At 47.6% G+C, this 71602-nt stretch overlaps 3 protein-coding genes across 6 annotated transcripts in view; all 3 read right to left on the reverse strand.

The window, feature by feature from the left end:
- LOC135909393 (uncharacterized) overlaps positions 1 to 796 on the reverse strand; it is a 4710-nt gene extending 3914 nt beyond the window's left edge. The window contains exons 1-2 of the mRNA XM_070538460.1: positions 732 to 796; positions 505 to 644 (exon numbers count right to left, since the gene is read on the reverse strand). Coding sequence (XP_070394561.1) covers positions 505 to 636 — 132 coding nt within the window. The 5' untranslated portion in view covers positions 637 to 644; positions 732 to 796. The remainder of the gene's footprint in view (positions 1 to 504; positions 645 to 731) is intronic.
- Positions 797 to 29692: 28896 nt separating this feature from the next.
- LOC135909333 (protein MIS12 homolog) lies at positions 29693 to 52119 on the reverse strand. 4 transcript variants are annotated; one of them, XM_065441268.2, is made up of 6 exons: positions 51825 to 52119; positions 44002 to 44069; positions 41075 to 41173; positions 36716 to 36958; positions 36588 to 36640; positions 29693 to 29902 (listed from the first exon to the last, which is right to left on the reverse strand). In XM_065441268.2, the coding sequence occupies exons 1-5, from the start codon at positions 51886 to 51888 to the stop codon at positions 36626 to 36628; spliced, it is 489 nt and encodes a 162-aa protein (XP_065297340.1). In that variant the 5' UTR covers positions 51889 to 52119; the 3' UTR covers positions 29693 to 29902; positions 36588 to 36625. The 4 variants fall into 4 exon arrangements, with proteins under 4 accessions (XP_065297340.1, XP_065297338.1, XP_065297339.1 ...); XM_065441266.1 differs by lacking the exon at positions 36588 to 36640 and having other exon boundaries at positions 51825 to 52075; XM_065441267.2 differs by lacking the exon at positions 36588 to 36640 and having other exon boundaries at positions 36716 to 36859; positions 51825 to 52057.
- Positions 52120 to 58106: 5987 nt separating this feature from the next.
- LOC135909332 (uncharacterized) lies at positions 58107 to 62893 on the reverse strand. The gene is made up of 2 exons (XM_070532581.1): positions 62805 to 62893; positions 58107 to 62723 (listed from the first exon to the last, which is right to left on the reverse strand). Exons 1-2 carry the CDS (start codon positions 62872 to 62874, stop codon positions 61663 to 61665), a joined length of 1131 nt encoding a protein of 376 aa, XP_070388682.1. The 5' UTR covers positions 62875 to 62893; the 3' UTR covers positions 58107 to 61662.
- Positions 62894 to 71602: the final 8709 nt, after the last annotated feature.

The following is a 71602-nucleotide window of genomic DNA, read 5'->3' on the forward strand; positions in this document are numbered from 1 at the left end:
ACTACTAATTTTTTCCGCCACACAACTCAGGAACTCATTAACTTGTTGTATTAAGATACAATGTCATTTATACACATTTAAATCGACCCTCCGTGAATTTTTTCACTTATTATGTTCATTTCATCCCCATTTTATTATCAATTATTTTGTGTTATTAAAATACCTTACAGTGTTAGCTATAGTATTTCATTTTGAACAGTGCCTTATGTGGCATATTGGTGCCTTGGATTTAATTATTCTACTCATCTCTAGCGGAAGGTTCCTTGTGAAGTCTGTTGACTATGGAACCTCCCTCTGTACGCATTTATTATTTCCCATTTAAAGCCTAGAGAAAATTATAACATTTCACTGCAGCAGTGATGCGGACGGCATATATGCCATCGTGAAAGCGCATAAGCAGAATTTCGTGCGACGTACCGATGCTTGCACGCTTCAGTGCGTAAGATAAATGAGCGCGTTATACACACATCGGCTCTGCGTGGTATCCGTGCAATTGCCACATACCTGTCGAGCACTTCTTGAATCTTGCACCTTGTGAAGGTCTCGCCCAAAGAGGCAGCCTCTGTCCACGGCTTGGACAACCTTAAAAGGCATGTCTTCATTCACGACCACATGTCCGCGCTGAGTGCTGAACATCAGCCTGCCTGATATAAAATAAATATTTATATCATCGTACCGTCGATCCTGACGCGGTACGTACTATACTTACTACACGCTTGCGATGGACATACCTTTTGGCTTCACGGAGTGCTCAGTTTGGAAGCACACATTGACAGCGGCTAGGTCCCTCAGAAGCTCTTCGTATAGGCAGGTTGCGAACGTAGTACCCGCGCCTACTAGGGCGCCCCTCGCGGCGGCGAGCGCGGAACCGGCAGGATACGACCGGCCCGCTTGCGTTCGGAAAGCCTGTATGTAGACTGTTTCGCGCGGAGCTGTTGCCTTTTCTGAGCAATGCCGATGTGCAACCCGAGCTGTTGAGTAGTGGGCTGCAACAGCACGTACACCAACTCACGAGGAACAAAGTTTTACAGGTTTCCAAGCCGACCGTATGAAGCAGAACGGCGTCAACACTGGATAGCGCTCGTCAGACGGCATAAGCTGTTTTATGTTCCGGCGTTATGTCAAGTGCGTTATAACACTGAATCCTTTGCTTTTACAGCAATGATGGCAGCAACGGGACACCTGCAGTCAGTGGCGTAGCTAGGTCGTCTGGCACCCGGGGCCCATAGGTCTTCTGTCCCCTCCCCCCCTCCCCCGGGTTTATTCGAGGAAGGTGAGGTTATCAACAATTTCCGTGTGTCTCCAGACGTATATGACACCCCCACACAGGCCCCTTGGACCCCCCCCCCCCCCCCCGTTGCTACGCCACTGCCTGCAGTGCGTACCAGGATATGCAGCAAACTAAATAGTTTGTTCCCACACTGTACTGCAGTAAAGCTGTGGAACTCTTTCCCAATCTTCTCCCATTCAAACAGCGCTAGGGCTTGCTGAGAGATTTGAGGAGGGGTTGCAGCCGGCTGAGCTGGCATACGCCCTTCGGCGCCCAGCATATTATCAACGAAGGGGCAGTTGAGATAACCAAAATTTTTGACAACGTGGTTTATTGGAACCTCCTTTGCACGCACTGAAAAAATCGCACTTCCAGTAACTTGGGCGAAAATATTTTCCCAGCGTAGTCTAACACAACTGGTAAGTTCATCCCCTTTTTTGTGTGTTTCGGGAGAGCAACGTTAGAATACCTCTGGTAGGTCTTACGAGTCGCTCGTACGCTCCACGTTCCTGGATGAGATGTTTTGGATTCGTATTTGCCGTCCTGCATGTACAGGGAAACTACCGCGGCGTCCTTGCACTTCGCTGCGATGCCAGCACGGCAATCGCAGCTCCCCGCTAGGATTTGTCTGCTGTCGCCAATCTTCAAGAATTAATGTCGCCTATAATTTCATGCGTCCACACCGTAGATAACGAAGTAACTTACGCTGAGCTTCACGCATCTCGCTGGTGCATTATTTTTCGTTTGCGGAATAAACGTAGCAGTCACTTCCGATTAGTGCGAGTTCAACACTTCCCTCACGTCGTAGACGTGCCCCACTTCAAATAGACGACTTCCTTTCTCTAAATTCTTTTCACGAAAAAAGCTATGAAGGTCTTGTAATTCCCGAAACCCGGTTAAAATTAATATCGGCACGCTGTTTAGCGCCATCGCTACCGTTTGGCAGGACGCCAAACACGTAGCGCGGGCTGCTGACGCCGTGAGTTATCCTACCACATTCGCGCAACTATTCGTCAGATGGCGCTAGGGGTCGGAAAGCCAGGGCGCCGCCTATGCACTTGCAACCTGCCCATAGGCAGGTTGCGAACGTAGTTCCCGCGCCTACTAGGGCGCCCCTCGCGGCGGTGAGCGCGGAACTGGCAGGATACGACCGGCCCGCTTGCGTTCGGAAAGCCTGTATTTCGCGCGTAGCTGTTGCCTTTTCTGAGCAATGCCGAAGTGCAAACCGAGCTGTAGAGTAGTGGGCTGCAACAACCCGTACACCAACGCACGAGGAACAAAGTTTTACAGGTTTCCAAGCCGACCGTATGAAGCAGAACGGCGTCAACACTGGATAGCGCTCGTCCGACGGCATAAGCTGTTTTATGTTCCGGCGTTATGCCAAGTGCGTTATAACGCTGAATTGTTTGCTTTTACAGCAATGATGGCAGCAACGGGACACCTGCAGTCATTGGCGTAGCTAGGTGGTCTGGCACCTGGGGCCCATGGCACCTAGGCTTCTGTCCCCCCCCTCCCCCGGGTTTATTCGAGGAAGGCGAGGATATCAACAATTTCCGTGTGTCTCCAGACGTATATGTCAGCCCCCCCCCCCCCAGTGGCCCCTTGCATCCGGGGCCCACGCCCCCCCTCCCCCCCACCCCATTGCTAGGCCACTGCCTGCAGTGCGTACCAGGATATAAAGCAAACAAAGTAGTTTGTTCCCACACTGTACCGCAGTAAAGCTGTGGAACTGTTTCCGAATTCTCTCCTTTCAAACAGCGCTAGGGCTTGCTGAGAGCTATGAGGAGGGGTTGCAGCTGGCATATACCCTTCTGCGCCCAGCATATGGTCTAAGGGGTAGTTGAGATCAGCAAAATATTTGACGATGTTGTTTATTGGAACCTCCTTTGCACGCACTAAAAAATCGCAACATAAAGGTATCGAACTTCCAGTAACTTGGGCGAAAATATTTTCCCAGCGTAGTCTAACACAACTGGTAAGACCCGCTGTGGTTGCTCAGTGGCTATGGTGTTAGGCTGCTGAGCACGAGGTCGCGGGATCGAATCCCGGCCACGGCGGCCGCATTTCGATGGGGGCGAAATGCGAAAACACCCGTGTACTTAGATTTAGGTGCACGTTAAAGAACCCCAGGTGGTCAAAATTTCCGGAGTCCTCCACTACGGCGTGCCTCATAATCAGAAAGTGGTTTTGGCACGTAAAACCCCATATAATATTATTACAACTGGTAAGTTCATCCCCTCTTTTTGTGTTGGGGGAGAGCAACGTTAGAAGACCTCTGGTAGGTCTTACGAGTCGTTCGTACGCCCCACGTTCTTGGATGAGATGTTTTGGATTCGTATATGCCGTTCTGTATGTACAGGGAAACTACCGCGGCGTCCTCGCCCTTCCCCGCGATGCCAGCACGGCAATCGCAGCTCTTCGCTAGGATTTGTCTGCTGCCGCCGATCTTCAAGAATCAATGTCACCTTTAATTTCACGCGTCCACACCGAAGATATCGAAGTAACGTACGCTGAGCTTCACGCATCTAGCTGGTGCATTATTTTTCGTTTGCGGAATAAACCTAGCAGTCACTTCAGATCAGCGCGAGTTCAACACTTCCCTCACGTCGTAGACGTGCCCCACTTCCAATAGAGGACTTCCTTTCTCTAAATTTTTTTCCCGAAAATAGCTATGAAGATATTGTAATTCCCGAAACCCGGTTAAAATTAATATGGGCACGCTGTTTCGCGCCATCGCTACCGTTTGACAGGGCGCCAAACACGCAGCGCGAGCTGCTGACGCCGTGAGCAATCCTACCACATTCGCGCAACTATTCGTCAGATGGCGCTAGGGGTCGGAAAGACAGGGCGCCGCCTAGCACTTGCAACGTGCCCATGTCCCCGTCTTTTTTGCGGTCAATATGATTTGCAGTAAATACCAACTAGGCCAAACTGAAGTTCTTCTGTTGACACGGCTGCTCCACACATCAAACCACAAATCCACGAGATGAAAGACGAGGTTTTCGAACAGATCACACGAGGAAGCGGTACGAATAGGGCGGTCGAACAAAGAAAGCGCGTTGCTGCAAACGTCAACTCGCCCCTTCGCGCGCTCAGTGTGGACGACCGCTCGCCAGCGTTGCCATATTGGAAAGTCTGCACGACACCAGATACTCGCTAAAATTTCCCCAGATTTCACCAGAAAATAAAATTGCCTTAAAATGCAGAAAAATGACCAAGAATTAACATTCGTCAAGCACTCATCTTATTATTTATATAAAATCACGATGAGAAGCCTTTAATCATCCCTTGGTGCATCGCAGATGCCTGAACGAAACCTGCGTAGCATATCGTCTGTGATAGTGAACTTCACGCAACACCCCTCTCTGGAGGTCAACGTTGTGCGAATAAAGTTTTCAGCGACATTTTGTTCCTGTACTTCGTCTTAACATGCGTGACCTGACTGAAGACACGCTCCACCACTGCATTCGACACTAGGCAAGAAAGACATGCCAGTGCATACAATGCAAGTTCCTGGTAGGGCTTTTCCCCCATGGCATTTTTAAACTTGAAAATTCTAGCCCAGAATGTTGCAGAATTCGCAACAGGTTTTTGTGACAGCGAAACGAGCGGAGCGTCAGCACGTGTGTTGGCTGGCCACTTGACGCATTGCCGGTGGCCCGGCGTTGCTCTTCCCATGCTTCCCACGGTAAATTCATTCCTCCACTAGAACAGCCGGTGCCGTCTATTGAAACGACTTTAACTATACGAGCGTTGAAACCTAGTGCTAGCATCACACGCTAGCACAAACCTTAGCTACAGTAAACTTTTTATACTTCACTGTACCCTAGCATTAGCACAGCAACACAGGGATTTCATGAGGAATAAACAAACACAAATATAGGCCTTAGAATCGTGGCGGCCGCAGGCGCTACCTAGTGTTAAATGTTTGGATGAGCAGCGCGGGTAGACGGTAATTTCGGTAGAGTGGTTTTTCCCAGATATCCCCAGATTTTGTCTGGTGTAGTAGTTTGTTGGCCTGGCCATCAGGACCTCTAAATTTTCACCAGATTTCCGAAATCTGGTGGCCAATTTCACCAGATCATAGAGTTACTATACTGACTCTAGAGGACAAGCTACCCATAGGGCCTGGGGGACTTTAATAGGGCCCATCACGGAGGAAGGAGAGGCCCTACCCCTCTGCGCGCTAGTATAGTGTGGCGGAAATGACGTATAGGTTCTCATTTTTTTCGCTGCTCTTTTATTTTTATTTTTTTTGCTGCATGGTATGGCGGCGTTGTTCTGATTTTTTGAGCGCTCACACGTGTTGCTCTGGTAGGTTTCGTGCCGTGGCAAAGGCGCTGTGCGGGCGGGTTTGCGTTAGTCACCGTGTCTTGTTGCGCTGTGTTACCTGCACCGTGCTCTGCCGGATGTTGCGCGAGCGCGCGCGCTTCTCGCGCGCGAAACCACGCGCCACGCGGCGTGGTTTCGCGAAAGATGTAAACAAGAGAGGAGGGTGACACAAAAGGCGGAGCATCACCATGAGCAACGCCAACTTCCGGCTTCACTTTTGTTTCACAAAGAGTGACGCCAGGGCCTCTCCTTAGTTTCCTTCCTCCGTGGGCCCATGGGCGCTATTCTGGACATTCCGCCATTTTCTTCGATGCGTGACGTAGGCGCGACGCAAACAAAATGGCGTTGGTGTCCCGGTTTTGCTTACGTAACGTGACGCCAACTTGACGTTTCGCCTAAGAAACTGAAATGAAAGCACTGAATGTAGCGTTATCGGTAAAACAAAACAGTTTTCCTCCGCAGTAAAAATAAAGCAGCTATCTCAAAGCGTAAGATTATTCAGTCGAAAACGCTTCTCGCTTCCGTCGTCTGCTGCGTACAAGCCGTCGTCTGCTTCAATAGCTAGGATGCGTGTCCCTGGAAAATGGAATGAGTCATCGCATGTTGGCGCCAACGCGCTTGTTTTCTTTCTTGAGACAACATACGCGACCTACCAGTGGTGATGCGCGCACGTTCTAGGCCACGTTATCGCTATTTCGTGAAACGCAAGTGACTCAGCCCGACTCAGCTGGCTGAGAAACGGCCGGATATCACCGATAGCGTTGCGCGCGCCAAAGATATCCACTAGAGCGACGCAAGCGCCGGCGCTGCCATCTCTTGTTCATTTCGCTGGTTTCTCGCACCGCGGGAGGAAACTTCAAGGCGCCGCCTTGCGTACATTTCTTTTTATAAATTAGAAAGAGGCCGTTGTCATAACGTCTGATTGTGCGAAAAGGCATTAATCTCGATTACAATACAGATGCACCAGTGAAAAGTGGACAACATTGCTGAAAGTTTGCTATATTCAACCAATATTATTTCGTATAAACGCGTTCTTTTGAAAAACGATGGCCCTAAACACAAATTCCAACACCACCCGAGAGCGATGCAAATACTATGAGCACGCGTTATGAACAAAAGATTTTCGTGGCGCCAAACGACGGGGAAAATGTGGCGATACGCATTCCTCTCGGCTGCCATTGCATATGGCTGCCAATTAGCATAATTCGCGCGGCTCGTCGCAGTAAAAATTATGGCGGAGAATCTCAGCAATGGCGGCCCAGCGCAACGTCACGCATCGTCAAAATGACGATTACGAAACAGCCCTTCCTGTGACGCTCCTCATGAGATATTCCTTCAGCCAATCAGCAAGCTGGCATGGCGCATATCTTGGATCGCCACCACATATTCGCACAATTGCAGATGCATTGCACTGGCTTCTGCACGCTACCGCTCACATTCTTTTTGAAGCGCTAACATCACACTATATCTGCCAAGGACCTCAAAAATGTATTAGTCCATAAAATTTGCAGCTCCACGTCACGTTTCGTCATCTTGATGAAAACGCAAAATTGCATTTTGCAATACTTCCGCTTCCCGGCACAAATTTCAAAACACGTGACCTTTCGACAGCCAATCAGAGAGTAAATATGGCGGATAATGGCGGCCGTGCAGCCGCCATGCGTGCCCAGAATTAGAGTGTACTAGATTCGGAGAGTGGGTCCAACGAGGGCTCCGCGCTGAGGCATTTTTTATTGAAAATCCAGAGGGCGCCACCATCGCCTTCTTCTGGAGGCCACGCCCCCGCGCGCGGCGGAGGCCGCGGCGACGCCGACCGGAGAGCGTGCCCAACAAAAAAAAAAAAGCATGGCCGCGGTCGAGCGCCGCGTTGCAGTTGCGTTCGAGGATGACCGTGCCTGGATTAGCCGGAGCCACGAAGTCAGATGGACCGCGTTTGCAGTCTGCTTTCCTCTTTAAACCTTATGTGCGTGTTTCACTGTCAAGAGATAACGAAATGCAGAGCTCATATTCCGATGAAATGGGGATCATGTGCGGTGGATGAGGTACAGGAATTAAAATGAACTGTGTGGCATAATAAGGGGTCAAATAAGAATTGGTAAACCTTTGTTTTCTTCCTTCGTAAGGCCGATATATTGAATGCTAACAATTTCCCCAATGCCCTAATAACGGCACCAATTTGACATTTAGGGAGAATGTGGGTCACGTACATTATTTGTTACGTGCAGCACTTTTTTTTTTGCGTGTGTAGGATGACTGTGTGTTTGGAAAATATTTACGCAATAGCCATTTTTTCCGTATTTTTATGCCACCTGCAACCGAGACGCACTTGCTTTTCGAGGTCCCCTCGGTAAATAATGCAAAACGCATTGTTTATACTAGATTGAAATATCAAATGCGGTAAAAATAGGGGAACATTATGGCGGGTACGCATATGAAATTAGATGTGTCTCGGTGACGTGCGGCCTTAGCTAAATATTGCATAATCAAGGGCTTCAAGGCGTGTTCGAGAAGGCCACGTTTCAAAGGGTCAATCATACAGGCGATGTTTCAATTAAACTATCTGGTTTAAATGCAGGCAACTGATATTACTAATGCAATAGCTTGAAAGTAGCCGCTCTGATGAAAGCTGGGCTGTTTTTATGCAAGGTCGAGTAAGTTTGCTATTCCTTTTTTTTATTTCTGATCTTGTAGAGTAAGTCTGTTTTTCTTTTTGTATTTTTTTCTCTTATTACGCGTCCTGCAACGCGCTCATTTTCACCAGCAATCGTGCCACGCGGTGAGCATGATTTTTTCGGGAACTAATACGGTCATATATACAATTATTATATCAAAATATGCAGTTATCACTATTATAATTATTGACATAATTTTGGTATAAGAGGTTCTATAATAAGCCATGCAATTCGACCATTTCCTGGAAACACGAAAATGTTCTCACAGATCCAGCACAAAGAGACAATGACAAAAGCGCTGAAATCAAAGACGAGGTATGATACTTTATTTACAAGTTCTGCTATTTACAAGGATGCACTAAAACCATATTAAACGCTTCGAAAAACTAAAAGCCTTCAGATAGCTTCGAAATCGTCCTTTAAAAATGTGCAGGGCATAAAACAAACTATAAGGCGGGAGTAGATTGATCTATATACGATCCGTCTACCGTGAAACAATAAAATCTGAAAGAAAGAACATGAACAGACGAGCATATTCCTCATGAGGGAAATCATTTGTCGAGTAGCCACGTCTTCGCGAGACACTGTACTCACCGATGCTTTATACACTGACGCACTGGAATCAGACTGAACAAATCTAACAGAACGCATAGGCGCATGTGCGGAAACATGAGCCTCTATTTAATCCTGCTTAGCTTTAGGTGCTTCGCCCTCTCTCTCCTTGATGTGTTTTCATTGTTGATTCCTGATTCCCTTAACTAAAAAGTGAAGGCGAGTGAGCACGTAGAAAGAAACAAGCTTAATGCTTACTTCTTCTTTGTGGTCTGGACAGCCGACAGCATTCGAGTGCAGAAAATTTGTTTTTACCAGAGAGAGGATATCGGAGATACTCTCTGTGTGCAGCTCTGAAAGGCTGAAACATTCAGTAAACAAGTTTTCAAGGGCGGCAATGAACTTGTAGAGCTCCCGGGAGGGGTATAGAAGTCCACCCCAGTCGCACTGTTCCGTAAATTGTGAGGGTAGCCGCTCAGCTGTGGCGACAGATTTCTCAAAGAGAAGTACATCTTTGCATTCCGAGCATGCTAGCTTTAAGACACACTTCCTCGCCACATACCCTGCAGTGTAATAAATAAGCCTCGAGTCGCTTTTCTCCACAATCACACCAGCGTGCTCCACAGGTTCAGCTGGCATTGCGGCAATCGAGCTTTCAACCTCGTCTAGCTTACCCTGGGAAAGAAGTGCGTCGATCCTCTTGGTCATTGAATCAGAACCTTGTTTGTCATGGACGGTCACAAGAGCGCTTAATATGTCAGGATCTGCATTGCAACTATCGACACTGCGGGCCAAGTTATAGAAGGACAGACAATTGACCGTAATTAGGAACTCATCTGGAGAAGGGTGGGCGTTGCAGCCACTAGACTGGCGAACGATGCCGAACAAGTGCTCTACTGGATCGGTGCTAAGCCGTGAAGTCATTAAATATTTGAACCCAAGGCTCTCTGTGAGGTACTTCAACAATGAAAGGGTACTGGCTATCGTGACCCTTAAACCTGTTGCAGTGGATTCACTTAGAAAGTGACGCTTGTTGGGATCACACGCTTCCCACTTGTCGAGGTAGTCCAGAAATTCAGTCAAAAATGCAGCATCAGAGGAAGCTGGCCTGAGTGCTTCGACGCGCTATCTTGATGTCATCACGGTGATCAGTCTGTTGATCTTCCTGGTTAAGAAATTGAAAGAATGCACGTCAGAACGGTGCTCATGTGTTTTTTTTTAATTACGTTATGTAAATGAAGTATGAATGGTCACTCACGCGAAAAACTCTTGCGTTGCTTCAATTCGGCCGCATCTTTTCTCAATTTCTTCCTTGTAAAAGGCCAGGCCCCTCAGGATATGTGATCCGAAAAGTTGGAAGGCGTACGTAACTCGCATCTTCTCAAACGAGTTTGGATCCAGGTGTGTCTCAGTCAACTTTGGCATTACTTTAAGTGTCCGTACGCTGCACTCCCGTAGATATGCTTCCCGAACTGGCCGCACGGATACCTAGAAATATAAAATACGAACAATGCAATTATTTCATGAGTACAACCTTTTCTTTCGTCTGTGTGAAACGGGAGTCACGAACGTACCATTCCCTTTGGTGTTGCAAAGCCATTCTTGAGTAACCCGTTTCGCAGGCATTTAAGCAGATGGGGAAAATCGGAGATGAAGTGCAGTTTCCTCTTTTCGTTGACAGGGTGCTGTATAGCACATTTTATTTCTTTAGAAGACGCGGAAACTCCAGCTAGTCTCCACATCTTCCGGTTCCAAGAGGCCCCGTCACACGTGATGTGATCAACGAACAAGTCTGCCTGTTCAACTAGGATCACTGCTTCAAGAAGAATTTTCAGCAGCATATCTCCTTTAACATTTCCTTTGGTAGCAAAAACGCCAACAATCTGGCTCCATTTTCCTGCGAATGGAACAAACATAATGATCATCCCGTGATCACACTGCTGGTACCGGTCCTCGGGCCTTGTGAATTCTCCGAGGTTAACAAAACCTTGAATTTGTCCAGAGGCCGTCACACTGAAGTGCTCTGATAACTTCATTTCGTCTACCAACAATCCACCATGTTTCTCGAGGTCTGTCATGCTGCTGGCGTTTTTCTTTAGGATGCCCAATGCTTTGACATTAAAACCGAACGTCGACCGATACGACTTCATGTACCTTTTCAGAGTGGTCTTGCTGGGCATTACGAGGATCTCGTTCTTTCTGATGTGCTGATAAAGTCGAGGGCTTTTCAGTTTAATCAGGATACATTCAAGTATCCATTCCTGATTGTAGCACATGCCCTTCCTACTGGCTCTTTTTGAAGCTTGGAAGCATGCGCGAACACTGGCCTGCTGCTTATACGGTAACGATGAAATTCTTTCCTCCAGTAGTTCCTCCGCCACACTCGCATTCTTAGCCCTCATTTCTTCGAGACGACCTGCAATATCAAGTAGCCTTGCCGCCATTCGTTTGTTTTTCTGACTAAGGGACCGCACTTTTGTGGAGGCTTTGTTTCTTTGTTCCTTGCGTTTTACATAGCTTCTTCTCGTCAGTATGACCTTTCTCAGGTACTTGCATGACATGCACGCAGAACCTGGAAGTTAAAGAAAGACATTTAGAATCGCTTAACATGGGTGCATGGGCGCGTATATAGGTACTCACGCTCACTGGTACACATGCTCATATGTGCTCATATGTACTCATACTCACTGTCTAGAGGCAAGCCATGTGCTTTCGAAAAAGTTTTTTTCTGAGAGAGTTGGTGCATGGCTGTGTTAGGAAGAGCTGCGTGTATGAAAGGAGGAACACAGGATATGACCACGCACGCACACACACACACACACACACACACACACATGCGCGCGCGCGCAGGCATCCATGCGCACACACACACATTATATATATATATATACCGCTTCCAAACCAATAACACCAGTTGATAATTGCGCTCTTTCCATCTACCTCGTTCCTTCCCTCTGTTCGTCCTCTTACACGCGCAACTGTCCCGAACATAGCCATGTACTGTTCGTGAATAGTCGCATTGAGGGTCATACGAATTCGTTCTTTGGCTAGATCTTGCCGACGATTAGCTAATTTCAAACTGTACGTGCAAGCAACACCTCAAACAATTTTTGTATATATTCACCTGTTTGATTTACTGCTCCTGTGCACTTGGTACTGAAGACAAGGTCATCTGAATGGGAGATTTGCTGCTGGAGTGTCTTCGTAAGGGCTACCTTTGTGAAATCGTTCGGTTTCCCTGCACCTCTACAAAGATGGAGGGAGTCTGCGGCGTACAGGACCTTCTTTACATCATCAACATTGTCGCATATTGTTTCGGACACTTGCTTCTTCCGAACATATGTCCGACAAATGACCACACTTGGATCAGGCCCGTAATTCATGAGCACGGTCTTTTCAATGCTGACGACTTCAGTATCACGGCTGAGGGAGGCCGAAACATAAGCAATTCCATCGTAATTACAAAACTTGTGGATTGCCCAGTGCTCGGTTGGCGGGAGGACATCCCCGAGCTCAAATGCCTTGTCTTCGAGCTCGCGCAGCTTTCCATTTTCATATGACTCCAATGTACGTGATGGTTCAGCTCTTAGCTAGGGCGTTCTCTTTGGTGGTAGGCCTTCATCTATTGTTTGTGAGGCCGGTCTCTTTCGCGTGGCCTGTTTGTGTGGGGGCTGCTCGTTGTGACACTCTAAAAGAGACGGCAAGATTGTGGGTACGGCATCAGGCCGCAGTGCAGGCTTTCCACGCTTCACAGATACTTCTTGGCCGTCAATGATATGAACATAATGTCTCAGTATGTACTCTGCCTCAAAGTGCCGCTCACAAATTGCGTCGGTAGCTTCCAAGGGCTGATCGGTGAGGTGAAGATTGCGCTCCCACACTCGGCGTCTTTCTTCATCTTTCGGGACGCCGAAGAGCGAGAGCTTGGCCTCACCTTTCAACCTACTGTATGCGGATTCACAACCCGCTACGCAACAGTAGTTCTTTCGCCGGGATGTACTAGTTGTGGTCATCCTCTCATATTTCAAACACTCTGCCGAGTTACCAGACAAACCATAGACTTGCGCGCGGGCCGTCTGCGCGCGTGTACATCGTGCAGACGGCATCGTTTGACAGAAGCGACGAACCTCCAGTCATGACGAAGCAGTAATTTTATTGAATTCTCTCTTTTTTTTACATACTAAGTACAAAAATCAACTATGGAGAAAATGCCGAAAATAACAATAAACACAAGCACGACGGCGTGTTCAGGAGACGCGGCGCGTCGAGCAGACGACAGCTGGGCGCCGCCGTAGCCTCCGTCGGTAGGCGTGGTTCCGCCGGGCCGCCGAGGCACCGGATTGGCCGGAACATCAGAAGAAGGCGACTGCAGCGCCGCCGCAAATTTCAATGTTTTTTGCTTCACCCTCTCCGCTTGTCCGGGCCTCCGTTGGACCCACTCCCCCATTCTAGTACACTCTAATAGAGCCCCATGCAACCGCAAGAGCGCCGCCATGTTGCTACGCGCCGAGGTTGCCAGCTCCTGAGACGCTTGCTAGACTTGGTGACAGTAGTCAGTTTTAATCCGGCAACAGTAGCAGCATGGCGTCTCGCTTGTAGTGTTATGATGTGTGCGTGCAGCCGTGTGTTTGGGCTTTATAATCTATGTTGCGGGATGGTGTGGGTGTGGTCCATGTTAGCCGTACAGCTGGCAGTTATGCAAGCGAGGGATGATCCTGTTCAATTTTCCGGCGGTATGCGGTTTTCAGCGGTCACGCCTGTTGTAGGAGTGTCACTCGACGACGTTACGAGCTCGAAGCTGTGGTCAGATCCCTCGTTGGCGTTCCGTAATTCTCTTCGCACGGGCGCGGTATGTTGCAAAAGCCGCTTTCGCGATCTATCGTCGTGACGATAGATCGGGTTTTTTATTATTATAAGTAATGATCCAGCTGTAGGGCACATGTAACCGACAAACGGAAGTCACAGGAGAGCACCTGAGATGATAATAGAGCAGGCGGCGCAGGAACTCCAGGGCACCCGAGGGACAGTGGGGGGATCAAAGCTCGAAGCAGAACGGTACGTAGGTTGGGGCCGCCGAGGCAGGTGTGTGCCAGGGAGTGTTCGCACGCGCAGCCGTGCCTCGCAAGGTCGAGATACTTTAAAGGCACCTGCGCCCATGATCTTTCTTTTGCCTCGGCGCAGTGAGCACGATTAACGAGAATAATGTGGAGGGCATCCGGTGCAGTCGCGAATGCATCATGACAAATGTAGCTCGCGTCGCCTGGCGTCTGTAGTAATATCAGAGTTGGTCGTATTAACTTTATGCATAATACGCTTTGTTACGGTACCTTAACGGAATGGGTCTAGAGGACGGTGTTGGTACATTTTTTCGTACCGCCTTAATCCTATACCCCCACTACAAACACACACATACCCCCTTTTTTATGTATACATACATTTCCTTGCCATGACGGATCATAGCCTCCTTTATTTTTGAAAAATAGAGGCGGCTATGAACCGATTGACCAGTTCAAGTTATCAACTTGTCAGTAACTGTCGTAGGAATCACTGTAATAAACACAATTCCACGATCGGATTGTTTACTTTCATTTTTCGTTGTAACACTGAGGACAACATAGAACTTTATTTTGTATATGTGAGATAAGTATGTGGATATCACGAGCTTAAGCCAATGTGCAATACACAGACAAAGCAGCTGCTACAACATGAACTGCATTGAGGGCCACACAACACATATGTAATTAAAGGTGCAAAATATAGGGGGAAGCTTCAAAATACGCTCTGTAGCACTGCAAAGTATAACATATATTGTATGTGTACAATAAATGTTCATAAATATAATGCATCAATGTCCCATTTGCCATCAAGTTTATTATGAAGTTCAAATTTATTATGAACATATGTACAACAGGTATCCACTAACACACCCGCTGTCAAGGTGGCTGTTCGAGGTGTGCTGGCTGCCTCAGTGTAAGAAAAAGAAATTGGGTAAATGTCGACACCAGTGCCACTGCTTCTTGCCTCTGACCTGCACGTGCCTCTGTGGCATCTTTGTGCACAAGTGTGCTGGCGTGGCGAGGCGTAGGAGTCATCCGAGAGAAAGAGTATTGTTTACATGGAGAAGTGGCTGTTCACATTGCCTGTCACTTTCCCTCAAATGTTTCCTTGGCGACTAGGGTGACACACCCGCAGTCAAGGCGACTGTTCGAGGTGTGCTGGCTACCTAAACGAAATAAGAAATTAGATGAATGTCGATACCAGTGCTATTGCTTATTGCCTCTTACCTGCATTTGCCTCCACAGCCTCTTGGCTTGCGGAGTCTGTATGAGGGAGCTGCTGTGGCTAGGCGTAGGCATTGTCTAAGCTAAAAGAAAAGGCCATTTAAATGGGGAATTATGGAAATAAATGCAGTTGTTACGTCTGCTTCTTGCACTCTTCTTGCCTAAATGTTTTCAAACATAGTGTCCAGAACACACCAGCATTTTGACTGCTTCTGCTTTTTACCTGCAGGTGTTGCTGCGAGATCCTTAGTATGGCTGCGTGCAGCATTTTAACACTTGGTGGAGGCATTTGAAGTGGTAGCCAAAAATATAAAGAATCGTCCATGTCTGCACGAATGCTTTCAATTTCTAAATGCAGTGGTAACTATCACTATTGGTGCAAGGCCCCCCCACATCTATTCGGCAAGTGCCATAGCTCGAAACTGAATTGTTCCTTTAGTGTTTCACAAGGCATCTGATATGTCCACATTAGATGTGATGTGTTTGTTTTTATCTATCCCAGTGTGGAGAGAGCATCATTGGCTGAAGTACTATAGCGCCAAACAGACGACACAAGAAGAAGAGACACGGACGAGCGCTTATGTCCGTGTGTCTTCTACTTGTGTCGTCTGTTTGGCGCTATAGTACTTCAGTAATATGCACCAACTAGCCTAACAAAAAGTTCCGCTGGAATAACATTGAATGTTTTTTTTTATTTATGCGTGTCGTTTTTTGGCTTATTTCCGAATTTATCATGATGCTAAAGTGACTTATGTAATGGCAATCAGCTTTTGTTTTGCAGAAAAACAATGCATTTCCTGACCCATTGTTTGACATCCCCTCACTCGCATAATTTTGCAGAGTATTCTACCTGTATTGACTTGCTTGACCTCCACTAAAGAGTCTTGCATTTTCAAATATGACTCTTTCCTTAAAATCATTCGACACTTCTCATAATTACTGTGCCTAGGGCTTCCGATACTCTGCAGTCACCATTTTTGCTTGTTTCTGACTAGAAATGTCTTCTTTAATTTAGAGCTAAAATTTTACTTTTGGAACACATGGAAGGGCTTGCCATTGCATATCTGCATAAAAGGGAAACATGTTTCGTTAAACATTTGCAAAATCCAATTGAAGATTGATGAATGCAGCTTGCAGTGTGATATGACTGAATGAGCCATAAAAGTAACTCATCTCACTTGGAAAATGAAAGCACATATTAGTGTGATGCACAAGATACGTTACACTAACGTGGTGGGTTCTCTTGCTTATGCAGCAAAATAATCTGTGCACGAGAAAAAAAAAATTTTGCATAACCCTTGTACACACTGACTTAAGGAAAATGAGCTGGAGCTGTCCACATGATGTACTTATTTTACCCGAGAGTATGGTCAACAAAAATGTGTCCCAGCTGCTTAGTGGTATTCGGGATTATGTCCGTATTGCATATGTGCCTGTTGTCGAAAATGAATTTTGAAAACGCTCGCAGGGATCTGATGTGCATATCTGCAGATTATGGATACATGTAAAAGACTCAGCATCAAGTGCAAGTGAACGGTCCCACAGGCTCGGAGTCGATCATGCAAATAGATTCGCTGCACAAATTTGTGACCAGAAAAGATATTCCACATGAAATGGCATGCAAGGAAGTGTTGAAAATATTGTACAGTTAATAAAACGCCTAAGCTATTAATATGTGGGTTGACGTACTCGTTATGCAAAACGGAGGTGAGGCGTGCAGTCAGGACACAAGAGTAGAGTATTTACAAGCAAACAACACGAGCGCCGCCCACTTCTCTACTCTTGTGTCCTGTCTGCACGCATCACCTCTTTTATGCATAATGAATGCTTACGAACTAGCTCAGCTTTCTGTCGTTCTAAGGCTCGATGCACTCGATTTCGTCCGCATTAGGCACTCGCCTCTTGATTACTTCGTGGCACAGAAATACTCGGCATCAGGCTGTTCTTTCGCTGTGGCCTTTGTAGAAGCACGATTGTTCAAACTGCAACAATTAAACAGATTCTTTGAGTTGCTTGTGGCTTCGCCAGTACAATTCCGGTGCGCTGGTCCGCCTGTCCAGCAATTTCCTACTGAAAGGAAACCTGCAAATAAATACACCGCTCCGCATGCAGAAAAATGCTCTACTGTGACGCTTCTCAAACGATTGTGATGTACCACAAGAGCTGCCTACTCGCGTGATATTCTCAACAAGGAGATACATTCGTTTACTTACATGTGAAGGTATATGCCAGACCACTTCGGGGCTTCGGTGGCACATAAGGCACGAGTGTGCCATAGCGTCCGATGTCGACGCGCGATCGCATGTCAAACCTAAACGAAACTACTACGCATCCAAAAAAACAGATTCGAAACCGAAATTCGCGTCATCCTTTATTGCATGAATGCGTACATCGTGATTTACATAAGTCACGGACTTAGCGATCGCTTTCTGTAAACTTAAAGGGACCCTGAAACGATTTTGGCGATTTTCTACAAACGTACTGAGTCGTTAGAGTAGGTTCTTCTGATCATTAATTGATGCATCTAAGTGCTCTGCGTAAAGCATGTAATTTATTATAAGGTTTTAAAAATACCCATCGCTGCCGATCGCTGCGCACTGCTCGGCGGAATTTTAAGCCGCCGCTACCCATATGATGCAAATGGGGCTCTTGCATTGCCCAGGAGGCGCTGCGAAAAAGGTGCTAAAAAGCGCCCTCTGCGCTAAAATGGGTCGTACCAAGCTCGGTCGTCTGCTTCGGAAAGCACGTTTACACTATGGACCCGCCACTTTCGGTTGTGTTGTTTCACGGCCTGCAGCGAATATCGGGCGCCGAAGATTTTTTCAGGGGTGGCACGCTGCGTAAAGGCAAGAAATTATGCAGTGCCGAATACGTGTACGCCGTTCAAGAATTGGGCGGCGAAGTTTTAGCACCGTGTCAATCGCAAGTGAAGCGAGTCGCGTACGAAGTGGAACTTCAGGTAAGGTTTGCACGCTAGCTGCTAGATTCAGGCGCACACACGCGAGGAAATGCTTGCTATAAATGAATCCACAGCGGCGGTAAGCAGACATTATGTGTACGGAACTGCTCGAGCACACGACGGTACGCGCCGCAATGTACGAACTGCTCGAGCGCACGATCGTACGCGCCGCGAAGGCAGCGGTCTTTCGACATGCCGCGAAACGGCGGGCCTCCTGCAATTTTTGTTGACTGCATGCCGCTAAACAAGTAGTTATGCCTGCGTTGTCGTAGCGGCCATCTGTCCCTTTTACTAACTGGTAATAACTGATGCAATGCATATGAACTCGCACGTACGTGGGAATCGCGCTGCAGCGCGAGCTCGTGCGCTGCTCGCTCGATGGAGGTTTTAATGACAGCGCTCGAACATCGATGTGCTGCAATCAATACTGCCTTGCTGCGTTGCCTCAACGTGCTGGCTTGTGATCAAGGATGAGCGCATTTAACTCTCTTAACCTGTGCTGCTCGTAGTGGAGCAGTGAATTGTCATCGAATGAGCCCGACCATTTGTGCTCATTTTCAAACACCTGGTCACTTCACCACTTCGCATCGGTCGAATTGTTAATTGTCGCTGTGGCCGGGTCTCGAATCGTGAATTACCAGCCATGCCTGCTGCTATGTCGGTCTGCTGTCGGGACTGTAGGTGCAAAAGACCGAACATTAGAACGCAGATAATCAAGCAAGCTTCAAGACAGGCGAAGCAGACAGCATGGCGCGAAGTTTCACTTACTCAGCGCGACGAACTGCAGCTATGCAGCGCGCCCGACGCTCCACTTCGTGAGGCTTTGAAGGAAAACGGCAGAATATGATGTTGGGATTCAGGCCTTCTTGTTCATGGCAGCCCACGACGCAGAAGTAATGACGGTGACGCCTTCTCGAGGCTGGGCTAGGTCTCTCCAGATCGGCGCCACCGATTCCGTCTGCCCCCAGCATTGCGTCCCACGGCACACGGAGAGCCCGTTTTCGTAAAACTATAGGCTGCGGCGAGCTCGCAGCGTGGTTGGCATGGTCTGCGAGAAGTGACGAGCCTTTCCGCACTCGCAACAGGGCAGAAAAAAGTGCGAATCGACGCAAAACTCAGCCTAGAAACGTGCTTCGCCACAGCCAGGGCTCAATACGACCCAAGCTGGTACGACCCAGATGTCATTTCCCGCGCCGTCACCAGGCGCCGCTACTTTACCTCAAACTCCAGCGCAAGACGCCCATAACCCATATTACGTCACATGGGCGAGCTATCTGATTGGCTGACCAGGGCGCGTGGTCGATAATTTTTCCAACTTAATGGTGAACAAATGATGCTCGTAATAGTTCGAATGTTAGTTACTTTGTTTTTGTAAAAAGAAAATAACTTAAAGAGAATACACAAGAATAGTTTTTTAGTACACTTCAGCACTTCCGGCACACAGCAAGTGTCGTCTGCTTGTGTTACAACTATTGGCGGCGAGGAGTTACGGAGTCGCCATCTAGCGGAAGCGCCTCGCTGGCGTAGTATGAGGGATCACGTGGCGCGCTCCTCATAGGTTTTGCTGTCAGCGCTCACTGAAAACACCACGCGCGAGCTCTCCAGGACATTTCTGTAAGTACTTTCGAAACGAGAGAAGTTTTTTACTGCCTAAATAATAATCTTGGGCAAACTGAAAGCACACAATCGTTTACAGACGCTACCTCTTTACCAAATACGTACAGTGAACGCCACTGCATGCGCGCGGTCGCCGCGATGGAGTCTCCGGAACAGGCTTCTTGCGTGAAAGGTAGGTAAACGCTGAGAGCAAGCTATGTGAAATATGTTCTTATAGTGTTTGTATAACAAAATGGAGCGTAATAGAAAGAAGCCTCAATGCAGCGATCGCGTAGATTCGCAGCGACCGACTGCGCGTCTGCATGGTTGACCGCGCACTGTTTCGCTTTCACCGCGCGCGCGTTTTCGAACCGTGCCATGAGCTTTAGGCCGCAGAATATGAGCATTTGACAGTATGCAAGCAACCATTGTTGCGTGGGTGCTATCAGAGCTGTTCAAAAATAACTTCACTGTAGAGACTTCGACGCCTACGGGGACTGTGATGTGCCGTCGCGACGATTCAATCTTTTTTTCTTCTAAATTCTTTGACCTTTCAATATTATTTCTCCAGTTGCGTCGCACTGTATGTTTATCCGTGTTCTCAGCGTGCCATTTCCCGCTGCTCCTTTTTTTGTAATCCAGTGCATTAATTCCTAACACAAACATAACCATATGCCATGCTTTTTTTCAATGTGCTTCTAACCGCTGCCTTTCCAGTCCACTGAACTTGCCAGTATTTATAGCATCGACAAGTTCATAGACCAAACCGTCATGACATTAGTCGGGCAGCGGACTCGGGCGAGCGTCTCAGTGCGCGTTTTCAAAACATCGCAGACCGGGCGCCGTAGCAGAAATCTTCCTCGCGTCTGTGCTTGCTGCGTACCCGAGTTGTAGCCGATGACCGTTTGCCGGTTTTATTTTGCGCGAACCAAGCTTCACGCAGCTTCTTGTCCTGCGGCTACGTGTGAATAAGGCTGACACCGGCCTCCGTTACGTGCGTTCGGCCCTGCGGCACCGAGCAGTAGCCTACCATGTTGCGCGCCTTCAAAGGCAGCCACTACCTATTGTAGTGCTTTCAAGCGTTGTAAAGTAGACACTCGAAGCAAGAAAATTTCGCCACTAAATGAGGACCGCAGCGTACGAGGGAATTTAAACTCGTTTTCAGCTCGCTTCGGCGCTCCCGAAGCAGCCGACGCGGCCGCTATGTCCACGTGATCCCTCCTAGCACGTCACGCCGACGGTGGCGCCAGCTTTTCCAGTGGTGGAGCTCGAGGCCAATAGTGCCTAGAATATACTGGCTAGTGTGCCGTCCGCGGCCTCTCGGGTGGCACCAAATGCAATGAATGCCGGCGGCTGCCACTGGGGGCGCTGCAGTGCAGGAGGGCGCAGAGAAGAATAAAGAGTTAGTGGAATGCATAAGCGCTGATATTAGGAGTTTCGGGAATGGTGCTGAGATAGTCCTATTAGGTGACATGAATGCCCACATAGAGGATTTAGACGGCTATACCGACAATAACGGGAAGTTAATGCTAGACCTTTGCGAGCAACATAACCTCGTGATCGTGAATACAGGGCCTAAGTGTGAAGGACAGATCACGTGGGAAGTGGGAAACCGGCAATCGACCATTGATTACTGTCTGATGACAGAAGGAATTCAGGATAAGTTGAGAGAAATGGTCATCGATGAGGAAGGGTTTAGCAGCACAGGGAGTGACCATAAGCGCATCATTTTGAAAATGGGATATGTAGTTGGGAAAGAGAGCAACGAAACCAAATGGCCAGCCCAAATTTGAACGCTGAACAAATAGCAAATATAGTCACTAGAGTGGAGGAAGAAATTGGCAAGTCGCCAAAGGGGTGGGAATATGGTGAGCTTCTAAGTGTAGTAACGACAGAAATACGGAAAGAGAAACAACACGTTCATTGGAAAGGAAAAAAGAAACCGAAAAGCTGGTGGAACAAGGAGATACGAGAAGCGATCGCCGAAAGACAGAAAGCATCTCGAGAGCACAGGCAGGCAAAGAAGGCGCAGTTGCCACAGGATGAAGTAACCGGTAAATGGGAAATATACCGGGAGAAAAAGTCTATGGTTCAAATACTGGTGCAAGCAAAATTAAAAGGTGAAAGTGAAAGTTGGTTGTCAGAAATACGTGAGAAAAAGAAGGCCGCACCTAGAATATTTTGGAATCACATAAAATTATTAGGCAGGAAATCAACAACAATACAACAACATATCCTAGACGAAGATGAAAACAGACTGGAAGGAGAAGCAGCAATAAATTACATCCAAAAAGTAACAGCCGAATCTTTCCAAGGCAAGGACGAGGTTGTATTTGAAGAGAAAAAGAGCATGAAAGAGACCCAAGGGGGAAAGGAGCTAGTGCTTACAAATTTAAACTGGAAGAAAGCGGAAGAGAAAATTCCTAAGCGCACAGCCACAGGGCTAGACGAGGTTCCCGTTAGGCTGATAAATGAACTGGGACCAAAAAGTAAGGAAGCTCCCGTGAAAGCAGTTGAAAAAACTTTAAAAGATAGACGAATACCAGACAGTTGGCGACAAAGTAGAATGAATTTAATTTATAAAGGTAAGGGGGAGAAAGACAGAATTCACTCGTATAGACCGTTGACCATTACATCGGTAATATACAGGCTAGCAATGCAGGCAATCAAATTAAAGCTTCAAGCATGGGCAGAAAATAATGACATTTTGGGAGAGCTTCAGAATGGCTTTAGAATAGGTAGGCGTTTGGATGATAACTTGTTTGTTCTTACTCAGTGTATTGAAATATCAAAAGCAGAAAGCAGACCGTTGTATGTGGCCCTTTTGGACATTACAGGAGCATACGACAACGTAGACCGCAGCATTTTGTGGGATATTCTGGAAGGGGAAGGCTTAGGTAACGATTGTATACAGCTTTTGAGAGAGATTTACCTAGAAAATACTGTTTGCGTTGAATGGGAAGGGATGAGGAGCGCGGAGAAAGTTCATATCAACAAGGGACTGAGGCAGGGGTGCCCTTTATCCCCGCTGCTGTTTATGATGTACATGGTGAGGATGGAGAGGGCGCTAGAAGGAAGTAATATCGGGTTTAATCTCTCATACAAACAGGCAGGTACAGTAATAGAGCAGCAACTCCCAGGTTTATTTTATGCAGACGACATTGTGTTGCTCGCAAACAACCAAAGTGATTTGCAACGTCTGGCTAATATTTGTGGACAGGAAGGCAACAATTTAGGTTTGAAATTTAGTGTTAGAAAACCAGGTGTTATTGTATTCAATGAAAACAGTGAACAGACAGTGGAGATACAGGGCCAAGAAATACCTCGGGTAACAGAATATAAATACCTTGGTATATGGATAAACGAAGGCAACGGATATATGGAAACACAGGAAAAAACCATAACAGTCAAGGGCAAGAGAAATGCAGCCATAATGAAGCACAGAGCGCTATGGGGATACAATAGGTACGAGGTCCTCCGAGGTATGTGGAAAGGGGTAATGGTTCCAGGACTTACTTTTGCAAATGCGGTTGTTTGCTTTAAATCAGGGGTACAATCAGGACTCGACGGGAACCAAAGGTCAGTGGGTCGCCTCGCATTGGGCGCTCACGGGAAGACTACAAATGAAGCTGTGCAAGGGGATATGGGCTGGACTAGTTTTGAAGTGAGGGAAGCTCGCAGTAAAATTGAGTATGAAGAACGGCTGAGGAATATGGAGGAAAGTAAATGGGCTGGGAGAGTGTTCAGGTATCTGTACAGGCAAAACATTGATTCACAGTGGAGGAAAAGAACTAGGAAGCTTACCAGCAAGTATGCGGCCTGTGGGGTGTGCAACACAGCAACAAAGGTCAAGCGGAAAGTCAGAGAGGCTGAATTAATCTCATGGGTGGCGGCAATGGAAAAGAAACCTGCCATGAGTAACTACTTAAGGGGAAAAGACGAAATTAGGAAAGAAACCATTTATGATAACTCAAAGGGAAGCTCATTACTTTTCGAAGCGAGATCGGGATGCCTTAGAACACGCACGTATAAAGCGAGATATAAGAAGGAAGAAGAAGCATGTGCTTGCTGCGGTAAAGCTAGGGAAACGACGGAGCACATTTTATTAGAATGTGAAGACATCTATCCAGCGGTCGATTTAGGCACCACTGGCCTCCTTGAAGCCCTTGGGTTCAGCGGGAGCAGTGGTAAAGCAAACAGGTCCGCAATAGACATCAGTAAGAGGCGATTGGAGGATTGGTGGAAGAAAAGTAGGGAAACGACAAAAGACGGAGACGTACAAAAGCACAGTTCGCAATAGGGTATCAGAAAATTTGGACGTGGTAGTTCATAGTGTTTTTTTTTTCTCATTGTTAACCTAGGTAGGATATTAGGCAGCATAGTAGCAAGAGCTTGGTGGCGCAAGCCACCGCCCCGTTCCAAAGGAGACGCTCATAACATCCATCCATCCATCCATCGTGCCGCGGCACCATCCGGTCTTCGTAGCCCGCCGTTTTTCCACAGCATCGGCAAGCGGGCTCTTGCGCTTTTTGTTTTTATTAAGCTGTAGCAGCAGCACAGTTCAAATGTGGGCAGCTGATTTATAAATCAGGGTTTGTTTCGATTACAAGAGGCTTCTGTAGCGCTTGTCGCTTGCGTGAAAAGCGTGTTGGGGAACCTGAGGTTCGAGCGGGGAACCTGATGTGTTTCTATGCTGGCGAAGAGAAAACGTAATTTCTAAGGCAAATGCCTTGATCTCCATGTTCCAAGGCCGTGTTGCGAGGTACAGAACATATCACACGATCCAAGGAAGGCCAGAAACGAACCAAAGCATGTCCAGACGTGTATAGGAGATGCTAAATGATTAGCAAATTTAATTATTCATTATAGTGATTGGATTAAGGGGATAAGGCTGAATTCGAGGGAGTAAGGTGTATTAATTAAGGATTGGAGTGAATTAGAGTAGGCTTTACAAGGCTTTCGCCTTACGTGTATATCTTCGGCGATAGCTAAGGACACCTGTTTTTTTTATTCTAGCGATGATGGCAGCGTAATTTTTTAAGGGTACGTTTCAGGTTACATTTTTCATTCTCATAAAGTAAAGGAATTCTAAGGTTAGGTTACTGTTCTATTGATGTTATATTAATGCATAACCATTCAAAACCGCTGTAACCGATCATCTTTTGAAATGACTTGAATTTCTGTGTTCTTTCTTTTTATTTTATTTGCTGCTACTTCTGCCTACTATCTCATTGTTGTCCTCATACCGAACTTTTCAGCATGTGTTTTTGCATTATTCAAAAAATTTTTCATCGAAATTTACTCGAGCTAAATCTGTTTATCTTGCTTCGGTCATAGGTTTGAATGCGTTTGATGGTTTGTAAACCATGTACCCATCTCCTCATAATTCCCATTGGGCCCCGAGGATAGAATAAGCAAAAAAAAAATGCCTGTAAAATGGACTGCACGTGGTGTTCTGTGTACTATACATTTTTTTTTATACCTGGTAAATACGTGCAGATTTCTTTTTATGTCTGATATACGTGAACAAAAATAGGAAACAGATATTTCATTTAAGCGTAACAAAGATTTTATTCATGCGTAACAACAGTCAATCGCAGGCATATAAGACAGCCCTAGATGAGATAATGCACACATACATGAATAGATCGCGCAGTGACGCAGTTTCAGGAGCTTCTGCCGTTGCCTTTGCGCTTCCCTCTCTTTGTTGATGCCTTTTACAAAAAAAAAAAAAACGAAACCTCAAGAAACCAAAGAACTTTGCAACTGCTCTCAAAAGCTGGTTTTTCATGCTCTGGGCACCCTGGTTGAGGAAAGGCCAGCTGTCTGCAGCTGACCTGAAAAATCAGCTATACTCGCTACATGTAACTTGTTTTTGCTGAAGAACACAGAAAAAGCATCTTCCCCGGCCTTCACAGCGGTTGACGTCTGGCTAAGATAGACAAGCAAGGCCTCCATTGTCAAAATGGGAAGTGCAGTAATGAAGCAGCGTCTGTACTAGCTTCAGCTTTACTTACGCAAAGGAAGCCTGCACAATGTGGTCAAGAATTTTGGGCAGTAATATATCGTGCAACATAACCTGCAGTATAGTAGATCAAAGCACTACTGCTCGTTTTTTTCTTATTTTTTTTCCCCTGGTACTCTGGAAAAGTAAACTGAATGCTAAGCAAACTCAGGAAATATCGTGGGTATAGCTGAGGGTCTCGGGCGTGGTCACGATGGAAGAATACTTCCACCGTGGGCGTGTTTTATCGCGGGGTATCTCGTGGACAACGTCATTCACGGTGATAGAGAACGCGCGCTCGACTAAGCTGTTTTCGAACTGTTTTTCACAAACCGCAGCAGTTGGTGACGGCCTTCTGTCCGTTCTCCTGATCATTCTTGCCCATTCTGCTGCCGCTTCATATCAGATGGTAGAGTGAACAAGGATACACGCCCTTTGTTCGAGCGGTAACCGCTTCCACACAACGGCACAAGTTGAGTTGAGTTGAGTTGAGTTGAGTTGTTGTAGGCTACTGGTGGGATTAGCCTTGCAGTTGCTGCCGGCAATTGCTCCACCGTAGCGACACTTAAAATAATTAAATCACGTAATCCGACACAAACCTCCCAATTGCAAATGTGCACTCCTCAGTTCACCATGTGGAAGCCAAATCCGTGTCCTGTAGGTAATTTAACAGAAGGCGAGAGACCTCCTTCCTACACAACCGGTTCCCGCGCGGGAAAACTATGTCCTGAAGCGAACTGTGAGGAAGTCCTGTGTTCTTTAGGGACCCGAATAACACCCCCCTTTCCGCGTTATATACAGTACAGCACATTAGGTAATGTTCGATGTCACCACACACACCACACGTTGAACATAATGGTGATAACGCCAGGCCAGTCTTAAACATCCACGCAGGGGTACGAGCAGAGCCCGTGCGAATGCGGAGCAGTAAGGTTGCTTGGTTTCTTTGGAGACCCTTGATCACACATGGCTTGTGAGGTGAGCTCCACAAAGAACTGAAGTGGCACGACACCGCTTCTCTGAAGAGTCTCCCGTCTTCTTGAGGCACTTTTCTTGAAGGATTCCCAGACAGCGCTCTATGGGCGAGGCTGTCCGCCATCTCGTTGCCTATGATACCTATGTGTGATGGCACCCATTGGAATCGTATGGAGAAGCCTTTGACACTGAGATTTTTCACCGAACGTAGGGAGCTTAGAGATAAGGCATCAGTAGGGAATCCGTGCTCTAACCTTTGAAGGGCGGATTTCGAATCTGTAAGAATAACCACAGGTTGAGGCGTACAAAACCGTAGCTTTTTGAGAGCTGCCTCAATGGCAACGCTTTCGGCCGTTGTGGAGGACACGACTGCAGTGAAACGAACGGACCAATCAAAGTTCAAAGAGGGAATGTGAAAAGCAGCTGCACTAGATCCTCTGACCTTGTCCACAGAGCCATCAGTAAAAATTTGAAGATGACGTGCATATTCCGTTTCAAGATGTTCCAGTACGAGCGAACGCGTTGCTGCCAAAGGAGAACTCCGCTTAGCACGAACGTGAGGAACTGCCAACGAACTATCGAGGCTCGCGAAAGACCAAGGTGGTTTCGACCTCTTAGTTCGACCTCTAGCGTCAAGACCCAGGTAACCAAGAGTATTAAGGGCCAAGTACGCTCGGGACTCGGATCTCTTTCGAAGGCGCTGTAGAAGGGCTCGGCCGGCTGCCGTCTGTTTGAGGCGGCCAATTTGCATCAATAACCTTTGTGAAGCGATTAAGCTAAGAGGTCTCGATAGAGATTCATAAAGTACTGCATTGTTAGGAGCAGTCTGCGGAACGCCAAGAGCCCTTCTTAGGCCCTTTCTGTGCAGAACCTCAAGTCGTTCCAGCTGTGATATCGATGGGGAAATCAAAGGGAGCTGATACATTATTCGACTCGTCACTAGTGCATCGTGCAACCTGATCATTGAAGAAGGGTGATTTCCCCATTGCTGACTTGCTACTCTACGGATTACATTGAGACGCGAAGATATCGATGTCACAACCGAGTCCACAGCTCGTCGCCACTGTAGGCGGTAGTCGATAATGACGCCCAAAAAGCGCTTATGTTTAAGTTGTCGAAGACAAGATTGATTAAGGTCTATCTTCAGCCGCGCATACCTTCTTCCTCTACCTGGAAACATTATGAAGCCAGATTTTTCCACCGAGAGAGTCAACCCCACACCTTGAAGGTAATTTTGAACTGAAAGTAATGCCTGTCGAGCTATCAGAGCTAAACGCTTGTGTTGATATCCGGTTAACCAAAGACAGATGTCGTCCGCGTATATCGACATATGGACATGCCTGCAATGTTCTTGCACTTCAGCGGGAAGACCAGCCATTGCAACGTTAAAGCAGGTCCTTACAACGGCACAAAGCAGGTCCTCTCCTTGCACTGTCTCAGCTTCGGCATTTTTTCACCGCCGCCACATAGTTCTCGCAATGACAGGCACACGAACATAATAGCCACGCACTCACTCTTTGACAACACCAAGCACAAACACGACACGCTGTAATAACACTGAAAACGCAAACACAGAAACCGACGCAACAACTGCGAAACTGATATGTGAAGCAGACGACACGCGCAGTCTGCACCCACCCGTGTGGCAGCGACCTCTGCCGGCCATCGTGGGCATTCATTGCAGGCGGCGCCATGCTCGTCCATTGAAAAGCTGGTGCACGGCACACTAGCCAGTATATTCTAGGCACTATAGTTACAACGTACTCCATTTTGACGAGAGCTCCACGGTCAGAGTCGGTCTCAGTCTTTTCGCGAGCACTATGATTCGACTTTGTTGCCTTGTGGACTGCAAATCTCGCGACCTGCAAACCGCGAGTCCAGTATTAGGGCAAACGCAAGCGCAAGGGGACAGGGTCTGGCCGCTTGACTGTGCCGGGATGAGCCACGAGATGAGCAGAAGGGCAAATGTGAACGGTCTGCACGGTGCAGCCACCTGGTGGCACAGAGCTCAACCATACGCAGTAGCAGCAACGAAGTGTATTCTTTGCTGCTGGGGTGTATTTTTCGCAGGAGTGTAATCAACACGTTGATTTATAAATGCTTAAAATGCTTTACACTTGGTTAGAGCAATATTAGCGCTTTGTTTGACTGGTTAAGCGCTGCGCCAGCAAGTGTGGACCGTGCAGACCGATCAGGCTGCTCACGTACGTCTACGCTAAAGTTCCTTCATCAGCTTGAGTTTATGCCTCCAGTCATTTGCCGAAATGACCAGCTTGCCTGTTTTTAGCGGAGTACCGGACACGTTCGGCGCTACGACAGAATGCTCGCAACGCACGCTGCTTCGATAGCTCTCGGTCGACGGCCAAGCGGCTAGCTGAGAGGGCTCGCGCGGGAGGGGGCGTGCTCCTAAAAACCGGAAGTGAGCGTGGTGACGTCGCATCGTGACGCTGAACCAGTGAAGGCGGAGCTTAGCGCCGCTCGCTCGGCGAGAGAGTTGAGGAGGAAAGCATAGCTAGGGAGGAGGGTAACTTCTAATCGCTTGCAGCTCCATTAATACGTAACGCTTCACTTAAATTGTGGTGCGAATGTTCTACATAAGCTGTACCCTACGCGCCTACAAACTTTCTCCGAACCGCTTCAGGGGCCCTTTAATATTAACGTACCACCTTCATAAAGCCATCAGGTACGCATTTTTAGATGTCAAAGCATAAGGTGACCTGTACTTGTTCTCAGCTCTTTCAATAGTAATTGCGCTGGCCACATTGACCAGTAGCAACAGGGCGGCGCCCTAGAGGTTCCCACTTTTCCGGCCCAGCTTTTCCTCTAGAGTTGTTCTAACTCTATGCACCAGATGGCAACGCTGTCGCTCGCAATGGGCCTCGAGGTGGGTAAGCGCGACGTGACATCCGGTTTTGCCAGAGCTTCCGGAGGAGGCCGGCAGGTGCTGTGATTTGAGAAATATTCATTAAAATAATTACTTTTCGCTCACTTCTCCTCAGAAAGTGTTGTTTTGGTCTCTCTCGGTTCGACAGCTATCACTGGAGACAGAAATCTCGGCGACAAATTTTTTTATTCACTATCCCTTTAAGTGTCTAGGTGCGAACGGGCAACACCCGCTGCTGCCACCATGGTGGTCTTGTTGCGTATTTCAGCTGCTTGCTGAGCCGCCTCCTCAACGATCCGCAGCTGGGCTTGTAGTTGTTCTCGTACAACATCTTTTCGGGCCAGCTCTTCCTTAAGGGCCTGCTGTCGTGCAGTCTCCTGAGTGTACACACAGAATTCATCGCAGTATTTGAGGAAAAAAGGAATTCACCCAGAAAATACGTAAGCAAAATAGCATTGTTTTTAGATATTACCATGATGTTCATGCACTATCTAGCATTACTTGCAGAGATCATCTAATCAGTGCTCAATTTTTTTCTCTAAGCATTCAAAAGTTATAAAAACGGTATAGCTGCATCCTGCCTCAAGTCCCTTGAGTAAGTCATGTGAAAAGAATGAACATTGGCAGAACAGAATGAACCAGCAAGATTGTGTGTTTAATTACAAGCGTGCTTCTCTATCGTTGCCACTGCCTGTGAATGTGGGAAAAGGGTACCACTGCACCAGTTCATGCAAAGGTAGCACCAAGCAAACAGCGCAAGGAGAACATAGTGTCACGGGCATACCTTACATTCACTCTGTCACATAGACATAAACAAAGTAAGCAGTCGATCTGAGGTCAACATGTTTACAGTTGGCAGTAAGTTACGAAAAAGATGCACTTCCATGCAGAACATTTGAAGTCAACACGAAAACTTAACAGGCGTTATGAAGGCACACAAAGAAGTTTATAGTATGCCATATCAGAGAAGCGTATAAAATTACGTTTAGTTGCAATTAATGAGAATAATGGGATTGGGATCTGAGAAACTCAATTTTTGTTTATCGCAACAATATGAAGTGACAAAGATCCACATAAGCCATAGTAGACGTTAATTGGTATGTTTAAATTAAATGTATAAACAATAAAGTGAAGTGACATAAAAGTGGCTGAAAAGAAATCTTGCCAAAGCTAGGGGCCAAACACACACCCTTTACACTGCACATGCGATGCTCTTATCGATTAAGCTATTGTGGCACCATCCTGCGCCCATTTTCTTCGGTGTTTGTGTACGACATTAGCCCTGGGCAGATTAATCTGTAGCCTCAAAAACCTATCGAGCGAGTCGTTGACTGGCAGAATGCTGTCCGACGATCAGTACATTGTCACAGATGTCATGACAGTGTAATGCAATCCCAATTTCAAGGACAAACATTCCATGCTGCCACAGGAATGAAGAAGTGTGTCTTGCAGTCAAAGCATGCCATATAAATAATTGTGGTAGCATGTGCGTAAGTCAGCCTTCGATTATCTTCTTTAGAGAACTGTCATGCCTTTCAAGACTGCAAGGCAGCAGACTGGCTGCAGCGCATCGGACTGCCGCTATCTGATCGACGCCAGGATTTGTGCGTTTGCAGCTGTCACTTTACACCGGAAGATTACTAACGCAATAGCGTTTCGCAAGTCCGGTATAAGGGTAAGCGCAATTGCAATAGTGAATGGTTTGCACAATGCAGCCACCATGTGGCACAGAGCTCAACCACACACAGTAGCAGTAATGAAATGTATTCTTTGCTGCTGGCATACATTTTTTGCACGAGTGTAATCATTAACACATTGTTTTTGTGAATGTTTAAAATGTTTTACACTTGGTTAAAGCAATATTAGCACTTTGGTAACCTGTGCGCCAACAGGTGGCTGGACCATGCAGACCGATCAGGCTGCTCACGTACGTCTACGCTACAGTTCCTTCATCAGCTTGAGTTTATGCCTCCAGCCATCCGTTGAAACACCCAGCTTGCCTGTGGTTACTGGAATACCAGACAAGTTCAGCGCTGCGACAGAATGCTCACAACGCACGCTGCTTGGATATCTCACTTGGGGTTGGCTGCCAAGCAGCTGGCGGAGTTTGGAGAGGCTTGGCACGCTAGCCCGCTAGCTCCCAGAGAACCGGAAGTCGACGACACGATGTGCCGTCATGACGCAGAGCCAGTGAAGGCGGAGCTTAGCCCCAATCACTCGGTGAATGAGTTGAGGAGAAAATGCATGACTATGGAGGAGTGAGGGTAACTTGTAATCATCCCTAGCTCTCTTAATACGAGATGTTTCACACAAATTGTGGTGTGAATTATTAACTTTAGCTGTACCCTACACGTCTACAAAATTTGTCCCAACCGTTTCAGGGGCCCTTTCCCATTTCGCTGTACTATCGAAATATAATGGCTAACTTGCGACTGCCCGGAGGGGACCACTGCTTAGAGAATAGCAAATGCACCTTCACAATCACACAGGAGCTGTTTTCATTTTTGTTTCAAGGAAGTGGGCCTTGTGTAATTGCCGCAGTGATTAAGTGCAAATGTTCCCTAAATAGAATGAGTATGGATGGCCATCCCGCGATGCAATGCCAGAAGTGTGGTTGTAGGCCAGTGTATCATGACTGTAATGTATTATGAAAGAGTGCTGATGGGCTTATTAAGGAGATCACAGCCTTCGTCATTCTACGCAAATAGAACCAAGTACATCTTGTTCACAGTCGAGTAGAGCAGCCACCAGTAATTTCGTTGTTGATGTCATTCAACATATCAATTGCAATTAGATATTAGAATTAGATTGATTGTGACAAAGAAGATCGGCAGGCTGAAAAGCCCCGTTGCCAGCGCGTGGCACGTACCCAGTTCGTTCGCTGGCTGCGCCCTACCTGCTGTTGCCGCGTTGGTCGCTGCTTCTCTACGACCCGAATAAACCCCCTTTACAATTGGTGGAGGTGCTAGGTACAACCGGAATTCTGGAACTTCGCAACCAGACACTGCAGCCTGTCTTCATTATGCCGGAAGAAGGACCACCGCAACCACATCTCGCTGCCCCGGTAACTACCGTGGTCTGCCCGGCCCATTGCGTGTCAACGCAACCCGCCCATCTTCAGCGGTACCGAAGACCGTGACGTAGAAGACTGGCTCGCTGACTACGACCGGGTGAGCATCCACAACCACTGGGACGACACCAAAAAACTGAATTACGTATAGTTTTATTTGAGCGGTGTCGCCAGCGTGTGGCACCGCAACCATGAACATGATCTCATGACGTGGCAAGCCTTCAAAACTAATGTGACGGAGGTATTCGGGTGCCCCGCCGTTCGCAAGCTTCGCGCCGAGCAACGTTTGCGCAGTCGTGCGCAACAGTGCAGGGAGACATTTACAAGTTATATAGAAGATGTTGTAGACCTCTGCAACCGCGTTGATGTCACAATGGCTGATGCCGAGAAGATCCGCTGTATCTTAAAAAGCATTGAAGATGACGCCTTCCAGATGCTGTTGGCGAAAAATCCGGCGACAGTCTCTGCGAAAGCTTCGACGAACTCCGCAAACCGCATAGCCACCCGCCAATCTCCTCCTCAGGCGACTTCAATGTCGAGCTTAGCTGTTTCCCTGGATAACACGTCGCTGCTGCTGCAGATCAAGGAGTTCGTCCGTGAAGAGGTGGCTTGTCAGCTTTCTCCAATTCCCCTTACACACGGCCAGTCGAATTCTCCGTTGGCGCCCGCTCTCCAATCTGTCAACAAGGAGCAGGTAGCCGACCACATTCCACCTTCTCTCCAGCAGGCTCCGGTTGCCGCTCCCCTGACGTACGCGAAAGTCGCTTCGAGGCCTGCGCCACAGACCTACGGTCCCCTTCGCCCGCCCGTATCCGCCCGAGTCCGGCCACTGGTGCAGTATGCACGACCTCAAACCCCCTTTACATGATAGATATTTTTTTAACTACTGCTCCAAATGGCACGCTGTCAATGATGAATTCATATGAAATTTGAAGAAACTTAAAATTGGCATGTTTCCAGCCAGGTACTTTTGCCCCATTATTTTTTTGGGATGATAAAGAAAACCCACAAGAAAATTAAAAATACCATGTGACTAACCATCTGCCTGCATCAAAAAGCAGCACCCTCATCAAACACACTGCACAAGAACCAGTGAGCGCACTATTTCCACAATGGATCAACTGCCAGTTATCAGCACTCGTTTATAAACACCAAGGCACCACGTTGTCACAGGGAGGGCATGCCAGCTCTTGCACTAACTGCTATGGCTCTTGCTTGAAAAATTAAACAATTTTACAGCGAAGCTGTCTATGGCTAGGATCTGGAAAACAAATATGTCCGAGATGTTGACAAAAACAAATCATGCGGGCTGATCTTGATGATAGTGCAGAAAGGGTCCAAGCTCAGTGGCACAAACCCTCATAGGATCGTGGACCTGTAACATGCCCTTGAACTACTTTTGTCATACGTAGGACCCAAACACAAGGCTAAGAACAGATGCTGTTGAAAAAAATGTTGCATACAATTTTTTCAAAAAGGACTGCTCAAACATTCTCAGCACCAACCGCGCAAAACGTGCTAGTGCCACTGCGTTCATTGTCGTCTTCTTCCACAACTGCCTCTGTTGTGAAAAAAATTATCATCCGCGATGGCTAAAGCGTTGCTGTCTTCCACAGCTGGCTCTGTTGCTGCTCATCTTTCCAGTATAGAATATCACTTCTCTTTCGGTCGCTGTAAGGCCACATTTTTGGGGATATGAGCCATTGCTTAAGGGGGTATGAGCCATTCATTGTCATTCATTTATTACCATCAAGCACACAGCAATCTTACAGAGGCTAAACGCGCTGGGCTGTGGGGCCAGGACGTACTCCTATATCGTAGATTTCCTCTCAGAAAAGACATCCTAAAGGTCGGGGACAAAGCCACAAACCCCTTCCTACTGGGCGGGCGCGGCACACCACCGGGCGCAGTGTTATCCCCTCTCCTTTTCAATATCGCCCTAATAGGCCTACCGCTGCTCCTCGATAACATCCCAGGGATCCGGCATGGCCTATATGTCGACGACATTACCATCTGGTCGTCCACAGGGTCCATCGGGGAAATGGAGAACCGCTTGCAGGAAGCTGCAGACGTGGTGAGCGACTATGGTAAGTCATGTGAGCTCAGCTGCGCCCCCCAAAAGTCGGAGCTACACCTGGTCTCACCGCGAAAGCAGCACACATCTGACTCGCCCACTATCAACATAGAATTGGAGGGAACCATCGTTCCGTCTCGGAGCATAAAGATATTGGGAACGGTTTTCCAGTCGGATCGCACCAATACAATATGAATTCGAAAGCTTAAGAATACAACAGCCCAAGTTACGCACATCATCCGGCGAATAACCACCAAGACAAGAGGCATGGGGGAGGCGGACACGCTTCGGCTTGTCCAAGCCTTCGTCGTGTCTCTAATAACTTACGCTATGCCACACACACTACTCAACGAGACGGAACTCAAGAAAATCAACACAATGATCTGAAAGGCATATAAGCAGGCGATGGGCCTGCCAATCAGTACGTCCACAGAACGCCTACTACGACTAGGTGTGCACAACACTGCCGAGGAGCTGATCGAGGCACATTTATCGAGTCAGCAAACAAGGCTGGCAGTTACGGAAGCAGGGAGGTCCATTCTCGTACACCTGGGGCTCTCTGCCCCTCCGAGCCATCCACCGCCTCGGACTGCGAGCTTACCCCATGCCATCCGGAGAGACATCACCGTACATCCTCCACCTCGTAATATGCACCCAGTGCACCACGCAGGCGAAGGGAGGCCTGCGCCCTGGCCACACACAAGCGATACAGGACTTTACCCTCTACAGCCTACATGGACGCGGCTTCTTACTCCAGACGCGCAGCCACAACAGCCACCGTAGTCATCAACAGAGAACATCAAAGCAGCATTTCGCTCACACGAAACAATCCCCTGCATGCCGAGGAAGCGGCCATAGCCCTCGCGCTCTACCAAACAGGTTGAAGTCATAGTGACCGACTCCTAACAGGCGTGCCGCAACTTTGCTAGTGGCAGAATTCATACCACTACGCTCTGGATCATCAATCAAAAGCCGCCAACGAGATCAGTCGTGATCATCTGGGCGCCAGCTCATCAAGGCATTCCTGGCAACGATGTCGCCAACCACGTGGCGCGAGATCTGACCCACCGAGCCGACGCCAAGGAATCTGAACTCGAGCGCATGCACCCTCTAGTCTCTTGCCAAGACATCACACAACACTACAAGCTAACCCGCAGAACATATGCACCTCCACACAAGTCACTACCTAGAGAGCAGGAGCGATTCCTCCGAGCTTTACAAGTTAATACATTCCCCCACCCAACCAGAAATCACCTCATAGACCCTACACCATTCTCTCCGCAATGCCGCTTCTGCGCAGAGCCGGGGTCCCTCAGGCACATAGTAGGGGGTTGCAGAGTGGCACCATTAAATCCTCCGAACCCTTACTCCACTAACGAGCTTTGGGAGAGAGCCTTGGCCAGCTCCGACCTCGAGGATCAGCAACGGCCGATTGCAAGGGCCCAGCACGCGGCCCGAGCTCAAGGCATTCTGGAATGAGGACACCTCTCTAAAGCTGCATTCACCCAATAAAAATGCTTATTCTCCCTCCGTCTTATGCGACGGACACATTTAATAACAGAGGTGATGTGAGAATGTGAGGGAATACCTATGTCACCATGATGACCACAGATTAGGACAATAAATATGTTTGTACCTTTGTTCAAAATTCCAAGTTGCCTCTGTATCGTGTGCCAAACCGCTTTGCTGTTCATCCACCTTTACAGAGTGAAATGGCTCACAATTTTTTTTTTTATTAAGTTTACATTACGGAGTTCAGCATCTCTAAACTGCACAGTGCGCTATAAGGGACGCCGTAGTGAACGGCTGGGGGTTCTTAAATGTGCACCTCAGGCACGGCACACTAGCATTTTTGTATTCCACCCTCATTAGACTGTGGCTGCCACGGCTGAGATCGAACCCACGACTTGGTGCTTACCAGTGCCACGCGAGCGCCACTGAACCATCACGGTGAATTTAGGCCAGTCTTCCCTGTGCAATAAATCAATTGCTAGACAGCACCATGTTTGTGCAAGCAATCTAGATAATGTGGTTGCATTGCCTTACCTGAGCAATGCGCCTGTGCAGCGACCCGAGCTGGGCCCTAAGGGAGGACACGCTCGGTCTCCTCTCGTCAGGAAACTGCCGATGCACATCATCTTCCGGAAGCAGCACATGCGATGGCACATGCGTCATGTGCTGCATGAAGTCCTGCATAAGCAGTTCAGGGGAGGCTTGTGTGATGTCAATGTAAGAGCTCCAGGCATGGCCACAGCAAAGGGAGGTGGCGGGACATTCCGGTTTAGTGCACTAGTGCAACAGTTGCCACCAGGGGATGATACACAACAGGAGCTTGTCACTAGATGACGCACCAATGCAGTTCGCTCAGTGTTTGCACACCCTGTCGGAATTTGGGCACCAACAGTACTGCTCAGATTTTTAACAAACAATGCACATTGGCAAAGAAAGCTTCCCATGCAAGTGATTTTGTAGGAGATGAAACAAAAATTTATGGCTTTCAGAATTGCAGAATCAAGCAAACAGCCAAAGATAAAAGTGCAGAGGCACTTGCTCATAAAAAAAAAATGCACTGAAGTGTGTGCATGCTGCTAATCTCGCATCACATTTGCACTTGCTTTATCTGTTGCTCACACAGAAAATGGTAAAGATCCAAATATATTTCTTCATTTGAAGGACTAATTTATTTCTAGCTTGTCATGAACGCTTGTTAAGTCAGTTCCTCCTTGCCACAGTTATCTTCAAAAGGAACACAATTGGTGTACGTCAAGGAAAATGAATTCAAATTTCACTAGCATCAGTTTGTCTTCAGCTACCACTTCAAAATGCATAATAGACATTGCCCAATGCTTTGACTTGTGATAGCATCAAGCAAGTACTACCCCCATTACTGATACCAGAATGATGCATGTGGGTCTTACGTGAAAGCAGATAGCAGCACTTAACCCTTTCAAGGTCAATGATTTGTGTAAAGAATCAATGTTTCGCAATAAATATCGGACAAGAAGCAGCGAAACCATTCTTATATATGTGTGTTAACAATGCTAATAACAATTTGTTGACTTTCAGCCACAAGTAAATATAGCTCCCTCTTATACATATTTCACAAATGTCTATATTGTCAATTCGGCTTCGATGAACTTCGGTTTCTCGGACACGTCATCAGTGCTGAAGGCGTTCGGCCAGATCCCGAAAAGACAGCAGCTGTTGCGAGGTTCCCGACACCCACAGACAAAAAGTCAGTGCGACGTTTCTTGGGTTTATGCGCATACTACAGAAGATTTGTGGAAAACTTTTCAAACATTGCCGAGCCCCTTACAATACTGACAAGAAGATCAACCTTTCATGTGGAAAAGCCAACAAGACGCCTTTGACGAGTTAAGGAAACGCCTGCAAGCTTCTCCAATCCTTGCCCATTTTGACGAGACAGCCGACACTGAAGTTCATACCGATGCGATTAACGTCTGGCTCGGTGCCATACTAGTGCAGTGGAATAACGGCCAGGAGAAAGTAATTGCTTATGCCAGCCTTAAGTTCTCGAAAGCAGAGGCCAACTACTCCACAACCGAGAAAGTGCCTTGCAGTCATTTGGGCAATATGTAAATTTCGGCCCTACCTCTATGGTAGACCATTCCGAGCAGTCAGCGATCACCATTCGCTTTGCTGGCTGGCGAATCTCAAGGATCCATTCGGACGACTAGCAAGATGGAGCCTTAGGCTTCAAGAGTATGACATTACTGTCGTATACCGATCCGGGAGGAAACACAGCGATGCCGACTGCTTGTCACGCGCACCTGTCGAGACAACTGTGTCAGAAGAGGATTTCCCGTTCCTTGGCATTGTTGACGCGTCACAAATTGCTCAACAACAACAAGATGACCCGGAATTGCTTCGACTTATACAGCGCCTAGAGGGACTCGACGTTCAACTGCCGCATATTTTCTCTAGGGGGCTATCCTCGTTCTGTCTGCGAGGAAGTGTCCTCTACAAGCGAAACTTCAAGAACAGCACGACAAAGTTTTCACTTGTTGTACCCACATCTATGCGAGAAGAAATTTTGCATGCCTGTCACGATGAGCTGACGTCTGGACACATGGGCGTGAGCCGTACGGTCACCAGGATTCGTCTGAAATACTACTGGCCCAAGTTATTAGCGTCAGTGCAGCACTACGTCAAGACTTGTCGCGAGTGTCAAAGGCGCAAGACTCCATCCGTAAAACCGGCCGGCCTCCTCCAGCCAATAGAGCCACCAACAGCCCCATTCCAACAAGTCGGTATGGACCTCCTTGAACCCTTCCCAACATCATCTTTAGGCAAAAAGTGGATAGTTGTGGCCACGGACTATCTGACCCGTTACGCAGAAACTGATTCCCTGTACAATGCAACGGCTGTTGAAGTTGCAAAATTCTTTGTCCACAATATCGTACTCAGGCATGGCGCTCCCAGAGTTGTTATTATCGATCGTGGAACGGCCTTTACTGCGGACTTAATCAAATGCTTGTTGCAAATGACACATACTGATCATAGGAAAACTACGGCGTACCACCCTCAGACAAACGGTTTAACTGAACGCCTTAACAGAACACTGACCGACATGCTTTCGATGTATGTCGACGTTGAACATAGGCTGTGGGACAAAATTTTGCCATACATCACCTTCGCATATAATACGGCCGTTCAGGAAACAACACGAGTCATCCCGTTTGAACTTGTATTCAGCTGAGCAGTATCCACAACTTTGGATGCTATGTTGCCGTTAGATGAAGAAAACCACAACTCATCTGACCTAGATGATTTCTTGCAACGAGCCGAGGAGGCACGCCAGCTGGCAAGGTACCGAATACGCCGCCAACGCATCGACTCCAGGCGGTACAACTAGCACCGTCATGAAGCTCATTACCAGCCTGGTGACAAGGTGTGGGTATGGACCCCAGTGCGACACCGTGGACTGTCTGAAAAGCTTCTGTGCCGATACTTCGGCCCTTACGAAATACTTCGTCGTATAAGCGACGTCACTTACGGAGTGAAATCCGCTGGACACGAGAGCCCAAGACGGCGAAACTCCACAGAAGTTGTGCATGTTGTCCGCATGAAACCCTACCAGGAGAGGTCATGAACAGCAGCAACAACAAAAAAAGTGAGCGCCCACAGGAATCCCTACTTCTCACGCATCGGGCCGATGCGGTAAGGAGGGGGATAATGCCACGACAAACTTGGCGACATTCAAGTTGCGCGCCCTTTGCATTGGGCACTGTGCACGCCTTACAGTGGCGTTGTTCAGCAACAGGCAGCGATCTTCGTGGCACGGGCAGCCAGTTGGACCCGGCTCGCATGCACCACGCGCACGAGGTGTCACGCGAGGAGAAGAGGAAGATGGTACGAGCCCAGCTTGAGAATGCGACTGCTGCGGATTTCTGCACGACCTCAGTGACTTACTTGTGGGCACAAGTTCGCCTTTAATAAATATCCTTGTTTTACTAACATCGTTACAATATGTTGTGTCACACTGAGATGAGGACTCTGGTGCGCATCTTTGGAACCTGCTACCTAAGGCATATCACCTGCAATGGATGGCACAAAAATGGTCTTCAAATAACCAGCGGTTACATTTTAAAAAAATAATGGGGTTTTACGTGCCAAAACCACTTTTTGATTATGAGGCACCCCGTAGTGGGGGACTCCAGAAATTTGTACTACCTGGGGTTCTTTAAGTGTGCACCTAAATCTAAGCACATGGGTGTTTTCGCATTTCGCTCCTATCAAAATGCCGCCACCATGGCAAGATTTGATTCCGCGACCTCATGTTTAGCAGCCCAATGCCATAGCCACAAAGCAACCACAACGGGCACAGTCATATCTTGCAGCACCATTATGATTGTGCAAAATATCTTAGTCTGAAGAACCACATGCTGCTTAGTTGTTGATTTGTTGGCAGTTCACAAGAAGAAACTGATTTATTACCAAAAACGCCAGTGAGAATGTTTTCTTCGTTTTCCCAGTTTGTCGTTCAGACGTACAACATATTTTCGCATTATTGCCAAAAGGAAGAAATGCAGGCAAGAAAGGATTCCAAATTAAGTGAAGTGATGAGTGCCACTAACAACATGGAGAGCGTTGGTTCCAAGAAACTACTACAAGCTTTCAGCACTATTGACTACAGCTGTAAAATGGTGAACAGTGCTGTACAATTTAAGGAGTCGATAAAGAAATGTAAAGTGTCGCGTAACTTGACTGGCTGAAAGCCACTATGAATGCTGCTGAATGTCACAATCTCCTCAATAGTTAAAAGCTGAAAAGAATACTATCACCAATGCTACCTGTGCTTTCTTCATTTTATCGCTTCCTTTTCTTTCAAATACTCGCTACCTTGCACAAGTTACTGCGTCACCTCATTAGCGCGGTACCCACCTCTAATTTGTCAGCATTCTTGTTAAATTCAGGGACCATTTCCTGAAAAATGGGCTCGACACTTGCTCCCAGCATATCAGCAGGTATGCGGCCGGATGCCTGGAGAGCAAGAGAAATAAGCTTGTGGACTAACCTGGTGCTATGGCTCGGCACAATGCTGGCAGCTGCAGTGCTCAGAAATGAGCGGGCACACTACTTTTACACTGGCACAACAGCACACCTAACATTACACGTGTCTGAAGATCCCACCTAATGGCAACAAGAAACATGTACCTACATTGACATGTCTTGCTGTGCAGAGGCCTGCTAATGAGACCGACAACAATTGCCTGAGTGATAATTTTTTTTTCTAAAAGCATAAAATTATTAGTTGGACTTGCATGGAAGTTCACAGAGGTCAACATATTGTGCTCTCATTCTGCAACGTGCAGTTACATATTTCACTGCATTTCAAGAAAAAACTCGGCTCATATTGCTGTAGGTCTAGTCACTGTGTGCCGTTGTACATAGAGTGCATGGGCTTGGGCCCATCACATTTACCAAGACCAGGAAGTGGTTCACATGTGAGACATTTCTGTCATGGGTGGGTGCCACTACTGTTACACTAGAATGGTACCAGCCGCTGAGGACATCTTATGTCGTTAATGATTAGTGAGCAACAGTAGCTGTACTGCATTTGAATATGAAAGAAAGTGCAGTTTAGCCAATTTATGTTATTTTCCTACTGAACAACTTGAGAATGGACTCATTTTTTTCAAACATCAAGTGATTTGAGTTGCTTATTATGCTTTGCACTGTCATTTGCCAGCCTCTTGGCACGGAGGAAGAATATTTACGAGTTGAAACTCCAGTCAGCATGGGCGACCTGATAACGCCACAAAAATATGCGCCGACGAGTAGCATGCAGTGGCAGCACCTTGTGGCGTGTCATGCAAGCCACAGTGAAAAAAAAAAAAAAAAAGCAGACACCTAAGCATGCAGCTCAGGCGTGCTCCCTTCGGCGGCACCCGTGTCTTCCACTCAAAGCAGATGACAAGCAGACGACACGGACGTTTGCTTCAGCAGGCATGCTGTAACATTGTATTTGTGCACCCTCAAGGCATAGAGCAACATTTCTTATCGGTACCTGTTAGAGGGCCATAATACTAACAGCGCTGCTAGGCGCAAATTCCCTTCTGAATTTGCTACACTAAGATGCGACCGCAGGCGTTTCATTGAAAGCTGCAAAAGCAGGTACAAGTCTTGCAGGAAAAGAGTCAGCATCTTTAGGGCTCCGAATGATCCTGAACGTCTGCAAGCATAGGCTGCGGCGATTCCTGGGGACGGCCATCAGCTCACATCGAGAGATTACGTCTGCGAGAAGCACTTCAAGAGCAACATGATGAGACAGGATAAATACTTCGATTATGTTGCGCTTAGTGCTACAGTGACAATTTGTCCTGGCCCAAAGTATGACCACATGTCGTCACCTTGTCATGTCTTTCTATACGCCCCCCCCCCGTGCCATATCTCCTTGTATATAAACGCCTTCTTTAACAGTATTAAACAGTCTGTAGTTAGCGCTACGTGCGTCCACGTCCTTCACTTAAACTGTCAGTGTAACACTAAGTGCAACATAATTATGAACGTCCTCCAACTACCCCCTTCATTGCTTTACTAACAGGATAAATACTATGGTGCGCTTAGAGGCAAGATAATCCTGGACCACCCAAAAAAAACTTGACTGCGTCCAGAGGCTGTTCCCTGCATCTTTCTTTCGTCTCCAGCATATGTGACATCCCCGAAAAAGAAGCGGACTCCCCGGGAAGCATCATCGAATATCAGTCATGCTCCGTTAAAAGATCAAGAATGAGTGTATACAACAAGTCAAGAACATGAACGATGGTGAATGAAAGCGATGTTCACAACGTGTGTGAGGCCCACGAGATTGAGGAAAATCAACTTAGTCACATACTCGAAGAAATTGAGGGCATGTTTGCCTTCAATGAATGCCAGCAGCCATCGCGTGGGCATCAAACAATAGGGCCTCGTACAACTGGGACTAACAGGGGACGTATTCTGAAACGTTCGCCGCGGCGAACTTTTCGCACTGGCCACGCCTCCGCTGTAGCGGCGCGCGCTGAATGGCTGCTTTGACAAAAGCAGAAATTCAGGTGGCGCAAGTGAATTTCCGGTTTTGTCAAAGCAGCCATTCAGCGCGCGTCGCAACGGCGGAGGCGTGGCCAGTGCGAAAAGTTCGCTGCGGCGAACGTTTCAGAATACGTCCCCAGATCGCCTTATTATAGTGGTCATTAAAAGGAATGCATGGTGCTTTCTTTACTCTGCTCAAATGGCTGAAGCGTAGCACCAATCGCTGTCCAGGTTACCAGCACTAAAGAAGAGTGCGTGAGCGCCCTCAATAGAATGTTGTGCCAGGCAAGCAGCTGAACGCGAGCAACACATGTGACCGGTTGCCTTGGCGATCGAAACAGCGGTAATTTTCTCGGCTGCCAGCATGATTGTGGCTCCTTGGGCTTGTGACCTTTTCTGGTCGCCGCAAAGAGCGGAGTTTCCACTCCTAAATGTTTCTTGCTCCGTGCCTCCTGGTTAGCTCAGATAGCAGACAGACTGACCCAGAAAGGCAGCAGTGCCAGGTTCAAGCCCCAGAACAGGACAAATTTTCACTGAAATGAGATGTTGACTTTTCAAGAACACCAAAAAGGGTCGCTTTGAAGCATTCTGTTGCAGCCAAGTGGATGGAAGCTTTTTTTTTTGTGTGTGTGTGAGTGCATAAAGTACTCTTGTGCTACATTTTTCTCAACTTCACAGGATTCGAACTTCTGATGACTTTTGATAACTACAAGATAAATTTATGCTCACTAAATGCCATGGTGAGCAGATATCAACTGCACTTAGATTATTAAAGACCATAAGAAGCAATCTCTCACCTTGTCCTGTAATGCAGTCTTGAGGTCATCCAGGCATTTTCCTGTGTAGTCAAACCAGATATCGTAGACTAGAAAAAAAAGGAAAGAAAAAGAGCTACACCTTCTGCTGACACCAAGCACATAAAACCACATATTGACTAAGCCACTCATTAGGTCAGGTGCCACACCAGGTTGTTGGACGAAATGGTCAAGTGGGCACTACCCAAAATTACAATGCATGCTGTAAATGCTGAAGATGATATATATTAGACAAATGTTGCATGTGATCTGGCAACAGAGCTACTGGCGGTTCTCTGGCCTTATCGTAAGGTGTTGGTTTCGATGATTAGCAGATCCACTACACTTCAGTACTACATAAATTGATGAAGGATTAGAAATAAGCACAGCACACACTGAACTTCCGACTGAAGTATGATCGGACAGGTCAGACATGTAAATGTGATGATGCAATAGTTCACAGTTTTTCACCATAAACTAACAGCAAAGGCAGGGCACTCTACAGGTCCTGCTTCTTAATGAAAAATATATCTGTGATGGGCCCCTCATTGAGTGCCATCGTAGCAGATATGGCCTTGCCCACTATTCGAAACATTTTCCAGACAATTGAAATATAAATACAAACTATTAGTAAGTAACAAAGGACTTGCAAAGAACACTCCATGCAAGCAGCACTCTCTTGGAAGAAGGGGTGCAGGCTACTTTGAAATTGAAAATGGGGAGTGTATGCACGTTTGTGCAATTTATCATGCAACACAGCATGTCAAGATATGTGCTATAGCAATGACGCAAGACTGTGGCTAAAAGCCCCGCAACCCTTAGTTTGACAACTTTGAAAACTGCTCTCAGAAAGCTGCAGAATCACTCCGACCTCTCTTGATCTGGCCCCGTTTTCTTTTTTTTTTTTCTGCTTACTGTAGGTGCCAGCACAATAACAGCAGACCACACTGCTACATGGTATAGTACTCCATCTCCCCTTTCTCCCATGTTTTCAGGAAATAGAATAAGATGCCTGAATTATTGACAGGTATAAGCGATTCCACTCTTTTGAGGAATGCCTCACACAGGCAACAAGGTGACTTTGTACTGTACATGGTGAAAATGTAGCACTAAAATAATGAATACAACACAATAGATATTGCAACACAAGTACTTACTTACAAATGATAACTTAATCCTGCAATGAACGTTCTCCATACTATACATTTATTCCGTTTTCAGTGCTTCATTTGCCATATGTGTAACTCTGCTGCTTTGCAATTTTGTGTTCTATTTTCTAAACATGTTATGTTCACTCCTACATTTCTATAAGATATTCGTCACTCTGACCATATTATAAATATTCATGCATGTTTATGCATGAAACAATGATATGCTCGAAGTGGTAGCGCTGAACTTAGCGTCACAAGTTGGTCGCTGCGCAAGCTGATGCCTCGTGGCCGGTGTGCTTTTATTCCTTGAATTTCGTTGTTTTCTTTTTTTTTCCACATTGCAACAATGTGCCATTATTAATTACACTTTGGTGGTGCCTCTAGCACACAAAAGGAGCTGGGGGGATCACAACTGGAATCCGAAACTGTCCACAGGTTTGGGGCTTGCCAACGCCTCAATGTGCCGGGGGTGTAACCACTGCACACAATCGCAACTATGCTTTATTTCGAAAGAAGCAGTTTTAATATACATACGCACCAACACAACACTATGTGACAGTAACCACTGTGCAACAGTGAATGGCAGTACTTAACAGGATCGAAACATTCCTGTTTGAAAGCAAACTTGCCATGTTTTTGCTGGCTTTGCAAAAATGACAATTCGCACTTATTTAGCATCACAGGTGGTTGGCTAACACACGTCTTTTCATTTTCCAATATGAAATGCCAGTATGATTTTTCTTGTTAGTTGATCCCTATGGTTCAAAAGAATTGTGGTTGCACTCAAAAGCAGCAAGCGACCACATTTTGAATGATGCTCTATTATATGTGAATGAATGTCCCTCTTAAGTGACCTTTTGTGTTGCAACAACAGTGTGTTCATAGAGAGACATGATAGGATGTCTTTCAAATAAGAATGTTTTGTTCCTGTTATTGAGTTGAATAGCGTCATTCACCGATGCACGGTGTTGCGCTCGTGCATACATATTACCGTTGCTCTTTCGAAATAAAACGTAGGTACGAGTGCAGCGGTTGTCTTGTCGGTTCATTGTGCTTCTTTATGTCATGTTCCTGTGCGGTGCCTCACTTGTTAAGATGATTGGTCACCAACTTGCTCAACTGTCGACATTTCATTTTTGTGGCATTATGTGGTAGTGTCTAACAAAAATTCGAGCTTTTATTTTGCCCTTCTTCCCATAGATGCACGGGTATAAGCAGACACGGTGAAAAGATACGACAGTCTCGGCGTTGGCTGCTGCTATCGTCAGAACGCTCACTTTGTCCTAAAAATATGAACTACAAGAGACGGGCGTTTGCAGGACGACATTGCCGGTTTTACCAACAAAACAAGGAGGGCGGGAGCTATCACACATATTTGCAGAACGCGGAACTAAGTATCAGATTCAACTTTGATAAGCTCAGTAAGCAATCGTTGCAAAAGCAACGACTTTATCGCATCGTGAGCAATTGCTCCACGCCTTCACATCATAAGCTCCGACCCAGTACGATCGGATGGATGTTATGAGCGTCCCCTTTGGACCGGGGCGGTGGCTTGCGCCACCAAGCTCTTGCTACTATGCTGTCTAATATCCTACCTAGGTTAACCAATGAAAAAAAAAAAAAACACTATGAACTACCATGTCCAAATTTTCTGATACCCTATTGCGAACTCTGCTTTTGTACGTCTCCGTCCTTTGTCGTTTCCCTACTTTTCTTCCACCAATCCTCCAATCGCCTCTTACTGATGTCTATTGCGGACCTGTTTGCTTTACCACTGCTCCCGCTGAACCCACGGGCTTCAAGGAGGACAGTGGTGCCTAAATCGACCGCTGGATAGACGTCTTCACATTCTAATAAAATATGCTCCGTTGTTTCCCTAGCTTTACCGCAGCAAGCACATGCTTCTTCCTTCTTATATCTCGCTTTATAGGTGCGTGTTCTAAGGCATCCCGATCTCGCTTCGAAAAGAAATGAGCTTCCCTTTGAGTTATCATAAATGGTTTCTTTCCCAATTTCGTTTTTTCCCCTTAAGTAGTTACTTATGGCAGGTTTCTTTTCCATTGCTGCCACCCATGAGATTAATTCAGCCTCTCCGACTTTCCGCTTGACCTTTGTTGCTGTGTTGCCCACCCCACAGGCCGCACACTTGCTGGTAAGCTTCCTAGTTCTTTTCCTCCACTGTGAATCAATGTTTTGCCTGTACAGATACCTGAACACTCTCCCAGCCCATTTACTTTCCTCCATATTCCTCAGCCGTTCTTCATACTCAATTTTACTGCGAGCTTCCCTCACTTCAAAACTAGTCCAGCCCATATCCCCCTGCACAGCTTCATTTGTAGTCTTCCCGTGAGCGCCCAATGCGAGGCGACCCACTGACCTTTGGTTCCCGTCGAGTCCTGATTGTACCCCTGATTTAAAGCAAACAACCGCATTTCCAAAAGTAAGTCCTGGAACCATTACCCCTTTCCACATACCTCGGAGGACCTCGTACCTATTGTATCCCCATAGCGCACAGCGCTTCATTATGGCTGCATTTCCCTTCCCCTTGACTGTTATGTTTTTTTTCTGTGTTTCCATATATCCGTTGCCTTCGTTTATCCATATACCAAGGTATTTGTATTCTGTTACCCGAGGTATTTCTTGGCCCTGTATCTCCACTGTCTGTTCACTGTTTTCATTGAATACCATAACACCTGATTTTCTAACACTAAATTTCAAACCTAAATTGTTGCCTTCCTGTCCACAGATATTAGCCAGACGTTGCAAATCACTTTGCTTGTTAGCTAGCAACACAACATCATCCGCATAAAATAAACCTGGGAGTTGCTGCTCTATTACTGTACCTGCCTGTTTGTATGAGAGATTAAACCCGATATTACTTCCTTCTAGCGCCCTCTCCATCCTCACCATGTACATCATAAACAGCAGCGGGGATAAAGGGCACCCCTGCCTCAGTCCCTTGTTGATATGAACTTTCTCCGCGCTCCTCATCCCTTCTCATTCAACGCAAACAGTATTTTCTAGGTAAATCTCTCTCAAAAGCTGTATACAATCGTTACCTAAGCCTTCCCCTTCCAGAATATCTCACAAAATGCTGCGGTCTATGTTGTCGTATGCTCCTGTAATGTCCAAAAAGGCCACATACAACGGTCTGCTTTGTGCTTTTGATATTTCAATACACTGAGTAAGAACAAACAAGTTATCATCCAAACGCCTACCTATTCTAAAGCCATTCTGAAGCTCTCCCAAAATGTCATTATTTTCTGCCCATGCTTGAAGCTTTAATTTGTTTGCCTGCATTGCTAGCCTGTATATTACTGATGTAATGGTCAACGGTCTATACGAGTGAATTCTGTCTTTCTCCCCCTTACCTTTATAAATTAAATTCATTCTACTTTGTCGCCAACTGTCTGGTATTCGTCTATCTTGTAAAGTTCTTTCTACTGCTGTCACGAGAGCTTCCTTACATTTTGGTCCCAGTTCATTTATCAGCCTAACGGGAACCTCGTCTAGCCCTGTGGCTGTGCGCTTAGGAATTTTCTCTTCCGCTTTCTTCCAGTTTAAATTTGTAAGCACTAGCTCCTTTCCCCGTTGGGTCTCTTTCATGCTCTTTTTTTCTTCAAATACAACCTCGCCCTTGCCTTGGAAAGATTCGGCTGTTACTTTTTGGATGCAATTTATTGCTGCTTCTCCTTCCAGTCTGATTTCATCTTCGTCTAGGATATGTTGTACTGTTGTTGACTTCCTGCCTAATAATTTTATGCGATTCCAAAATATTCTAGGTGCGGCCTTCTTTTTCTCACGTATTTCTGACAACCAACTTTCACTTTCACCTTTTAATTTTGCTTGCACCAGTATTTGAACCATATACTTTTTCTCCCGGTATAATTCCCATTTACTGGTTACTTCATCCTGTGGCAACTGCGCCTTCTTTGCCTGCCTGTGCTCTCGAGATACTTTCTGTCGTTCGGCGATCGCTTCTCGTATCTCCTTGTTCCACCAGCTTTTCGGTTTCTTTTTTCCTTTCCAATGAACATGTTTCTCTTTCCGTATTTCTGCCGTTACTACACTTAGAAGCTCACCATATTCCCACCCCTTACTTGGCGACTTGCCAATTTCTTCCTCCACTCTAGTGACTATATGTGCCATTTGTTCAGCGTTCAAATTTGGACTGGCCATTTTGCTTTCGTTGCTCTCTTTCCCAACCACATATCCCATTTTCAGAATGATGCGTTTATGATCACTCACTATGCTGCTATTCACCATCAATCATCATCACCATTGATGATCACCATCAATCACCATTTCTCTCAACTTATCATGAATTCCTTCCGTCATCAGACAGTAATCAATGGTCGATTGCCGGTTTCCCACTTCCCACGTGATCTGTCCTTCACACTTAGGCCCTGTATTCACGATCACGAGGTTATGTTGCTCGCAAAGGTCTAGCATTGACTTCCCGTTATTGTCGGTATAGCCATCTAAATCCTGTATGTGGGCATTCATGTCACCTAATAGGACTATCTCAGCACCATTCCCGAAACCCCTAATATCAGCGCTTATGCATTCCACTAACTCTTTATTCTTCTCTGTGCAATTTATTCCGGTCCACAAATACGTAACTCCAAGCCAAGTTTCTTTCCCACTCATTGTACCTGATAACCAAAGATGCTCTTGACATTGTGAATTTTCTCTTTTCCATTTGGCTCCCTGATGGATGAGCATTCCGACTCCCCCTCCCTTTCTTTCCGACTTGGTTCTATTGCACCCTTCCCATACATAATTCTCAAGAACTGGCGGCTCTTCTGAGTCTAAGGTGCGTCTGTGTAACCGCATACACCCCTATTTGTTCTCTATGTAACTGCTCCTCAATCTCTGCCCACTTTTCCTTTCTTCTGCCGCCCTGCATGTTTATGTAGCCTATTGCATGGCGAGCTCTTGTTCTTGCTTTCCTCCCTTTTCTGTTATCGACTCCTATGGCCTTCTGATGTTCCCCTGGAGTACCTTCTTTACTATCTACTCTGACCTCCTGAGCGCCCGCGGGCCCCCTAAAAAAGGAACAGCGCGACCACCAAGTCGCCAGCCCACATTCTCGTGCCAGCCTGTAATTGAAGTGGATCCCGTCTCGTTTAAAACGATCACAACTTCTCACTTCGCTGTTTACTTCGACAATCTCGAAGCCTTTCTCTCGGCTCATTTTCCATATCGCCTCATTGGCAGCCATTACGGCTCTTTGTACGTGACTGTCACGCACAGGCACCTCCGGCACCATGCACACCACGATCTGCACCTGAGGGGACAGCTCGCGCAAGTCATCCACTCCCTTCGCCAAGCGCTGGGCTAGTCCTGGCCCTTTCCTGTTCAGGACGTCATTTAGCCCACCTGCTACTACGACAAGGTTGCGCACGTGGGCATTTTCCGCGAGGTTTTCTTTTGCTCGCTCCATGACAGAACCCAGTGTCTGCCCTGGAAATGTCCCTACGACCACTCTTCTGCCGCCTTTCACCCTCTCCACAATTGCTTTTGAGCACCATGTTGGAGTCGCCAGCGATAATCACCCTTTCACTCTCTCCTACCTCTCCCTGCTTCCCGGCTTCCTGTGGCTGCAGCGTAGCCTCACTCGGGGCGTGTTGCGCTGCTTCGCTATAGCTACGCCGATTCACCGGCGGCGAGCTGGCGACCGCTTGCTTTGGCTCCCTGCCTCCCACTTCGCCCTCGCTTTGGTGTCCTGACCTGACATTATCCGCTGCCCGAGTCTAAAGAGCGTCGAGCCGCCTTTGCAGTTCGGCGCTCCTTTCTTTCGCCTCCCCAAGCTCGGCCACCGTCCTCACCAACTGCGCGGCCTGGGCCGCCTCCACCTTGACGAAATTTTCAACCTTCGCCTGCAGTGCTACCCGCTTCTCCTGCTCCTCCCTCAGATTTGCCTTAAGCTCTTCAAACTTAGCCGCCCAATTCCCTTCCAGTTTTTGGACGGCTTCCTTGACGCCCTCGCACGACCTGCACGTGAAGCTAGACCCCACCGCTTCTGCTAAATTCTGGAATTCAGTCTCGTCGAGGAAGCACCAGCGCAGGCACTCGTCGCACTGCACTTGCTCCCCGTCCCCCGCGGCCTTCACGTTTTTCGATTTCATCGCTAGGCCTACGTCCCTAGGCCCAACGAGCAAGTTCGCCGAATCACTCACGCAAACCCGACCTCGACCGCTATCCCAAACAAAAACAAAGAATTATCACTCCCAACTCCATGTAAGAATCCGAAGAGCTAGCTGAAAGAACTACCCCCTAGGCCTAACGGGGGAGCCGCCAGACCTAGACAAAGCCGGTACGTTTCCTACTCCTACCAAAAATTCAAAATTTGCGCCCCTACTCCATGCAAAAGAAAACACTTCAAAACACTAGCTAATAAAGATAAAAGAGTGCTTAGCTACGAGCGAAGTCGCTGAAGCCTCGTCCACAGGAGCGTCCGCGAGCCACGACCAACCACTACGGCAGACCGCCTCAGACCATCATACACCTTTCGCGACGCCACTATCAACGAAAACTACACAGCAATCTTCTGCTGCAAGTTGTACGACGGCGCACACAAACAAACTGCACAGGCTGCAGCGTTTTGAGCAAATGTTACCACCTTTCCACAGTAAAAAAATTATGGGGTTTTACGTGCCAAAAACAACTTACCACCGTTGACGATAGTCATGGGCGAGACGCTAAAATGCTGGACAGCGTAGCTGTTATCTGTCATGTTTCCAGTCGAAGCGTTCCAGTCGAAGCGGTTTCCAGCGTTCGTCCGAGCAGTACAATCGCTACTCTGAAATGCTGGGCGACCAGCTGGTGCTTAGAAGTACACCGAGCGAGCTGCTGCAATATACGCGCGCTAGTGTCTACAATATATACACTGGCTAGTGCACCGTGCACCCGCTCTTTTCAATGGACGAGCGTGGCGCCGCCTGCAATGAATGCCCACGATGGCCGGCAGAAGTCGCTGCCACACGGGTGGGAGGCAGAAAAACGAGAAGCCAAACGAGAACTAAATAGAAACACGCTACCGGGAGCGACGTCGGCAGCCAAGCGGCTGGCGCGTCGTGAGCTTTCGGCGGCGGCGGCAGTGGTTGCCATGGGGACCGGTACGGTGGCGCGCGCCGTCCTGCGGCGCCTGGTCGCAACACTCGGCAGAGAGCTCCCAATGGAAAAGAGAGCGACGTTATAGGAGGCGTTGGTTGGTTGTGTCTACAGTGTACTAGATTAGGTGTAGTGGGGCGAGGAGTGGAGCCGCTGTGAAGCTATAATCCCAGACAGGCCTAGGTGGCGCTGCAGTACCTTTCACCTGCAACAAAGAAGGTCACAGCAACAAAGAAGGTCAAGCGGAAAGTCAGAGAGGCTGAATTAATCTCATGGGTGGCGGCAATGGAAAAGAAACCTGCCATGAGTAACTACTTAAGGGGAAAAAACGAAATTAGGAAAGAAACCATTTATGATAACTCAAAGGGAAGCTCATTACTTTTCGAAGCGAGATCGGGATGCCTTAGAACACGCACGTATAAAGCGAGATATAAGAAGGAAGAAGAAGCATGTGCTTGCTGCGGTAAAGCTAGGGAAACGACGGAGCATATTTTATTAGAATGTGAAGACATCTATCCAGCGGTCGATTTAGGCACCACTGGCCTCCTTGAAGCCCTTGGGTTCAGCGGGAGCAGTGGAAAAGCAAACAGGTCCGCAATAGACATCAGTAAGAGGCGATTGGAGGATTGGTGGAAGAAAAGTAGGGAAACGACAAAGGACGGAGACGTACAAAAGCACAGTTCGCAATAGGGTATCAGAAAATTTGGACGTGGTAGTTCATAGGGTGTTTTTTTTTTTTTCTCATGGGTTAACCTAGGTAGGATATTAGGCAGCATAGTAGCAAGAGCTTGGTGGCGCAAGCCACCGCCCCGTTCCAAAGGGGACGCTCATAACATCCATCCATCCATCCATCCTGGGTCATCGTCCGCACTCCCGCATGCTCCCACTCGAGCGGCGTTCTGGCGCGCGCATCGAATGTATTTTATGAAGTCGATTCAACGGTAATTCTATGGACGCTTAATAGAAAAAAAAGCATGCAACACTGCATATATTGGTTACAAGTAGGGCTATGCGGAGACTTCGCGAAAAAAACAAGGAGCCTTTTACCACACACAGAACAGCATTTATTTTATTCAAATATACAGCACTGAAGGAAAAAGTACTGAGGAACCGCAGTTCACGTGCTCCTGCTGAGCTTAAGATGTTTAGCTCGCTGCCGTTTTGTGGCATTTGAGCTATTGAGGCCCTTAACAAGGAAGTGCAACTTCGGAAGGTTCGGCAGTATAGTGGGCACAGCGTCCGGTGAAAGCGATGGCTTTCCACGCGGAAGGCGCACCTCTTTTCCATCAATCACATGCACATAGTCTCTCAAAATGTACTTATCCTCGAAGTGCAACTCACTTCCGACCTAATCCGACCGAAAATCGAGCTCGCTTCAGCCATATGGGACCCGGATCAAACTTACCTCATAGATAACATCGAATCCCTGCACAACCGTGCTGCTCGTTTCATTTTTTCAGATTACTCATGTTTCACTAGCGTCACAGTGTTAAAGGCTCGTGCCGGTCTTGATAACCTTTCCCATCGTCGCAAACTTGCTCGCTTAACACTTTTTCACAAAATTTACCATCATCCGTTGCTTCATGACGATTTCTTTCAATCACCATCAGCGGTCTTTCCACGCCGTGACCATCCTTTCAAGATCAAACGCATCATTTGCCGCACTTCATCTTTTGCGAAATCATTCATACCCAAAACAATTATTCAGTGGAACCAGCTGCCTGCTTCAATCGCGACTGAAATGAATTCGTCCAAATTTCATGAACTTCTAAAAAATGAATGTGATGAGTAGCTTTTCTTCTAGTTTTGTTCCGTTACCGCAATGTGTTCGATTTTTAATATACATACATATTTTTTATGTGTTCTGTTTACTATGTTGCGTTTTTTTCATTATGTCTCATTGAGTGTTGTTGTTCTGTTTTTTTTTTTCTTGTTGCCTATTCCTTGAATACGCTTCGCTCGATGTTTCTAGAATTTTTGTCACCCCCCTATGTAATACCCTCGTTGTGAGGGCCTTTAGGGGTTTCTTGAAATAAACAAAGAGCGTCAGTCACTTAATAATAATAATAATATCTGGGGTTTTACGTGCCAAAACCACTTTCTGATTATGAGGCACGCCGTAGTGGAGGACTCCGGAAATTTTGACCACCTGGGGTTCTTTAACGTGCACCTAAATCTAAGCACACGGGTGTTTTCGCATTTCGCCCCCATCGAAATGCGGCCGCCGTGGCCGGGCGTCAGTCACTTCTAAAGCCTTGTCAGCACGATGAAGGTTGCGCTCCCAAATCCGGCGCTTGCATTCGTCATCGGGGACTCCAAACAAAGAAAGCTTTGGCGAGTTTTTAGCGCCGCTATACCCCGTCCTGCAACCAGGCGCGAAGCAGTAGTTCCTGCGTCGAGGCTTCATCGTGAACAAAAAACGCAGTACACCACGAACATCGGAGGACAGCGAAGCGTCAACCACACAAGAAGCACGTCGAGACACGCAAGCCGCAAGCAACCGCTGCGCCGCGGCGGAATCCCCAGGTGAAAGGCGCAGCTGCGCCACCTCGCGGCCGCTTGAGATTTCTGGGATTTGAGCTTCACGCGCGCAGCCTACCAGGGCCTTCCCTTGGCCCACTACACCTAATCTAGTACACTATAGTTGTGTTCACCCAAATAGCCAACTAATACTGATTTGGCTTGGCTCCCGTTGGATTTTTAAAAGGCGGTGGTAGTGCGCTTTGGACGTGCTTTGGACCACCGCTACTAGATACTTTTCAGTTGTAAAACTCCGCCTGGGAGCGGCGCGAGAACATGACCCTCTGCCGTCTCCTCTCGCGAGGTGGCGCTGCCGCCACCTCGCGCTTAGAGTTACTGTATATGCTTCCACAGGTAGCAGAGTTGCGCGTCTGTTTTATCACGCCGCTAGCGCCTCTATTGGCAGAGCGTCATCACGTGGTACTCAAGCAACCGTGCATTGCGGAGAAGCAGATGCCCGGACCAATTTTTGTATTTCCCGACGCCGCCGCTGCAGCGAACTGGATTGACACAAGTTATCGCCAGTCAAATTCAAAGCGAATCCGGCCGATCTTGGCGTTCGCTGCAACGCTACTAGATACTTTTCAGTTGTACAACTCCGCCTGGGAGCGGCGCGAGAAGGTGACCCTCTGCCGTCTCCTCTCGCGAGGTGGCGCTGCCGCCATGGTTGGCCCGGTTACACTGTAGCCCGGTAGGCTGCGGAAGCTTCCCAAAGCAGCAGCGCGCCGCCGACTCAATGCCACAATTTTTTTTTGTTTGCTGCACTTCGTGGCGCTAAATATTCAAAGAATAGCCTTTTTACATTGTGCACTCTGTAAAAAGCAGCTAATAGGCGAATGAATAGGAGAGTGAGGATTTTCGTTAGTGTAATGTTTTATGTACACATGAAAAAAAGAATAGGACCAGTACAACGCGGGATTGATGAATCTAAGCATTATGCATCGATATTCACAAAAGACGCGCTTTCTTGGTTGCTACAGCTACCTTATGACTGCTTTCTAGTCGAAAGTTTGCATCCCTGAAGTAAAACTGCATCCGCATAACAATGAAGAAATTCAGTACTTCGCACGTTAACGCGAACATATGCGCTGCACAACCAAGAAGAGGGAGGCAGCACCCCTCTAGATAATCTAAAACCTTCCAAAATATCTCTCCGCAAAGGCCTGCCTCATCCAGGGAAGCCGACACACTTTTGTTCGCAGTCTTCATAGAGCCCAGTATCTTTGGCATCGGGTGCTTTAAGGAACCTTGCTTGAGACTTCTGCACTCAAGTAATTGTCACAGCCAACTGCTGGGCTTTCAAAGCTTATGTCCGTTATGCATAGATCCCATGGGGCACCCTTTGTGACTTTACGAATAACATATCCACACAGATAATAAACAACATTGTCCCCCATGTTCATTGCTCATTGCTATGCTCATTGCAAGCACATTCTGGTGAGCTGCTTCGCTCCAGGCAACTTATCAACGTCGCCTCAATGGCATTGCGAAGACTACTTTTTTTACTTGCAGGCTCTCTCGTCTGCTTGAATGTGTCATTGATGCTGACGAGCACAGGTCCTGGCACACCGTCCACACTACCACGTAGCGCTGTTTTAACAGGTGTATACAGGTTTAGAAGGCGGAATATCTGCGTGAAGTTGGTTATAGTAGGATGGGACTCATCTCAACCGAAGGAACGCACTAGTCTTATGGATTGCTGAAAGAAACGTGAGAGGGAATTTCCTAGCAAACAGTGCAATCTGAATGTAGTCACAACAAATGTGAACAGTGTGTCTTACCTCCAGTGGATCTTGATGTAACTTGGCTGTCGAAACATAGAGCACACCTGGACGCGGCAGATCATCGACAATGTCTAAAGTCTACATCAGAGTTACTCGCAGTGACTTTGTCGTTTGTTGTGGTGCAAAAACCTTCAGGTTCTTTTGAATTGCATTCTGTTCTGTCAAGTTCAGCAGTTCCAAAAAATCTTTGATGACCTGACATGATTAGTGTAACAATTTTATATCACTTAGGAAATGCGCACGAAGTTCAAAGGCGGTGGTCTGATAAACTATGTTGACGTAGAATGCTCGCCGACATTTAATAACACAAAAAAAAACAGGAGCGAGAACAGACAAAGTGATAGGAAGAGAGCTGCGCCCTCCCTAGCTATCACTTTGTCTCGTTCTCGTGTTTTTTCTTGTTTCATTGCCGTTTCATTGTTCCATTGCAGGTATGTTTGCTCACAAGGCGTGCAGCATTTTCCTGGCACACAAATAAGAAACACGAGCAAAACGTGGCACGCTTCTACACGCATCGGCGTCTCTGTCCACCCGCACAAGCGTTGTTCGCACCACCCGCCTTCGGGCCGACAGTGTCGCGCGCGCCACCCCGCGGGCGCGACAGAAAGGGGCCAGGTGCCGCGGCGGAGTTTGACAACTGAAAGTAATCTAGTAACGTTGGTTCGCTGTTCGCGTGCGCGCTAGCTGCGGAGCAACAACACAACGTGCGCAGCGCATCTCACAGTTGGTTCATCGCAGTGTCCGCGCAGTGCCATCGGAATGATATAATGACCGGGTGCTCTGCTCCCGTCTGCACGAATCGCTCTGAAAGCGGAAAAGCTTTTTATTCGATCCCATTCAAACCCATGCACCACACTGCTTTCACAGAACTGTCATAAAAAACCAGCTCACATTTTCAGGATAATCCACTGCTTTGGTTGCTGTTTCTGAACATGAAAGAGGTTACATAACTAAGTAAAGATATTTCATCTACTACTGCTTATGTGAAGCAGGATGCAATAGGAATTAATGCCGTTATTTACCATACGGTAAGGGCCTTTACTGTGTTTTGCATTATAACCCATATTGTAGCTATGTCAATCCTGTGAGAGAAAAACTTTCACTACACTCCCACAGAAGGTTACTTTTCGAATCCCTGCAGTGAAAAGGCACATAATGAAGTGGCACTTGAAGGTGTGGCTGATATCCAGTGCCTGCTAGTAGGTGGGTACGTTTCTACAGCAAATTTAATGGGGTACCATGCAGAGTCGAAACACTAATGGTTGGTCATTTATTCACCAGTAATATTTAAGACTGCCTACACGTTGAGAGCTTTGGCACATAAGCAAGTATGCCTATTGCAAAACCCAATGTCCAGTGCAGCGCCGGATTATGGGCCCATTGCCGCGCGCTGGATGCTGGGGTGCTGGGCAGGCGCGGCGTACTGGGAGGCACTGGGTACGGGTGCGAAAAACAGCTCTAGCGCGTTAAATACGTGGTGCCTGGACGCCGTATATATATATATATTTTTGAGAACAGAAAGAAACAGAGAGCATTTTGGCGCAATAAAAAAAAAAAGCTCCGACCAGGATTCGAACGCCGGACCTGCAAATCCTAAGCCCTGTACTTTACCAGTACGCCACGCCAGAATTTTTTTTTTCTTTATTACATGGAAAAGAAAACTGAAGGTGTATTACTGAGTGGACACAACTACACACCTAAAACTCAGGCAAACACACACATGCATCCAACAAGTGCATCCAGTCTGGCGGAGGTTCCTGCACAGCGTACACACTTCTTACATACGCAGCACTTTCGCGAAAGAAGGATTTTGTAGTTCGCGGGCTTTCGGCATGGCGATCACAGAGTCTGCTTCTCCACAGGCTATATAAACCAAGCACAATGAACATGTCATAGGGAGGACCACCTGTAACCTTAAACGGTAGAAACCTAATTGAGTATGGAGTCATGTCAATGTCCTTTTTAAGCGTCCTTTGGAGAATATCCCAAAAAAATACAGCGTCCCTACAGTCTATAAAACAGTGATCTATGGTTTCGGCACGTGGACAGAGCCGACAGTTTGTTGACCACGGCACAAAGCAACCCCTCGAATTCAACCAAGTTTTAACAGGGAGTGTTTCCGAATGTAATTTAAAGAAAAATGTTTTTACTCCAGGAGGCACACACATTTTTCGGACGCGTTTAAGTACATCCTGATAAGGTCGGTTTAAATAAGGTGCACGATACAAAGGATCTGGGAAAATAGAGTCAACCAGTGCCGCAGAAATTGCTTTTCGACTCGCTGTGAACACGTACTCCAGGCTGTATCTAACTTTCAAGAAAAGAAATGTGTCAACAACCTCCTTGAGAAAGCCCCAAGGAGCCTGTGGGACATCTTTGACATTTGATGACACTACTATGTTAGGAACATAATGAACTAAACGCAGTTGCAACATTTCACGCAAGAACGGATGGTCACTGTCTCGAAAGAAAAACAGGCGAGAAACAATTTGCCTGACGAAGAGGTGTACTAATCCTAGACCACCACGTTCAAGGGGGAGAAACAGATTGTCGCGCCGCATCCATTCACAGCTCGAACTCCAAATGAATGTTGCAAATACGCGATGCAGTGCCTGAAGGCGAAGTCTTGAGCAGTGCAGTACTTGGAGCACATACATAAGACGGGAAGCTAAGAAAACATTACATACTTCAGCACGAAAGAACACTGACAAATTCCGCCCCCGCCATGAATTCACTTTACGTTGAGTTTTGCCAACTTCTCCCGACCAATGAGGGTTGCTATTTCTATACTGCGAGAGAGGCACACCTAAATAACGCAGATCTTCTTTCCATTGGATTCCTGCGTAATGTGATGGCATTGTGGCCCATAACCCAAACCAAAAACCTGAACTTTTTTCAAAGTTAACGCTTGCACCAGAAGCAGCACAAAATTCTTCTGTAATTGCAAGAGCAGTGTTTACACTCTTTTTATCGGTACAGAAAAAGGCCACGTCGTCTGCATACGCAAGAACCCGAACCTCATTAGTCAGTAATTTAAACCCTTGGAAATTTTGTTCTTTAAGAATGCCCATACAAAGTGGCTCTAAATACAAGCAGAACAGAAGCGGTGACAAGGGGCATCCTTGTCGTACTGATGATAGAAGCCTAATCGGATCGGAGAGAGAGCCATTCACTATAAGCCGCGTTGAGCCATTAGCATAACATATCCGGACACCTCTAAGGAGCAGAGATCCGATATTTATATGCTCTAGTAAAGTAAACAGGAATGAGTGATTTACCCTGTCGAACGCCTTAGCCAGATCTAGCTGTACCATTGCCACCTGTCCAATCCCCTCAGCTACACACTCTAGCACCGATCTCGCAACATGAATGTTCGTCTGGATGGACCGGCCCCTGATGCCACATGTCTGATGATCACCGACCACAGATCTTATTACAACTTGCAAACGGTTAGCTAATACCTTAGCAAAAATTTTATAATCAACGTTGCATAAGGAGATAGGCCGATATCCGTCAACTTTTTGCAATTTAGACTCATCATCGCTTTTGGCTATAAGGACGGTGTGTCCTTCGTACATTGTGGCGGTTAGGTACCCTACTTCCAAGGCCTCACGGTACACCTGAAGTAATAATGGTGTTAAGAGGGAACGAAAACACTGATAAAATTCGGCAGTAAGGCCATCGGGGCCGGGCGTCTTGCCCTTCGCTAACGAATCGATGCATGAAGTTACCTCATTGATATCAATGGTTTCGTTTGTATAATCGCACTCATCCTGATTTAACTGGGGCAGCAACGATACAATTTTTTTGGCAGCATCTGTATCCAATGGCATATGGTCTCGGAATAGTTTTTGATAATGTTCAAAAAATGCTTTAGTTATTAGAGTAGGCTCGTTAACAATGACTCCACCATACTCTATCTCTAATATTTGTTTAGACAGCGCGTGTCGGCGCTCATCACCAAGGGCCCTACTGCAAGGCTGTTCTTCCAGGAAACGCTGCTCTCGCGCCCGCACTAGTGCACCTCTGTATTTTTCTGCGTTCAAAGTTTGTAACTGTGCCTTGACCTTATGAATATCATCTATATATTGACCCGGATGTATGCATTCAAGCTCATGCAATTCACTCAAAAGTCTATACAATGCTTTGTAATTATTCTTTTTTTCAAACGCTAATATTGATGATTCTTCGATAGCTATCATTTTAGCTTCCTGTTTGAATAATTCCCACAAAGCAAAGAGTGGCAAGTCCTTGCGGCAAGACACATGAGCTATAAGGTCAGTGATGCGATTTAAGAAACACTCACGCGAAAGTAACTGGTTATTAAACTTCCACAGCTCCCAGCACATACGCCGACTTTGGTACCGACGGCTGCCAAAAGATGCTGAGACTAGGCAATGGTCACTAAAGAATATAGGATGCACAGTGTAACCATGAATAAGAGGTAGCGCGCTAACTGAAACGTAAATTCTGTCAAGCCTTGCATGCGAGGTACCCTGGAAGTGCGTATATCGACATCCCGCCTTTTCATTTTCCCCAATGTCCACAAGCTGATAATCACATATCAGGCGTTGCAACGCATCACTACTTGGGTCATGTCTCAGCTTCAGTGACGTACGATCTTGCGCATTACATACACAATTAAAGTCACCAAACAAGACCAATGCACGATCAGTACAGAAATGATGTTCTAGAGATAAGAAGAAACACTCGCGCTCACGTAACTTGTTCGGGGCATAAACACACACAAATCTAAAGCTCGTGCCACTGATATCAATATCGCAGCAGATTAGGCGCCCTTCCCTATCTGTAAACAAATGTAGCAAATCACATTGTAAATGTTTGCTAACAAATAACATACAGCCTGCGGAAACGCCTACTGCATGGCTGACACAAACATTATAGTCAGATATGAATGGAGATAGAGCTATTTCTGTGTTTTCGTCGGATTCAATCTTTGTTTCTTGGATAGCAGCAATATCTAATTTTCTATTGCGTAATAAATGAAGAAGCTGTACTTGCCGTCGCTTACTTCGTAAGCCACGGACATTTAAAGTGCCAAAATGGAAGGGAAGAGCGCCCGCCATGATTACCTATGTAGGCGCAGCGTCTAAACGCTGCTCCAGAGGTGCACCACTCCTTTCTTGATGAGGTGATGCACTAGGGACTTTTTGGTGCACGTTAACACAAGGGACATCAGCAGGTGTAGGTGTTCCCCGGAGTGGTTTTGTCAACTTTGACACCTTGGGAACACGAGCCTCCTTTGCCGAGGGCGATGGATTGTCGGATGGCGCTGGACGCTTCTTGGCGGCCTCGCACATCGATCCACATTCCACTGACGGTGGGCGATCTTGAACTGGTGGAGAGTCTGCCCAAGACACAGTTGGTTCATCGTCAGGTGCCTTAGTCTCATCCTCGCTCGCAGGCTTCTGGCTAAGGCTAATGTCAGCCGATGACGGCTTAACCTGTTCTGGTCGATGAGTGTCAGGGAGTGTTTCGCCAGTTGCGTCCACAACTTCGCTCACGTCCATTAGATGATCGGTGATGGCATCATCCTCGGCTGGTCTATTTCCACGAAGTTTGTCAGCGTAGGTTCCGATGCATGCATCTGCAGGGTGACCATAGCGGTGACAGTTACTGCAGCGCGGTGTTCTACAGTGTCGCCGGATATGCCCAACTCTGTTGCACCGGAGGCAAAGTGGTGGTCGGCCAGGAATCAAGATAAGGCACTGGTGGCCATATATGCTCAATAGATGTGGCAGATTGCTGGCAGAAACCCCATCTTTCAATGTGAACGCCACGTCTCGGTTGGTCATTTGCCAGCCCTCCATGCCGTCACACCGCCACATCTCTCTCGTGATGGACTGCACTGTGCCATATGGCTCTAGCGCTTCAACAATCCGCCTCTGTTCGAGGTGTGGGGGAAGCCAAAGAAGCTTCATCTTGATATTTTTGCATTCCGGGTCTATGACCAGGCACTTGAGGCCTTTCACCAGCAACTCGCCTTTGTCGACAAGTTTCTGTTTCGCGATGCTGCTAACACATGTGACTAACCACAAATGGCTCATCTGGTATTGTCCAGCGCCGAGGATATCAGTTGCATTTAGCACTGAAAGGAGAGCATCGCGAAAGTCCGGGGCCCGATACGGCCGCCCTGCCAGGTCAGCATGCAGGAAAACTGAATTGAGAACGGTGTTGCCGGTCGGCAGACGAGGGAGAACGATTTTATAATTACCGGAATCAGTAGTTGACGGTGGGTGTGATCCTCGGCCGAGGGCCGATGCGCTGTTTCCAGCGGAGCTCATCGCAAACGTGGCCGTTCGAACAAGCTTCTTCTTCTTCTCTACGCCACGCCAGAAGCTGGAAATCCGCCCATAATTTTCTACGCCAAGGACCAAGAAGCAGTTTTAGTTTCACAGAGAGAAGCCTCGCTCAGTCATAGTAGATGCGCTATCGCCCAGCAACTAAAGCTCACGCCTGTACCACAAAGAAAATTTTGCTGTCCATATTCAGTAGCTTGCTCGGAAGTGCCACAACACCGATTTTCACTTGCGATTTGCATTTTAACTTCGAAAAAAGTCCTAAATAAACCACCGACCCGGGACGCTGTATGGGCTGTTACGTTTCGCCTACGACGCGTGGTAAAGCCAGCGCGGATGCAACGTACGCCGGAGCTTCGTTCCAAGCGGCGGACATTTTGGCCCGTTCGGAGCGGCCGCGAGCGCGCCCCGCCGAGCGCGTCCCGGCATGTTCAGTGCCACGTGTCTTTGTGTGTGCGTGTGTGTGTGTGTGCCCACGCTTGTCAAAGCGCGGCAGCCGGGGAGAGGAGCTCCCCCAGTGTGAAGCGAGGAGGTCTGTCCGGCGCCGGCCCGGCTGATGCGTCACCTCCTTGTCCCAACGTGTCTATCAGTCCGTCCGTCGCCGCTGTCACGTGGTGTCGTCCCATGACCTTCCCTCTTGCTCTCAACTCCGAGAGTATAAGAGCAGCTGCCCCCGGACGCCAGGAGAGAGGCTCCGATTTCTACTGTTGAGTAACGTGCTCTCCCGTCTCTCTACTTCGGTCGACCTGACCGCCCGCTCTTTGCGATGCTAGAATAAACAAGTTGTTCTGTTAGCAGTCGCCTCATGCTTTGCTGGGACCTTCGGATGCTTCCAGTGTGCCCCAGGCCGCCAGGCCAACGCTACCCTTGGGGCTTGCGACCCAGTTGCAATAACGGGCGTCAGCACTGAGGTTCCAACAGCTGGTGGCCGCGCTGAGATTCCAACAGCCGGTGCCATCGGTGCGGATCAAACATCTGGTTGCCAGCGGTGAGATCGCGACAACGGAGGCCAGCAGCGAAGAAATGCGGTTGACTGTATGCTGAGCAGCACAACGACCATCCGGGAGCAGTGCAACGAGCCCTGTGTGATGACTGGTTGCCTGCAGCGGAACGACTGCGCTGAAATCTTGGCTGCGAGGTTGGGTGAGTGCGGGACTTTCTTCTTCTGAGTTTTGCCAGGCTTTTGTTAGTGTCAGAAACAGAGCTGGTAATTGTGGTTGTCGTTGCTGCTGGGTTAGTTGCGGCAAGACAATAGTAGGCAGTAGAGAAAGCAGCATTCAGAGCAGCCATGCATTTGAAGTCGTTGCGCAAACCGAAATTGTTGGAGCTTGCAAGAGAGTTGGGTCTGGATGTCTCAGACAACTCAGAAAACCAGAACTGCTAAGGGTTATTCTTGAGTTAGGAGCTGAGGATGACGAGCTGTCGGAATGCCTTGAGACCATTGAGGAGAGGGAGACTGCAAAAAGACAGGAGCGCGAACTTAAAGAGCAAAAAGATGAGCTTGAACGAAAAGAACGAAACGAGAAAGAAAAAGAAGAGCGTGACCGTCAACACGCTTTGGAAATGAAGCGTCTCGAGGTGGAGATGGAACGCGCTCGTAATGGAAGTCAGGCACACGGTGCAGGAGAACGAGTATTGTTTAAAATGACTGACCTGATGCGGCCGTTTAAGCTTGGAGAGGACATTGGTTTGTTCCTGGTTAACTTTGAGCGAACGTGCGAGAAGCAGGGGTTCTCTCGGGAAACGTGGCCACAGCGCTTGCTCACTTTGTTACCCGGCGAGGCGGCCGACGTAGTCGCTCGCTTGGAGAGAGAGGAGGCAGAGGATTTCCACAAAGTGAAATCGAGTCTGCTAAAAAAGTACAGGCTGTCAGCGGAGGCGTTCCGTCGGAAGTTTCGAGAAAATGAGAAAGGCAAAAGTGAGTCGCATACAGAGTTTGCCTACAGGCTTATGTCAAACATGCAGGAGTGGCTAAAAGAAGAGAAAGCGTTTGGTGACCACGAGAAAGTTCTGCAGTGTTTCGGGCTGGAACAGTTTTATAGTCGGTTACCTGAGAACGTGCGGTACTGGGTCTTGGATAGGCCAGACGTTAGTACGGTGGCTAGAGCCGCTGAGCTAGCCGAAGAGTTTGTGACGCGTCGGGCTCGCGGAGCTAAGGACGGTCAAAAGGGTGAATTTGGCTCTAAGTTCGAGAGGCCGAAGTTCACGCCCATGAGAGCAAAGGGGGACACACGTACTGCGGATGCGAGTGAAAGCAGTCCGACCGAACGTAAGGAGACGGCGGCAGCCGAAGCCGAACGCAGAAAGCGGTTCGAGACGAGGCAAGCGCGCGTGTGTTATACGTGCCAGAAGCCGGGTCACTTTTCGGCGCAGTGTCCGGAAACAAAAGCAAAAGTAGTGTTTTTGTCATTATGCAGCACTGACGAGAACATGAAGCTTCTCGAGCCTTACATGCGAGACCTCCTCGTGAACGGGAAGGAGTGCCGAGTGCTTCGCGATTCCGCAGCTACGATGGATGTAGTTCACCCTTCTTACGTAGAACCCGATATGTTCACGGGCGAGTGCGCATGGATCAAGCAAGCCGTGGAAGCTCATGGCGTGTGTCTGCCCGTAGCAAAAGTGCTTATTGAAGGTCCTTTCGGAGCACTTGAGACGGAGGCGGCAGTGTCATCTATGCTGCCCCCCCAGTACCCGTACCTATTTTCGAACAGGTCCGATCACCTCCTGCGCGAGAAGGGGCTTTTGTTTGGTGAGGCTAGCGTTCAGGCCTTAACCAGATCGAAGGTTCGGGAGCTCGCTGCAAAGGCGGTAGTTGCGGGGCCGACGTTGTCGAACGATGAGAAAGGGTCAGAGGCGCAGCAAGGTGATATTCAGAGCACGCCCGAACTGAATAAAATTGGGCCTGTAGCGTTAAAGGCACCAGATACTGGAGAGGAAATTCCCGATGCGGGAAAGTTAGAAGAGCTATCTGCAGATTTGCTCATCGCGCCTACGTCAGACGGACTTAATAGGTTGCTAAAAGTCAGCCGGTCGGCTTTGATAGCCGAGCAAAAGAAGGATGGCAGCCTAGAAAACATACGCTGCATTGTCAAGGAAGGTATCGCCAAGAAAAATGCTCGCTTTGTGGAAAGAGGTGGAGTCGATCCTGTACCGGAAGTATGTAGACCACAGGGGAGTGGAGTTCGATCAGCTGATCGTGCCTCAGTGCTATCGTCAGGATCTGTTGCGCTTGTCGCATGGGGGTTCGTGGTCCGGACACCTAGGAGTTAAGAAAACTAAGGACCGTCTCTTGCAAGAGTACTATTGGCCAGGGTGTTTTCGGGACGCAGACCACTTTGTGAAGACATGCGACACCTGTCAGCGGGTGGGCAAACCAGGGGACAAATCGAGGGCGCCGTTGAAGTTGGTACCTATCATTACGGAGCCTTTTAGACGGCTCGTTATTGATACAGTGGGACCTCTGCCGGTAACAGCCACGGGGTACAGACACATTTTGACTGTGATCTGCCCAGCGACAAAGTTCCCTGAAGCAGTGCCGCTTAAAGAACTCAGCTCAGTTGAGATAGTCAATGCACTACTGTCCATATTTGCGCGAGTTGGTTTTCCTGCGGAAATCCAATCAGATCAGGGCACAGTGTTTACTAGCTAGTAAACACTGTGCCCTGAAAGGCCGTCGTCAAAGCGCTAGCGCTTTGACGACGGCCTTTCTCGAAAGGTGCGGGGTAAAGCTGCTACACAGCTCAGTGCACCACCCCCAGTCGAATTCCGTTGAGAAGCTCCACTCCGTCATGAAGCGCGTGTTGAGAGCATTGTGTTTTGAACATCAAACTTACTGGGAGCTGTGTCTGCCCGGGGCGATGTTTGCAGTACGGACCGCGCCGCATGCGGCTACGGGGTTTTCGCCAGCTGAGCTGGTGTACGGTCGCTCGCTTCGGTCTCCGCTTCGCATGCTTCGAGACGGATCACATGCCCTCTCCAATGGCTGCAGACTATCTCTTCCACAAATGGCCGCCTCCTGCACTGGAGCCTCGCTATGCAACAGTATTCTTTTGAGGTGCGTTACAAAAAGGGGAGTCTCAACGGTAACGCCGATGGCTTAATCGAAGCCCCTAATGTGGGAATCAGCCTCAAAATTGTTTGTTATTGATGTTTTTCTTCCTGAGGCAGGATTTTTTAACATATTGCTTTTGTGTAGTGTTTCAAAGTGATAATGTGCTTTGTAGTGCAATTTTCCGATTTGTGGACGCGTTCTGAGTGCTGCTAGACTACTGTAAGGAACTAGGCAGTAGTATAAAAGGGGAAAGAGCCTGGCATGGCTTAGTGAGGATTGTGCCGTGCTTGCTGACTGAGCGGCTGAGTTTCGGCGTAGTTCTAACGCTTGCTGGGAACGAGAGAAAAATGAGAACTCTCCCGAAGTCACTTTGCAGTGCCCTGTGTGAACCTGAACGTGAGAACGAGGCCTTCTCAGTGCGCTGCGCTCAAGAAACGCCGAGGGACGACCGACTTCGGTTATGAGCATCATCGAGCGACATCCCTCCGGACAGCGGATGCAGTCCCCTGACCATCGGGATCTCCTTCCCCCGGCGGGGCGGTCTGTTACGTTTCGCCTACGACGCGCGGTAAAGCCAGCGCGGATGCAACGTACGCCGGAGCTTCGTTCCAAGCGGCGGACATTTTGGCCCGTTCGGAGCGGCCGCGAGCGCGCCCCGCCGAGCGCGTCCCGGCATGTTCAGTGCCACGTGTCTTTGTGTGTGCGTGTGTGTGTGTGTGCCCACGCTTGTCAAAGCGCGGCAGCCGGGGAGAGGAGCTCCCCCAGTGTGAAGCGAGGAGGTCTGTCCGGCGCCGGCCCGGCTGATGCGTCACCTCCTTGTCCCAACGTGTCTATCAGTCCGTCCGTCGCCGCTGTCACGTGGTGTCGTCCCATGACCTTCCCTCTTGCTCTCAACTCCGAGAGTATAAGAGCAGCTGCCCCCGGACGCCAGGAGAGAGGCTCCGATTTCTACTGTTGAGTAACGTGCTCTCCCGTCTCTCTACTTCGGTCGACCTGACCGCCCGCTCTTTGCGATGCTAGAATAAACAAGTTGTTCTGTTAGCAGTCGCCTCATGCTTTGCTGGGACCTTCGGATGCTTCCAGTGTGCCCCAGGCCGCCAGGCCAACGCTACCCTTGGGGCTTGCGACCCAGTTGCAATAACGGGCGTCAGCACTGAGGTTCCAACAGCTGGTGGCCGCGCTGAGATTCCAACAGCCGGTGCCATCGGTGCGGATCAAACAGGGCTGTTACTACCGATTTGGATAGCCGTTTGTTGTTCTTCATGCGAAGGATATGCAACGTTTTCTTAGTTCAGTGATGCCTTTCAGTCGACACGTCTGTCTATTCATATATCTTCGTCAGAGAAGCGCAGGCTAGGACTGTGATCCTTCGGCGACAGCACATATATACCTGTGTTCATGACGCGTCACATCGGCGCTCATCGCTACTTGTACTGTTTGTGCGCTCATGCTACTTGTGTTTATTTAAGGACACTGATGCGAAAGCTGAATTATGGTGATTTATCCTTGTTAGACTTCTTGATTCCTGAGCCTAAACGCGCCGAGAGCGTGCAGATGGACTCGGCGGATACGCTTGGCATAAGCTTCGGTGGGAACCGATCTCGGCGCCTTTTCTTGACGATCTTATTCAGTCAGCTGTTTCGATGCACTTTGTTTGCGATTAGACGGAAAAGCAGTCCACAAGCGATGCAAAAGCGCCCATGGTCGATCGACAATATGGTAGGCAAGTAGCCTGCAAAAACAGAGTGCGGCTTCGCCGCATAGATTTGGTTGCTTGCCAGGCAAGATGGCGGACCTACGCGCAACTCTGCTACCTGTGGTAGCATATACAGTAACTCTACTCGCGCTGAACGCTGAACAAATAGCAAATATTGGAGGAAGAAATTGGCAAGTCGCCAAGTAAGGAGTGGGAATATGGTGAGCTTCTAAGTGTAGTAACGACAGAAATACGGAAAGAGGAACAACACGTTCATTGGAAAGGAAAAAAGAAACCGAAAAGCTGGTGGAACAAGGAGATACGAGGAGCGATCGCCGAAAGACAGAAAGCATCTCGAGAGCACAGGCAGGCAAAGAAGGCGCAGTTGCCACAGGATGAAGTAACCGGTAAATGGGAAATATACCGGGAGAAAAAGTCTATGGTTCAAATACTGGTGCAAGCAAAATTAAAAGGTGAAAGTGAAAGTTGGTTGTCAGAAATACGTGAGAAAAAGAAGGCCGCACCTAGAATATTTTGGAATCACATAAAATTATTAGGCAGGAAATCAACAACAATACAACAACATATCCTAGACGAAGATGAAAACAGACTGGAAGGAGAAGCAGCAATAAATTACATCCAAAAAGTAACAGCCGAATCTTTCCAAGGCAAGGACGATGTTGTATTTGAAGAAAAAAAGAGCATGAAAGAGACCCAAGGGGGAAAGGACCTAGTGCTTACAAATTTAAACTGGAAGAAAGCGGAAGAGAAAATTCCTAAGCGCACAGCCACAGGGCTAGACGAGGTTCCCGTTAGGCTGATAAATGAACTGGGACCAAAAAGTAAGGAAGCTCTCGTGAAAGCAGTTGAAAAAACTATAAAAGATAGACGAATACCAGACAGTTGGCGACAAAGTAGAATGAATTTAATTTATAAAGATAAGGGGGAGAAAGACAGAATTCACTCGTATAGACCGTTGACCATTACATCGGTAATATACAGGCTAGCAATGCAGGCAATCAAATTAAAGCTTCAAGCATGGGCAGAAAATAATGACATTTTGGGAGAGCTTCAGAATGGCTTTAGAATAGGTAGGCGTTTGGATGATAACTTGTTTGTTCTTACTCAGTGTATTGAAATATCAAAAGCAGAAAGCAGACCGTTGTATGTGGCCTTTTTGGACATTACAGGAGCATACGACAACGTAGACCGCAGCATTTTGTGGGATATTCTGGAAGGCGAAGGCTTAGGTAACGATTGTATACAGCTTTTGAGAGAGATTTACCTAGAAAATACTGTTTGCGTTGAATGGGAAGGGATGAGGAGCGCGGAGAAAGTTCATATCAACAAGGGACTGAGGCAGGGGTGCCCTTTATCCCCGCTGCTGTTTATGATGTACATGGTGAGGATGGAGAGGGCGCTAGAAGGAAGTAATATCGGGTTTAATCTCTCATACAAACAGGCAGGTACAGTAATAGAGCAGCAACTCCCAGGTTTATTTTATGCGGACGACATTGTGTTGCTCGCAAACAAGCAAAGTGATTTGCAACGTCTGGCTAATATCTGTGGACAGGAAGGCAACAATTTAGGTTTGAAATTTAGTGTTAGAAAATCAGGTGTTATTGTATTCAATGAAAACAGTGAACAGACAGTGGAGATACAGGGCCAAGAAATACCTCGGGTAACAGAATATAAATACCTTGGTATATGGATAAACGAAGGCAACGGATATATGGAAACACAGGAAAAAACCATAACAGTCAAGGGCAAGAGAAATGCAGCCATAATGAAGCACAGAGCGCTATGGGGATACAATAGGTACGAGGTCCTCCGAGGTATGTGGAAAGGGGTAATGGTTCCAGGACTTACTTTTGCAAATGCGGTTGTTTGCTTTAAATCAGGGGTACAATCAGGACTCGACGGGAACCAAAGGTCAGTGGGTCGCCTCGCATTGGGCGCTCACGGGAAGACTACAAATGAAGCTGTGCAAGGGGATATGGGCTGGACTAGTTTTGAAGTGAGGGAAGCTCGCAGTAAAATTGAGTATGAAGAACGGCTGAGGAATATGGAGGAAAGTAAATGGGCTGGGAGAGTGTTCAGATATCTGTACAGGCAAAACATTGATTCACAGTGGAGGAAAAGAACTAGGAAGCTTACCAGCAAGTATGCGGCCTGTAGGGTGGGCAACACAGCAACAAAGAAGGTCAAGCGGAAAGTCAGAGAGGCTGAATTAATCTCATGGGTGGCGGCAATGGAAAAGAAACCTGCCATGAGTAACTACTTAAGGGGAAAAAACGAAATTAGGAAAGAAACCATTTATGATAACTCAAAGGGAAGCTCATTACTTTTCGAAGCGAGATCGGGATGCCTTAGAACACGCACGTATAAAGCGAGATATAAGAAGGAAGAAGAAGCATGTGCTTGCTGCGGTAAAGCTAGGGAAACGACGGAGCATATTTTATTAGAATGTGAAGACATCTATCCAGCGGTCGATTTAGGCACCACTGGCCTCCTTGAAGCATAGAGTTTCACACTACATTACCTAGAGGGAAATCTGGCGCTGCTGCGCTGTGGTATGCATGGGAATGCCGGTATATTGTGGATTCGGATTGCCATCGTTCTCGTAAAGACAGGACGCCTTGAAGACGCGCTTGGCAAGTACCGTTCCGTCTGTCACAATGATTCGTTTTCTACTAGAACAGCACATGAAAAGCTGTTTTAGCTTTATTATTACGCGAAAACATGTTTTGTTTGCCTATGAGAAGTTGTTATTGTGTGTGCGACTACGTGTTACGTAAAAAGTATCAGCGGGCCGCTAAAGTTGGAGGACAGACGACAAGGTTCGCGGTCGCTTTGAAACAGTTGGTCGTCTGTTCTTGCTTTTCTTCGCTTGGTCATGCATCGTGGGTGAGTAAAGATGTAATATGCGTGAATGGAAACATTTTATGAGGATTTTACTTTGAGAA

This window comes from Dermacentor albipictus, chromosome 1, assembly GCF_038994185.2.
Source record: "Dermacentor albipictus isolate Rhodes 1998 colony chromosome 1, USDA_Dalb.pri_finalv2, whole genome shotgun sequence".
In the NCBI taxonomy this organism is placed as follows: Eukaryota; Metazoa; Arthropoda; class Arachnida; order Ixodida; family Ixodidae; genus Dermacentor; species Dermacentor albipictus.

Bases quoted from the DNA above. Each gene is read 5' to 3' on its own strand.
- LOC135909333 (XM_065441266.1), bottom strand. From the start codon at position 51,888: ATGACAGATAACAGCTACGCTGTCCAGCATTTTAGCGTCTCGCCCATG. The intron at 44,070-51,824 runs GTAAGTTGTTTT...TTTTTTTTCTAG, and splicing joins CATGACTATCGTCAACGGTG to TCTACGATATCTGGTTTGAC. The intron at 29,903-36,715 runs GTAAGGCAATGC...GTGTACACTCAG, and splicing joins TGCACAGGCGCATTGCTCAG to GAGACTGCACGACAGCAGGC.
- LOC135909332 (XM_070532581.1), bottom strand. From the start codon at position 62,874: ATGAGCTCCGCTGGAAACAGCGCATCGGCCCTCGGCCGAGGATCACAC. The intron at 62,724-62,804 runs GTAATTATAAAA...CTGACCTGGCAG, and splicing joins ACCGTCAACTACTGATTCCG to GGCGGCCGTATCGGGCCCCG.